General features: G+C 29.9%; 2 protein-coding genes across 7 annotated transcripts in view; one reads left to right on the top strand and one right to left on the bottom strand.

Annotated features, from left to right (window-relative positions):
* LOC147803206 (uncharacterized) overlaps positions 1–4,182 on the top strand; it is an 8,167-nt gene extending 3,985 nt beyond the window's left edge. For all 3 annotated transcript variants that reach the window (XM_087150570.1, XM_087150569.1, XM_087150571.1), the window contains 2 exons: positions 2,256–2,424; positions 4,015–4,182. In XM_087150570.1, the coding sequence (XP_087006696.1) occupies positions 2,256–2,424; positions 4,015–4,159 (314 nt within the window). In that variant the 3' untranslated portion in view covers positions 4,160–4,182. The remainder of the gene's footprint in view (positions 1–2,255; positions 2,425–4,014) is intronic.
* A 9,376-nt stretch (positions 4,183–13,558) lies between these two features.
* LOC147803205 (recombining binding protein suppressor of hairless-like) lies at positions 13,559–36,759 on the bottom strand. 4 transcript variants are annotated; one of them, XR_015428886.1, is made up of 7 exons: positions 36,550–36,759; positions 32,286–32,423; positions 29,127–29,239; positions 27,332–27,472; positions 24,976–25,131; positions 15,698–15,804; positions 13,559–13,798 (listed from the first exon to the last, which is right to left on the bottom strand). XR_015428886.1 is itself a non-coding variant. In XM_087150535.1 (7 exons), exons 1-6 carry the CDS (start codon positions 36,554–36,556, stop codon positions 18,190–18,192), a joined length of 609 nt encoding a protein of 202 aa, XP_087006661.1. In that variant the 5' UTR covers positions 36,557–36,759; the 3' UTR covers positions 15,772–15,804; positions 18,151–18,189. The 4 variants fall into 4 exon arrangements, 3 of the variants coding, with proteins under 3 accessions (XP_087006660.1, XP_087006662.1, XP_087006661.1); XM_087150535.1 differs by lacking the exon at positions 13,559–13,798 and adding an exon at positions 18,151–18,243 and having other exon boundaries at positions 15,772–15,804; XM_087150534.1 differs by lacking the exon at positions 15,698–15,804.
* Positions 36,760–68,650: the final 31,891 nt, after the last annotated feature.

Here is a 68,650-nt window from a genome sequence, read left to right as displayed (position 1 = left end):
GTAATTGTACAGTGAAAGTTTGTAAATGTTGCTTGCATTCCAAAGTTGATAACTGTTTCCACTTTTACCCTAAAAGAGCTGGCAAAAACTAAGGAATGTATGAGAAACATGTTAAATTATGTATAAACATAGAATATAGAAACTTTTGTTCATATGAGTTTATTAGGAAAGCAAAAAGTTTAGTTTTATGTTCTGCATTGTACACGTACAAATTTCTAGTTTGGCAATTGCACCGTAAGGTCTATCGGTAACCAAAATTTTAAACTTGATAATTTTAAACAAACAAGGTATCATGTTCAAAGTAAAAAATTGAAGATTTGGAAATAATGACTATTAACTTTTAAATATCAGTTTCAATAAGTTAAAAGCTGTTAAATGAAAGGCTGTATCATTTAAAATTTTTAACCTCTATTAATGAATCTCTCACAAGTGCAGTTTTTTTTTTAAAAAATCAAACTAATAACAGAAAATACAATAAATAATTTTTATAGTAAACTGTAACAAGACAGGTTATTTTGCACAAATGTGTTGAAACATATTGCATTTTGATTTACAAAAAAAAATACATATTACATTTTGAAACATATTGCATGAAACATATGAAACATATTGCATTTTGATTAAAAAAAAAAAAAAAAAAAAAAGAAATTTCGATACACTTTAGATTTTTGACATCTGACACCAAAATGCATAATTAATTGTATTATGCCACTAAGATTTAACATAATTAAATTATTTTTTTCTGCTTAAAGCAAGATTCTAAGTCTCATTTGTATAATCTGCTTTACTTTGGAAGATAATAATTGTTTTTATTGTAAATTAATAATTAATTATTTTTTATGTTACATTTGTTTGTTTTTTTATTAATTTTCTTCTTTTATTTTGCTTTTTCTTCTCTGAAACTCTGCTGCATTTTGCAAGATATTCTCAATTTCGGGCATCATTTTCCTCCCTCTGATATCAAACGGAAAAACCTCTTCATCGTTTTATAATGGCTAATATAATCAAGAAAATAGTTCTTTGTCAGAAACTGGTTATTTTATCATGATCATGTAAAGTATTTGAAAACTATTTTGCATTTTGTTTATGTATAGTGCTTAAAAATATTTTTAAGTGCTTAAAAAGTACTTAAAAGGTGCTTTTTTGTTGAAAAATTTGGTTATGCACCCTGGATGTGTATAAAGGTTATTTTTAAAAGTACCTTTATACACATTCATTTATTTTAAATTTTTTAATGTATTTTTAAATTTTTTACAGAATGACCAAAAGACATATTATATAAGAATGCTGTGTATTTTCTATGGGTTTTAGTTTCAATTACAAAATTATACAATATATATAAGAACTGTAAAAAACACCAAATTTTCATGTTTTTAAAAAGTGCATTTAGCAACTGTTTCATATTTTTATTATTTTCTTCATTAATTGTTTTATTTGTTTTGTAATGAAACTTAAAACATTATTTTAAATTTTTTATGATTGGTTGATCTTCTTACAGTTAAAGTATATTGAAGTGTATTCTATTGTTTGAAGAAAAAAACTGGTGTTTATGGTATTGTACCATTTTAAGTTTTGTATTAACTATTACTGCTGAAGTTATTGCACAAATCTATCCCCATATCTTAGAAAAAGCATCTTGAATAAAAATAATCCCTACATTATGATGAAGGTGACTACGTTATCATGAATTATTTTATAGAAATTAAGATTTTAGATAAGCATTTTATTTTAAAATTGTCATTGAACAGCCGATCCGATTTTATGGTTCACGACTACTAATGCCGTAGCCTTGTAATTTTGAACCTAATCTGGAAGACAAGGGAACTCCTGTATCAAGTAGAGTGAGAAATTTGCCTTCGTGGAGGAGTTTTTGATGGAACTAACCCACATTTGGGTTACATGGCGAGCAAAACCTCCCAAGGTTAGCCTGATGGCAAGAGGACTCTAACCTCTGATCCGTCTACCATTGAGAATATTTTACGTCAGTAATGTGGTCGGTGCAAGGCGAATGCGGAATTCGTATCGACCAGCTGGGATTCAAACCCGGTTCAGCTCATGAGACTGCGAACGCTCTATCACCTGAGCCATCACGGCTCTTAGATTAATATTGTAGTGGATTTATGTCTTTTGCTTACTTTAATATTACAGAAAAATCTTTCATTCCATAAGTTAGCAAAAGGTTTACTTTTTTTTTAGAAAACTTGCATTCATAATTGAATTTGAATCTATTTAATACAATTACCATTGACTTACAGAAAATAAACTGTCAGAAAGTCTCAAATGCCGATTAAGAGGTAGATATCTGAATCTTCATTTCCAATACAATATGATGAAGATGAGGAAGAACTGGACAGAAAAACTCCTGTCAAACGAGAAATTTCTGATTCGGGATCTGAAGGTCCAAATGAAGGAAATATTGCACAGGTTCGGAAATCTACCATTTTATATTGTATTTATCCACTGACAATATGTATAAAACTTCATTTGCTTAAAAAAAATATGCTGATGATAATAAAAGTCTAAGTGTTTTGAGTGCTTAAAAACAGGTGCTCATTCTCAAGACTCCATGATGTGAGTGAGGAATATATTTATGCCTCATTCACATCTGGCGAGTCTTGAGGATGGGCGCATATTTTCAAGCTTCGAATCATGTTGATTTGCCTAGATTTTGCCACGATTTTGCCTAGTATCAGTTCCTGGTCAAATTATTTGACGCACTAAAGATTCTATATAAATTATCAACTGACTTACACGACTGAAACCAGTTTGCACTTGTTTGCGTTCGTGTATTAATTGGTTAACATTTTAATGCAATACTTTAAAAATAATTACAAATAGGAAGTATATGAAAAATCTCTAGAATAGCACTCATTACATGTATGTTTAAATATAAAAGTATCGCAAATACACTCGTGCAAAGCATGCAGTTATTAAAACACTAGTTATTAAAAAACTACAGTGCGTCTAATGATTTGGTCGAATTAATAATAATGTACTAATATAATACCTGATATAATAAATATTTATATAATCTATCGTCGAATTTACATTATATATCGTTTAATTTAAACGTAAACAAGTGCAAACCGCGTAAAAGCAATAAAGCTGTATAGTATCTCCTAATAATTAAGATTTTGCATAGAATCTTATAGTGCGTCTAATAATTTGGCTAGGGGCCGTAGATAATGCTCAGCCACAGAGGCATTGCGTACGTTTACACGAAATATAGTAAAGGATAGTTTAGATGAATGCAGTAAACCATTCCGTGAACATTTAACGAAAACATTTTACAACATTCATAGCTTTCTTTTATTTACGGTCGCACTAGAGCTGCACAATGGGGCGACGGTCCGGGAAACATCCCCGAGGATGATTCAAAGACATCACAATTTTGATCCTGGCTCTTCCGTTTTGGTAGCCCGATGACCTGTGCGCGAGCACTTTATGGTAAAACAGTTTAACGAGGACCGATGATCAAAGTGGTCACCTACCCGCTTACTGACCCCAGCCAGTGATGCTTGACTTCGGTGTTCTACTGGGAACTGTGTCTTAATGATCGGGATCATTAATTAAATAAAAATGACCTTTCAGTATTGATTATTAACTCATTTGGTTGGAGGAAAAATTAGCTGCTAAGTTATTAGTCTACCAGCCACTGGCTACTAACTAAAAATTTAAATTTTTAAGTCTATTTTGAAGTCAACAATCATTGTCAGATTAACTTTGGATAACTCAGTCTTTGCCTTCAACTAATTTTACTCATAACGGTTTTGATACATCAGATAAATAAATGGTCTAATAAATATCTAAAATCAAATTTCTACGCAGTTATTGGGTAACATTCTTGTCACCTATAGCCTTTGGAAGTGGTAATAGTTTTCTCTCCTAAACTAAATGTTGCAATTTTTTTGAGAAAAATTTTATTTATAGGATTTTTAACTACCAAAAACTTTACCTAAGTGTATTTTTATTATTATATGTAAATCGTGAAATACAGTTTCTTTTTCATTTCAGGCTTGTAATCAAGTTTCATCTTCAATGGATCTTAAGAAAACGAAAAATAAGAAGAGTTTTAAATTTTGAAATAAAACTTTTTACTCCAACATTTGTAATTAAAATATTTGTTTATCACTTTTACTTTAATGATTGTTCCTATTAAATATTTATTTCGTTTATTGTGAATTTCTGGTTTTCATTGTATATTCTTTAAAAGTTACCATTCCCTTGTCGACGTTGCCGTTCTTTCCAAGTAATAGCTAGGAGACGGAACCACTGTGAAATCCTAGAAACAAAGAGTGATTGATGTCTTGTTTGTATAAAAAGAACAATTCCTTTTTATTATTCAATAATATTAGATACCTTTTTATAGATTTTTTGTTTCTTGTGCTTATGACTGTGCCCTTGCTTGGTTTTACAGTTAACAGTTACTTGTTGTCAAGGCAAAAAAGAAATTCTATTTTTTTTTTAATAATTTATTATCCACGTTTTTAATATTTTAAATCCACATTAGTGTTCAATAGATTGGTGATAATAACTGAGGAACTGTTGTTTATATTTTAATTCGATACGTATGAACATTTATTTCATGATTTTGTAGATTGAATATAAAGATTTCTGAAAAACACTTTATATTTTAACTGTCTAAAAAACAGACGTCGAAGTATATTTTGGTGGTATCCTTTTAATATCTATATTTTATTTATTATTATAAGCAGTAATTTTTAAATGTTTTTTAATAACTATTATATTCTGAAGTGGTTGATTTTTTTATGTAATTTAAATAACAAGCAATATGAAGTATTATAAAAAAATACAGCAAATGAAATAAAATAGTTTTTAATAATATTTGTAAACAGTAGAGTTTATTAAAAAAAAATATGTCTATTTCGTTAAAAAAAATAATATAAAAAAAGGGAAAATATTTAAAGAAAAAAAAAGGAAATAATAGGTGTCAAACGTGAATCTATATCAGATCGTCTAGTCTAGGGGTGCACAACCTTTTTGAGTGAAGGGCCACTTGCACAGCAGGTTGGCTAACGAAGGGCCACACATGTATTTAGACATGTTAATGACAAATGTAATAATGTTTATTTAAACATTAGCGTTCCATTTTTTTATCAATAAACTTAGTAATACCAATAACTTAGTAGTGTTCCATTATTAGAATTCATTCAAAAATAAAAATACTTATACTTTTTTTTTTTTTTACAAAAAAAAATTGCTATTTTTATCATATGAACAATAGATTTATCAAAATAAATAAACATTGAAGAAAAGAAATATTTTTTTTATCATATCATGCAATATGAAAACTCATTTTAGAATTAAATTCTAATAAATTAAAAATAAACTGCAAAGCCCACAGAATGAAAGTAGGAAAAAGTTTAGTTGTAATTAAGTAATATAAATTCAAATTAAATATTTTAATTGAAGAAAATTTATAGGTTTTAAACAAAAGCCTAAAATAAAAACAAATCTGTGATAGTTCAAAATAAAATTCAATGCTTATTTTGTGATGTACTTTATTATTTTATTTTATTAATTATTGGATTTTTTATATCGTAAACATTTTCCTTTTTTTTATCGAAAAAGATCACTTAAGCAACAAAAAATTGAAATCTAAACTACAAACAGTGAGCAGTTTAAAAATTCACGTTTTCTGCCATTTTATGAATTTCTCAAGTTGCAATAACATTGCATTTAAATTAGGGAGGGATGTAACGAGTATTTGGCCCTTCTGTGAAAGATTCAGTGGGTTGAATGATCAGTCAAATATTTGGTAGAATATTTTTTAGAAATGTATTTTTCTAAGTTTTTTTTATTTTTGAATTTTTATAGATATTACTTTTTTTTTTTAAATTATAATCAGACAAGTTAATTTTGTCACTTTTTCGATACTTTGAGAATTGAGAAGGATCCATTTTTTGCAGTTTTTTATTATGACCCAGCATTTTAACAGAACGTCTCATACTATTAATTTATTATCACTCTTTCCCTGTTCTGTAATATAAATAACCAGTAACATGGAAAAGTGTGATTTTCAGTATTAAATTTTGTTTCAGGAACTAAGAAAAATTTGTTTTTTCTGTTTTTCTTTTTTTAGGCATTTTTATTATGACTCAGCATTTTTTTTAAAAATAAAGTTACAAATAAAATTTATTTTATAGCAATATTTTTTCTTCTAAAACTATGGCAATGAGAAAAATTTCAATTGAGATTTTCGGCATAAGATTTTCACTTAAAAAATTAAGAACATTTTTTCTATCTTTTTATTTTCTTTAAATAAAAAGAAAAACTTTTTTTAGACGTTTTCATTATAACGCAGTAATTTTTAATAGCATTTCTGTTGACTTAATTCTTTTTTCTTGGCTTTTTCTGGTAATTGAAAAACTAAGATGCTCAGCTTTAAAAAAATTTTTCAAAAATTAAGATTTATTTTTATGTTTTCTGTTTCGCTTTTCGACATTTTCAAAAACGCTCTTGATTGGCCTTATTTTTTAGAGTTAATTAACGTTTTTCCAGGAAATATTATTCTGAGCATTGAAATTTTAGTTTCAGTGTTGCAATACTGTTAAAAGATTTTGCTATTTGGCCCCAAGTGTACGGCGTTCAATAGATTTTTTCTTCTTCTTTTTGCCGAATATTTGGTTTTTGATCAAATCACAATTCATTACCACATTCGACCAAATCATATTCGTTGCGGAAATAAAAACGAAGGAAAAATAACTAGGATTTGCAATAAAACCGTAATACAAAAAGTGATTATTTAATTGCGTGATTAACAATCACGTGTCGTAATAACATCATAGTTAAATAACGGGATCGTCAAAATCACGAGGAAAAGTATAGAAATAATTAGGAAAAAATATATTTATGCTGAACTCAGCACGAAAAAAGCGAGTCAAATGCATGATTTAGAATTTGCATGTAGTAACAGATTAATTGGAATTTTTTTTAATACGTGGAAACACATAGCAATAACTGCCGAGAAAAATTTTTGAAAAAAAAGAAAGAATTGCAAAAAAAAGATAAAAAATCACTTAGATTTAAGATGAAATCGTCACAAATAAAGTGCACAAAAAGTGATTATTTAAATTTGCGATCTGAAACTCGCGTCGTAATAAAAATTCGGAATTTTTAAAATCACGTAGAATAGCGGAAATAACTGTTTAAAAAATATCATTTATATTTACGATAAATTCCGCTTCAAGAAAGTGCGTTAAACGTACATTTACTAAAGAATTTGTTAAAATTGATTGTGTCCAAACGTGATGACTTAAAAGTGCGATTAAAAATTGCCATTTTTTAAAAAAATTTTTTATTGTGTTTAGAAGCTCTCGCGGGCCGCACTTCAGTAGTCGAAGACCCGCATTTGGCTCTCGGGCCGCAGGTTGTGCACCCCTAGTCTAGTCATTAAGTATGTTTATGTCTGCATTAAAAAGATATTTCGCTTAAATTAAAGAGCATGGTTGAAAACCTTACTTTTATTTTTTAATTAAAATATATGAAGTGATTATAAAAAAAATTAGTAATGTAAATTTTTTTTTTATTTTGTAAGAAATATTTTGAGTTATTTTCTTAAAATTTAATTATGAAAATTTTAGCAAAATTTCATTATAATTCTCGTGAAAACAAATAATGCGTATTACCATCAAAGTTCATATTTTAAATGGCGTAATCTTCTTTTTCAGTGGTAAATATCTCTTTTCAATTTATCCCTATTAATCTTTTTTTTTCAACAAGAATTATAATGTAATATCATTAAGATTAAATTTAATAAAAACTTAAAATATTGGTTACAAAATAGAAGAAATTCAGTAAACATTAAAAAAATGTTCATTCAACATTAATAAAATTAGATTTCTAAGTTACACGTAAGTTTTTCTCAAGTAATTCAAAAATAAAAAAACAGCCAATTGTTTTTTGTTTTTAATATTTGAATTTTATAAAAAAAAAAGTACATTAAAAAATAATAAATATATATTGAATAAAACAAACAAAATAGTTATCCACCTTTTTAGATCAGAAATCTAGAAATGAAAGTAAAATTTAGCAGGCGATCATTGTATCGTGACTTTAAAAGAGTAAAAAAGATTTATTATTTTATAAGTAAATGAATTAAACTTTATATGGCAGCTAATTTTTACCCTATTCGAGGTTTTCAACCATTATCTTTACTTTAAGCATAATTTCGTTTAAATGCACATTTTACAATGAACAAAAACACTCCGTAATCTAATGACCGGTTTTTCGTGTCGTACGATTTATGGTTCAAGGGGGTCACTTCCAAGGATGGACTGAACTACTGGGACCTGCCCCGTATTTGGAAACCTTTACGCGCTGGTATCCTTTTGGCTGATTTCATGTCTTCGGATCATCCTCCGGGATGTTTCCCAAACCGTCGCCAATAGCCCATTGTGCAGCTCTAGTGCGACGTAAATTAACAACAACACCCTAGATTATTAGCACAGGTGTTTCTAAAATCGATACTGACGCGAATATGAAATGTTGTTGTAGTTGAGGATGATCCAAAGACATGCCATCACAATTTTGATCCTCTGTAGAGGGGATGGCACCCCCGCTTCGGTAGCCCGACGACCTGCACGCGAAATCGAGCACTTTACGGTAGAACAGTTTAACGAGGACCAATACAGCACACCCTCGGTCCCTACGCAGGCTGTTCCAAGTGGTCCCCCACCCGCACCCTGACCGTAGCCAGTGATGCTTGACTTCGGCGAATATGATATGAGAAGGGTTAGGAATATTCTTTTCGGCCTACTTTTTTAGTACACTATTGTCTATTTACTTTATAGACATTGTTCTTGTTTGCTTTCAAATTATAATTAAATACTGCATTTGAGGGGGTCATTTGGTGGACACTTTAATGATTTTTTATATTTTTGTGGTTCACAAGAGAACTTTGGTTTTAATTTTACGTCATTGCATATGTGTCAAAGTTTCTAAAAATATATACATATGCTGAAGAATATTTATTAAACAGTTCTAAAAAATTTTTATTTTGTCCGCTCCACCCTAGAGTATTAGCACAGGTGTCGCTAAAATCGATACTGAAGCGAATATGATATGAGAAGGGTTAGGAGTATTCCTTTTGGCCTACTTTTTAAGTTCCCTATTGTCTATTTAAGTTATAGACATTGCTCTCGAATTAATATTAAATACTACTATTGAGGGGATCATTTGGTGGACACTTTAAGAATTTTTTTATATTTTTTTGGCTCGTAAGAGGTCTTTGGTATGTATTAAATTTAGGTTATTGCACATATGTCAAAATTTAAAAAAATATATTCATATGATGAAAAATATTTAATCGTTAAAAAAATTTTTTTTTGCTCTTGTTACCCTAGATTATTAGCACAGGTGTCACTAAAATCGATTGTGAGGCAAATATGATATGAGAAGGGTTAGGAATATTCTTTTTGGTATTCTTTTTAAGTACACTATTGTCAATTTCAATTATAGACAATATTCTGCTTTGCTTTCTAATTAATATTAAATACTGCATGTGAGGGGGTCATCTAACGGACACTTTAATAATTTTTTATATTTTTTGGGATCACAGGGGATTTTTCGGACTCAGTTATATCGCAATATATTGTTATTATATTACTTGAATATATCTTTAAAAAAGATCTCTTTTGCATTAGCATTTTACTTTTATTGATTTCATAAATACAACCAAAATATAAAATAGATTAGATTTAAATATAATTAAAAATTTCAAAACAATTACTGATTAAGAAAAGTAACTGTTAACCGCAGTACTCTAGAGCTCAGTGGAACCATTGTTCTTAATTATTTCCATCTGTAATTTCCTCATCAATTAAGTCTCCTGATTTCTCAGGTTCTAACTGAGCTTCAAATGAGTTTCTATTGCTTCTTTTATGCGTCTCCTAGAGATGGTAATAAGCAAATGAAACAAATAAAACACTATTTTCTTTTATACTCATTCAGTAACAACTCAGAAATAACATAAGAATAATTGGAAAATCCTTTTTTAATGTTCATTTCATCATTGCCAAGCAAATATTGTCCAGTTTATCAGAGAGTATTTATTTTTCAATAAATAAATACTGAGTATAAATGAGTTCTTATGAGCCGCCTGCTAATTCATTCCTAACATTCATAGTCAGAAGAAAATGAACCTCAGCACAACTCTATTTCTATTCGAACATCATTATTTATCTTGAGTCACAATCATATATGGCAACGTTACTTTTAAACAGTAACGCGTAAAAGTACAAGCATTTTTAAAAAAAGTAACGAGTAAAAAGTTCTTATTTTAAAAAGTAACGAGTAAAAAGTATAAGTAAAAGTACAAGTACTAAGCAAAAAAAGTAACGATTTAAAAGTACATTTCTAGGAAATCCAAAGTAACCTAAAATTTTATTGAATAATATTCTTATGTTCTTTAATGTTTTTGCGAAATTGTTGTTATTTATTTAATTATTTTTAATGGACATTATTAGTTATGGGCATTAATTTATTTTTAAATTCGGAAGAATATTATAATATAATCGTACAATGTAATTTTAAAATCAAATATAATTTTAATATCAAACTTCTTATGGATTTGCACGAAAAAGAAATTTTATCAATTGATTTTAATTTTTAGTTCATTATTTTTATTTATTAAAATTACCATTGATTTAAAATTGTTTCACTCTATAGAAACGCGTTTTAAAAGCACAAACATAAACAAAACAAATACGGGATTTCAGATAGCTTTGTGATCTTTGAGCTAGTAAAAAATAATTGAAAGTGTTGTATAAGTTGAAACAGAACAGTCTACAGTTTTATTTGTAACAATGGCTGATGCTGAAGTCATGCAAGAATCATTTTCCAAACATTCCTGCCTAACGGAATAATTAAAATTTGTAAACGAATTTTAGTATCAGCGGCTAAATTAATATCTTCGAATTTTCAAGAGTTAAAATAGTAATTATAATAGTTTTCAATAACACAAATAGTTCTGAAGTTCTTAGAGATTTGACTGGGCGTTGTATTTAGTAAACAATGTATTGAGACAAAAATGTATTATTAGTGAGTTCAAAAAGAAAATTGAAAAACGTAATAACAAAATCCAACATTTTTTATTTAAAATGTATTAAATAAAAGCTTAAAACTCGAAAATGAATGAAAATAACTTGCTAATTAATATTTTTATTCATTTTGCAAAATAATTACATTTCGAAAGTGGTGTCACTGAGTCTGCTGCGAGAATTTCTCAGAACGTGCTTATAGCCACGCTGAATAAGCACTCCACGGGAGCACTAGAAGGTACTGCAGTATTATATTTCACATATAATTTTTTTACGATTGGATATCGATTCAAAATTGATATGCTTTTCGTTTCGACATTTGAGCTCATGTATGCCATAAATTCTTCTGTCGCTGGTGATTGGCATGATGTTTTCAGCTTTAGAAAATTTAAAATCCCTGGTTTTTTTTTCTGTTACGTAATTAGTTATAGCAGGGTGTTCAGCTTGGACAATTCTTTCCAATTTAACACCCCAAAAAATGTAAAACTTCTTTCTTTTTAGAAAGCTTACCGAGGAGTTTTAGAAAAAAGTAACGATTTCATTCGACATTTCCGTTATAAATACTTGTATTTTCCCTAAAAAAGTAACGAAAGTACAAGTAAAAGTACCAAAATTAAAAAGTAACGAAGTACAAGTAAAAGTATGTACTTTTTACTTGTACCGGCGGTACAAGTAACGAAAGTAAAAGTACTGCCATATATGGTCACAATACCAATTGAATGAAATGTAGAGGACATAATTCTTAAAATGCCAATGTTCTAAAAATAGAACGTTTGGTTTTGAATAAATATTTCGTTTTTAAAATAAATTTTTTTTATTTGATGTCTGTTAGAGGGTTATAATATCCCTTTAAAAGCTATTGCAGTCAAATTAAAAAATTGGATTTTTGGTAAATTATGTTGCAAGCAAGAGAAAAATTTACAAATTTCTGAATGTTATAAAAAATCAAATAATTATTTGTATAGAACGAAACTAAATGCAAAAAAAAAAAATTAAAAAACTTTATAATGTAATTTAAATGCAGGAGAATTAATATTTTTACTAAAGAAATAATCCCCAGAAACTAAAGTTCTACGTTATTACTAGATTAAAAAACTTCACACACCACCCAACCATCCAGTTCCATTTTTAAGGTTTTATCCCTTAACGTCCATGGTAGGAATGCCAAGTAATTTTGACCCTAGGCAGACAACGTGGACAGTAGACATGAACCCCTCTCTTCAAACTTCCACACCACAACCACCGAGAGGACTTTTAGCCATAATAAACATAATGTGCACCTTACTGCGTAAACATGCCGGTTGGCAGGATCAAACTCACTACTTCCAGCTCATCAACCAGTGGTGTGAGTCCTGGGGTGTTATTGGGTGTGAGTGACGCCATAACCAACTGCCCTCTTTATAAAAGTTCATTTCCTTCAAAAAAGAATTTTTTTATTTATTTTTAAAATCAAATTATATCAGTGTGAATTTAACTACTCATTTAATTTAAAGTCAAGTACATGTTAAATTTTCGGAATCAAATTTTGTGATTTCTACAATTATTATTAATTAAAATAAAAAGGTGTTGGATAGAAAATGCAAATGTTTTGATTCTTCAAATCAAATTTTTCATCCATATTCTTAGAAAATCAGATGTTCAGAACGCAGCTAAAATCAGGGAACAAAAACTAAAAATCATGACAAATAAGAACAAAATATTTTTCACCCAGAAAGTTAGGAATATCAGAACAATTACGAAATCTGATCATAGATTGGAACTGAACAGTTTTTAAAATCACATTTAAGAAATGAATCAAGAATTGTGAAACTACAAAACTCCACTCTGCAAGATTTGTCACTGCACTTGCTAAAAATAATAAATAAATGCATTCCAGATAATGTAAAACTGTTAACTAAGTATCTTTCTTATAAAATGACTGTATTCACAAAAAAGGTTGAAACAAGTTTAGTTCTATACTGTACTGTAAGTAATATGTACTTTAAGTTCCTATGCGCCTGAACCATTTATATAGTAGATGGTTTTTAAACTAGAACTATCAAATTTTGCGTTCTCTACCAGAACTATTAATAAAAAATTTAAAAAAAATTTGGATCAAAAATCAAAATCTTGTGAATGTTTTTAAAACCTATTTTTTAAAAAACCGTATTTGTATTTCTAGAAAATGAACATACACAGAAACTAGGAATAATCAGGGCAAAAAGCTAAAAATCAAGATGAATAAGAAAAAAAAAACTTTTTTTTCCATCAGGAACATCAGAACAACTATAAAGTCTGCATAGAGCAAAAAAAAAAAAAAAAAAAAAAAAAATTTCAAAACTCAGTTTTCTTTATTAATTTTTCAAAATTCTTTTTTAGTATTATTAGCATTGCTAAGAAAAAGGAAATAGTCCTCAAGTTTTTTTTTATTTAATGTGAAACACTTGCATTGTACTTTCAATTGCACAACAATATAGGTGTTAAGTTATAATGTAGCAATATTAATACTCTAATAAAAATTCACAGATAAAAGCAAATTTTATTGACTTTTATTTATACATAACACCTTCTTTAAAAAAATATATTTTTATTAATTACAATACAATAGGAGAGAAAAGCCTGGTTTCCCTTCTCTTATCTGCTAAATGCTGAGATCTCCTCAAACCATCCACTTCACTGCTTTGGCCAGGCATTATATCTTCAGAGTCTGAATCAATTTCTGTCTTATTAAAAGTCCATTTCACAACTGTTCCATCCCACTGCAAAAGACCATTTTATTTTATTCTTTCACTGAAATAAATTTTCTTGGTTCCTCAATATTAACAAATTTTAATAGTTAACATTAAAAAAATTTTAGGATTGCAAAAACCCAAGGTTTTCACTCTAATCTGGAAAAAAATTCCCTGTAAATATTATACACAATCAGGGTGCGTAGCCAAATCTTTGAATCAAAAATAAGCACTTTTTAAAAACTTTTCAAGCACTTCACAAAGATTTTCAAGCACTCAAAAAATTCATATTCAATCAATGATATTATTGAAACAGTTTTAGCATTAAAAAAAACCCCAAAAAGAAACTGGCGTAAATCGAAACAATCAGTACTTTCCCACATCACCGAGTGAATTCAACTTGACCCTGAACTCAGAACAAAAGTACCCTTACCCCCTACGTCAAAAAAAGTGTTAGAAGTAAAATGAAATAAACAAGAACAAAATTAAAATAAATTAAAAAGAAAAACATTTCATAAGGATCTGATATTCTCTATCCGAATTGAAGCACTCGGGTTTCGGTTTCAAGTGTGCGCGCATGCGCAAGTCATAACGTGGGTACGACATGAAGTCCGCGTGAATGATTACGTAGCAAACTCCCCATTTTTTGTGAAATGCATGGGATCCACCAGATATCACTGAATGGAAAAAAAGTTATTCGGAAAACAAGCACTTTTTAAAAACGCCAGCTGAAAAAAGCACCTTTAAAAGCTTTTAATAACGAAATCCCCAAAAAAGCACCTTTAAGTACTTTTTACAAACGCTACGCACCCTGACAATATATTGAGAGGAAACACATAATCAGTGAGCTATATTGGGCTAACTAGAGTAATTTTAATTGCTGGAAAAAACTTAGAGAAAAAAGGTAGAGCTGAACATAATTAAAACAAATAATAAATGAAATAGTTTAGTATAGCTGAAATATGATCCTTAAATATCCCATAGATTGTGTTTTGAGTGGTCACCATTTTTTAAGAGACGAAAATAAGAAACAAAATTCATTGTATTTTTCCAGTTTGTAATGAAAATCTTAAAATCGCCCGCATTTTCCCGATTATTTTAGGTGATTTTTAAATTCCCCGTATTTTCCAGTTTTTCCCTATTCTCCCTGTAGAGAGGCAACCCTGCAACTATATTTCTTAAGAAAAAAGAAAAAAAAGAAAGAAACTTAATTTTTTAATGCATTATTTTAACTTTAGTAGATTGATAAATGAATTAACAATTCCAGAAAAAATGGGCAACTCTGAGATTTTATTTCACATTTTTAATCTTATAAAAACATAAACAAATGTGTCTATAATAATACTTCAATTACTTTTGTATTTTGAAAATTATTTTTTTCTTAAAAATACATTTGTTAACTTTGAAAATAAAATCTACAAAGCTATCAAGCTAGTTTAAAGTAATCAGACATTTAATTACATAAACAAACTATCTTTGCAAACATTCAATCGCAAGTAATATTAATCTTGGAATAAATTTCTGATGAACATAGAAAAGAAACCACTGAATCATTCTTCAGCTTTTCAATAACAAAGTCCAATGAAAGAGTTACAGCACAACCTACTATAATTTGTCTAAAATAAGAACTCCCCTAACCATTCGCCCGGACCTGTGGTGGTGACTATGGTAACGAGGTATAATTATTTCAAGTGGGGGTGTGGGATCATTGTTTAGGACAGGGTTTGGCCCAGGTCGGCGAGAGAAAGGGAATCTTTTTTTCCCCCCCGGTCAACTGTGTTAGCCCTAGAGTAAAGAGAAGCTACACTCCCTGAAATGCGCTGTTCTTGTTTCCAGATCAGCAGACAGCCTCAAGACTTTGCGGCAGGGGGAGTTCTTACCATAGACAAACTATACATACGATGTGAGAAACAAACAGAGAATACTCACTGAACTACTCATTATTTCATTTCTGTAAGGATGCCATGCCACATCTCGTACACAACCTTTGTGACCCCTAAGTATTGCCTTGATTTTACCCGTCAAAATATCATAAACTGTAAATCAAAAATTTATGAAGCAGTATACAAAGCACATAAAACAAAACATAAAAAAACTTCTAATAATTAAGACACTGTGCATGCACGTTTATATGCTAGTCAAAACCAAATAAATTAGCTTTTTCAGAATTCATAACAATCAAATTTATTTTAAACTTAATAATAATTTAAGATTATTTTAAGAATATAATACTATTCATTTATTTATATTATTTAATTTAATATTTACTTTTAATTTTGTTTTTTTTTAAATATTTATGCTACAAATTAAATAAACTATTAAATTTAGAAATCTATATCATCAAAATATAAAAGACAAAGACATTGCTATGTAGAAAAAGACTTTATAAAACAAAAATTTTAAAAATTATACTAAATTGCAGATTCAATACATATTGCAGACAGCGATGCCTTACAGATTTAATTATACATTCATTTATAACAGCAAAACATTGCAACACTATCTTAAAAATTATTTTTAAATGTTCCTATCACTATGATAACTGTAACTAGAAATTACTCTTGATATAGAAATAGTTTAAAATAAGTGCTATGATAAAAAAATAGTAAAAAGATTTAGTAGTTAAACACAATCAGTGCTAACCTTTTCATGTGGGCGCAAAAATAAGAGATCCTCTGGTGGGTTCTTTCTGAGACTGGGGGGATAAATTCAAGAAAGGGAACCACTAATCCCTAGAACAAATCAAGTGATGATTGTTCCCAAGAGTTTTATTCTCCCTCTGTTATTCTAAATACCATTTGATATATTTTTACACCACCGCAGTTCGGGATAATAGAAATACCACTGGGGATGGATTCCAGTTTTTTGTTGACAACTAAAAAAGCGTGGGAAAACTTCGTTGGTGGTTTTATACGATTTAGGGTAAAAAGCTAAATTCCGAATGTCACATGTTGACTATTTATAGTGTTTTACAAACATTCAGAATTAGTGCAGTGTGTCACAATTTCCTCATTTTATTGTTTTAAATTCTATAAACAACAAATAATCCTAACCATAGTTCCAAAAAACTATTCACTAAGCTAGCTATAAAAAAATTATGCACGAACACACACACAATCATATATATATATATATATATATATATATATATATATATATATATATATATATATATATATATATATATATATATATATATATATATATATATATATATATATATACATACCTTCCAACTTTGCCTACCTAGCCATCAGTAGCACTCGCGCAATACACATTTACGGCATTCCGCAATATTTGCTATGCTCATATTGATACTTAATTATATTCACTTATAATTTCAAAAAGCAGTTGATAAATATAAGAAAATAGATTTTGAAACAAGCGTAAAACGTTATTTCACATTGAGAAATTTTTTAAAAAATTAAAATGCCATTGACTTTTAAAAAATCATGTTATTTAGATAGTACAATTTTAATTCACATACAGGAAGGTACACTTTTCTAAGGATATAAAATTATTAAATTGCAAATGAAAGTTTATTGTACATTTATACAAATTTCAAAGAAAAATAATATAACATCTCAGTAAAATGCAAAAAGTGAACTCCACAACTTTTTCTCTACATTCATTCAATTGTTACCAAAAAAATTTTTACTTATTTTATTTAGGAAGGTCAGATTCTAAGATGTTTCTTATTAAATATTTTTTACACCAAATTTTAAAGCAATTAAATCAAGAAAACAATTTAATACCAATTTTTTGAAAGAAAAATGGATTATATAAATGAGTTTCTTCCTAATAAAAAAAAAAAAAAATTAGCAATGGGTCCCACTGCTCAACTAGTCTCTTTAGAGAATTTTCTAAACTTAACCACCAAGTTGAAACATGTTTTAAAATCTTGTGAAGTTTCACATCACATTCTATCTGACAGTTCTTAAATTCATACTTTCTTTTACTACTCTTTTCAAGGTAGTAAAAAACTTTTATCACCAAATTCTCCACATCAACGGGTAATGATGCTGTAGCTTTTTGAGCTGCTAGATGAACCAAATAACAAGGGCATCCAATGAATTTTATATTTGGTTGCTTCTGTTTTATATAGCTCAAAACACCTTTATTACATCCAGCCATTGTGTTAGCATTATCAGAACTGAATGCTATGCAACTCTCCCACTTCAGTAGATATTTTTTAAACTCTCCATCAAGTTGAAAAATTCCCTCACCAGTGTTGTTAGTTGATTCAGATAAAGAAACCAGTGATGATACTATTTGTCTTTTTTCTTCATCATAATAATTAAAAATTAAAGGATATAGCTTTTTATCTAATATGTCATTGCTTCCGTCAGTGGAAAGAGAAAATAATGATGTTTTGAGCTTACTTAGAGTACTCTCTCTTATCCCCTCAGCAGTGGAAACAGTTATTGCCTGGGTCTTGGTATGTCCACACCCATACTTTTTTGCAATGTCGGAATCTGGGAAAAAAAATTTTAAATAAGGCGCCAGAATGATCAGAAGCAGATGGAGAAATATTGTGCTCAATTAAAAACCGTACGAATAATACTTCAGCTTTAATCACACCATTTTCTTCTAATTTTGAAGAATAAAAATTGTTAATAGGTTGCTGATGCACCTGTGCTTTTGCAGTAGCACAAAGTTTAGGACCGATCACGTGTCGGCAACAATCACCCAGTCCCCCGTGGACAATAGAGAATTCCGAACTACAAATAGTGCATTTCGCAAAGCCTTCTTTTCCCGATACTAAACAAGGAAACTTTTTAGTATATTCCTCTCTAAACTTTTGATTATTCTTCCTCTTCTTCTCCATCGTCATTAGAAACTTCCCGGTCCTGAATAGATCTTTTCAAATAACGATCCATCACAATAAAATTTAATAATAAATACACAACTTAAAAATTAACGCGATAAAAGCTGGATGAAAAATAATCTAAAATTTCAAACAAAAACTTATCATTCTTTTAATATCGGAGCAGCAAAATTCAAAGTTGTTTTCAAAAATTTTATTGAAGTCACTTCACTTCACACGGTGTAAAGCAAAAACTAACGCACTTGGCCAAAGAATACCTAAGGAGGCCTTTCCATTTCAATTCTAACCTTCAGTAAGGATAGGTTCGAATAGGGACGAAATATATAGCACCTCCAAAACCAGTTCCACTGTCTCCCCTACATTTTTTGTGGGGGTACTAATGTAGGGGAGGGTACTAATGTACTAATGTAGGGAGCAGTAACCCGAAACTAATCACTGTCACAGAAGGGGGATTGCGGGGGTCAACTAGCTTTCAAAAGATATCAGAAGAAACTCATTCTTCATCTTATATTATGCTTTTTCTCTTTCTAAGAAAAACTTAAAAAATATTTTTTTTAACTCTAAAACGACTTTATTTATTTTCAAAATAGTTTTATCATTTTATTTAACATGCACTTTTTCTAATTATATCTTGAATTGTTTATTATTTTGATTTGATTATTTAGAGAACTAATAATAACCAGAGTATTTAAATTTATAAAATTTTACTATGTAGTCATATGAAAGTAATTCATATAAAGTAACTACATTAAAAATAAATTTATATTTTCTCTATAGATCAAATAAAGTTTGTTAATTTTTTTAAAATATCTAATTAATAATTTCTAATTTATTTTTCTAATAGATCATTTCGATGGATCATTAAAAACAACAAAATAAAACAATTCTATATTATTTTACATTTTAGTATATAGATTTGTGAGACTGCTCACTGTGATATATATAAAGATTTATCAAAATAATCGAAATTAATTTATAAAAAAGTATGATAACGAAATTTTTGAAAGAAAAGGCATTTATTGGTTTTCATTAAAACTTACAACATAACAACAGATTGAGACACGTGTACTTTACAAAATTTTATCAAATACAAAAATACATGGTTATCTGGGAGATTCATTCATATAGATGGCATGCTGGCTAACCCTGGGAGGTTTTCGTGTTTTTCCTCTTTATGTAATGCTAATGACGGTTAGTTTTCTTATATTTTAATTAACTATAATTACACTAATTAAAGTTTGCAGTATAGAAATTTCTACTAAAACTCTTCTCCATGAATGGCAAAAGAGGGTCAGGGAAGAGAAATTAAAATAACACATTGATTACATACTTTGTTCTAGCAAAAAATTATGAATAAAAATTACATTATACACTTTTAATATGAATTCGAAAAATTTCTCATTATTAAATACATAAGATATTGCATAATTACTACTCTTAATATATATTTTTAGAATATTGCGAAAAAAAGTTTTAAAAAGTGTATTAATTAGGAATTACCGATTAGGGAATCAACTAAGGAATCAGGTCTAAAAACATCAAAACCAGTTTGACTGTCTGAAGTAACAAAAAGTAACTTAACTCTAAGTATTACAGCTTATTTTTATTTTTTAATTTATCGTGATGAAATGTCGTGGTGTTTATAATAATCACATTTCTCATTCTTTCTATTTCATCTGGCAATCAAACTGGTTTCAATATTTTCAGTGTTGCGTTCGCTCCTTAAGCATTGATTCATTATATTTTGATACCGTTTGTATTTTTCTCTCGTGAATATTAATTATGACCACTAATGTTCTTTTTCTTCCTTTTTTTTTTAAAGAATTTTACAATACATTCGTGTATTTTCATATTTTTCTTCATTTGCTGATTAAAATGAAAATTTCTTTCATAATACTTTAGTGTTCTTGTGTATTTACATTAAAGCCCTAAAAACAGGGTTAAGTGCTTGTTCATGTTTGGATGATGCGTGGTCTTGTGTACTAGCTATTTTTTGTCCTTACCGTGAAAAAACATACTATCCCAGCTATTGGAGTAATTAAAACTATTTACGGAATGAAAAAATTGGAACCTTTTAAATTTTTTTAATGTAAATGTTTTTTAAACCTACAAATGAGTGTACGATATATTTTTTTTTTAAAAAAAAAAGGAAAACTGCAGTTTTGTGATGCTTTCTTTATAGTATATTGAAAGATCTTTACGTCATTTATTCGATTTTAATTCATCTCACTTTATTCAGCAGCTAATTTTTTTTAATTCTGAAACATCTTTAAGAAACAAGAAACAAAGTTTAAAAAAAAGGGGAATAATGTATTTAAAAAATAAATTCCATTCTCAAAATGAATAAAAACAAGAAAATTATCACTAATAAATAAATAAAATGTATATAGAATGAACGAATTATCAGCAAATATAATTTTCATAATAAATTACAAGCTTATAACTAAAAAGAAAGCTATCGGTTTTTAAAGCGTTCCCCATATCAGTTCTTCAGAAGGACAGAGAGAGAAAAAGATTTTCAAAAGGGAGCAAGACCTCCCACCGAGAAGATTAGTGAACTGGGGGGTGGAAGTTGCCTTCCTCCCTTACTCAAAGGTAGAAAGTGACTTGTGTTTCAAAGGCAATATTACAAAAAGTAATAAAGATAAAAAAAAATTAACCTACATTTTCGTGGATAGGAAAGATTGAAAAAATTATTAGTATTTTTTTTTAATTGATCACTCCGATTCTTGAACAAGATCGATGACAAGCCCGCCATAGACTTTACATGTTAAAAGCAGAATTGAGGAGTCTGCTTGGTGCAACACTTTTCTCCCGGCAACCACGATTGGGGACCCGACTTTCTGATCATTTGAGCGCGCCCCGTGTTCTTTGTTCGCCAAGCTAACGCAGCTTCTCAAAGAACAGCTGCATTCAGGCAGATTACAATGGAGCCGCCGATGAGTAACCCTTCATAATCATGTGGTTTCTCCCGACCAAGGCTAACAACTCATGACGTCATTTTCGGCGATACGCAATCAGTGACCTCACCACGCTTGAAAGACGACAACAGCGGATAGATCGGACAGGCGCTTTCGTTTAATCTGTAATATTTTACTATTCACCCGTAGCTCCGTAGTTTACCTCCAATTTCCGTAGCAACTACGGAAATTTCCTAGCTGTTGGAGGGTATGTATATATATATACATACACACACACATCTATATATATATATATATATATATATATATATATATATATATATAGGACAAATAAAAAGAGAAAACTATAAATTTACAATGTCAATACCTATTTTAAACTATATTAACAATTAAAATCTCCATCCTAAAAGTAATTTTATTGAATCTTTTATCTTTCTCACATTTGATTTCTATTAAAGGTTATCTAAAAAGTTGTTTTTTCGTTCCATTAAATATTTTTCATCATATATTTATTTTAAAATTATTGTAATTGTAGTATGTCATTGTTTTACATTAATACTTTCAAAGTATTATGAAACATTTAAACATTTTACGAAACATTTAAACATTTAAATGTAAAAATATTATTGCACATTTGAAGAATAGTTATAAAAACTTTGTTCTTTCGAATATTGTTTCAACAGGTAACTCGGTTTTTGAAAATTTCAGTTTGGTATCGGTGGCGTTATTTAAATCAGTTATTAAAGTGATATCTATTTTTTTATAAGCTCTTTGATGCCATATTAAAACGATTGGTTTATTTACATGTTTCCGCAAAAAATAAACAAGCTAATGAGGTGCACGCTGATCATAAACACTCTTTTATTGAGTTAAAAAAAAGTCGGAAATTTCGAGGACTAAAGGGAAAACTCGGTGTATATCCATTTTTCATGTAAATAATGGATAGATCTTCCTCTCTTGCATTTTGGGAATTACTATGTTTTAAGTGTGAAATCAGTTCTTCCTGAGAGTTATCATGCAGTGAAATCAGGTCATAATGAGGAAAAACCCTTTTGTTCGAGAGTAAAATTGATTTTTCCATGAATCAATTTTAATATGCATAAAGAGTTCCTTTACAGTGGTCTTAATTTATTTAATTATAAATATCTATATTATACATAATAAATATCAATATTTTAATTTATAAATATTTGTAGCATTGTTGAAAATTTAATATCTTATCGAAAGATAATAAATCTTAGGAAAGAACTTAAATAGTTGTAATGCCATATTTTTATAGACAGGTCTCTTCAGTCTGAGTTATTAGTGAATGGATTTAAGTCATAGCCGATGGAAAAGAAAATATAGGAAATTTAATTTGATATTAGCTCTTCGACTGAATTATTTTATTTTCATCTTCTTTATCTGTCTATCGACTTATGAAAAATACCGGTCACTTCAATAAATGATAAATATTTTTTCTCTTTATTCATCAGAGTCATTTATTCATTATTGTTATTATTATTGATAATAATAATGAAACAAGAAAGCAAGGTAAATGAGGATAATTTCGCCATAACTCCCGGCTAATTTGAAAGATCCTCTCTTCTTGTTAAGAAAGTAAGATAATTTCGATTGAAAATTTTGTTATCAAATAAATTCTTTTTATTTTATAAATTTTTAATATTTCTTAAAAAATTATAAACTTTAATAACTATGTTAATCATTCAAAAATAAACATACAAAATTTTTTGAATTAATTTTCTAAATAGTATATAATAGTTTAAATAATTTAAAACACAATTTTTAGCACATTTATCCCATGAACTCTTAGTTAGAATCTAATAAGCGTTCGAAATTTCTAACAAAATTTTTCTTCAACTTCCTTTATTAGTTTTTTAAATAGTTCCAAAAACATGAAAACTCATAAATATTTCAGTTAATGTGCTTCAGTTGCAAATGATTAGCATGTAACAACTAGGCTCATTTCTTTTATTTTGCTGCAAATTTCATGAAAAGTAAGCACTTTATCGAAACTGCGTAGCATATATAATTTTTTTCCCTTCCATTTTTACATTTTTTAAAAAAATATAGTCATTTACAATTGACTTCAACTTACTCATGTAATAAAAAGATACAAAACTGAGATATTAAAAGAATTTCTAGGAACTATAACTAAAAGTTAAACTGTGTGTAGAAAGAGGGAAAGAAACATGAAAATTGCCACAAAAGGAAAATGGTTTTCTAAAAAAAGTTAAAAATAGCGTTTATGATTTCAATTTCTTAAACATAAAAAATACATTAGTAATTATAAATTATATATTTATAAATGTGACATTTAAAATATTTTTGCATCCTAAAGTATGAATAAATACTCTTGAGTAGTATTAAATACACATATTTTTCTTCGGAAATGCAGATATTTATTTAAAATCATGTAAGAACATTGTTTTAAACTGCAGGAAATGTAATCAAAAGTTTAAAATTCCAATAACTATATTTATAACATGAATTTAAAACATAACCTAAAAAGAAGTACTTATTTGAGTTTATGTAAAATATATTTCTTTGATATTTTATTTCAATTTGATTTAATTTACTTAAAACAGTGATTCTGATTATTCTATATTTTTTATATACAATTGAAAATATTTGTCAAATTATATTTGTAATAAAGAAATTAATTTGTTCAAAATATAATTCACAACTAGAACGAAAAAATTTGTACAAAAAAATAGCAACAATTAAACTGACTAGAGCAGACGTAAGAAAACGGTGGACAAACAAAAAAGTACCCGAACTTGAAATAGATGTTTGAAGGTAGGTGAGAAATGTAAAGAAACCCCTTAACTTAAAAAGGTGAGACCTCTCTTAGTGACTAAAAAAATAAAACACATCCCGCTGTAACTTGCTCCCCTCTCTTAACTGAGGAGGAGATTTTTTCCCCAATTCTTACGCTGAAAGTGTCCCACCACAGGACCCCAAGATCAGATGTGACAACTGCTGTCACAGCCCCCCAGAAAAGGTTACACTACTCAGTAAACTACCTCAGTAAGTCACTGGTAACTGACAGTATAAAGAATTATATAATAATACTAAAAAATTTACTATGTTTTAAGCAATTACTGAAAAGTTATTTAAAATTTACTTAATTTTTATTTATTACGAATCTAATTTTAATTTATTTTAATCTGTTAGTAGTACGTTTTACATTACTATTCCATAATATGAGCACTTGCATACCTAAGCAGCATTTGTGACCTAATGGGGATTTCCTTCAAAATATGTGTGGTGTTCACTGTATTAACAATGAAGAAAGGACTCCCTGTTATTTTTTTTAAGATTTTTCTAAGACAAAAATTGGAGGAAAAAAAAGCTATTAAATGAAATTATTTTTATGTAATCTTATCAAGTGTAAATATTACAATAGTCTGAATCAGAAAAATAAAAATTAACTATTAGTGATTAGAAATGCTTACTTGAAGACTATGTACTACAGGAACAGGAGTAACAGTAGAGCGAACAGGGCCCATTCCTTCACAAAAAGTATATTCTGCTTTATCAGTGCTAATGACTGTCCAAGAAGACCCATCATTTATCATCTCCTTGTTAGGCTCTTTAGGACATGGAGTAGCCTAATGAAAATGTAAAAATATATTGATTTCAATTTAAACTGAAATATCCTATTTCAATAGTACATTAATCATGAAAGAATAATGTTTTTTATCATCTCATTATTATTATCAGCACCACCTCCTTAACTATCATTAATTTAGGAGAGGAAAGGAGAAATTTTTAAAAAATAAAACAAAATCATCAATACCTAAAGAAAGAAATAGTGCAAAAGTGAATATTAAAGGTATGAATGCCTGCTAACAAATCTTTGCTAAATTACCTCCAAACAGCATAATGTATTACAGTAAAAATTTGTGAATAACAGTACTGAAAGTAATGAAAAAAAGTAATGAATCATTTGTGATCTTAGTTCTAATTCATTACTTTAAGCTAGAGCAAAGCATCGTTCATATGTTTCACACTTGTAATTTTTTTTCATTTATTTTATATCATTTTCTTTTATTCCTAATGTATGTCATATTAAATTATTTTGTTTTTATAATGGAGATAACTTGAAATACTGGTTATATGTCATTTCTCTCAACGGATTTTCTATTTTTTCCTTTAGGTACATATATATTTGGCTTGAATTTGACAAACTCTAAGAGGCCACAAAAAAAAAATAAAAAAATTTCCCTTCAATTTTAGTTGAGTTATGGTCACAAAAAAAGAGTAGGAGTTAAGAATAGAGGGTGGTCAATTAAGGGTCACTAGATAATTTGCTGGAAAAAATAACAAATGGTTGACACTTCACTTTTTGTTGCGGAAAGAGCTTCATTCTTAAGTCCTCACGTCTCACAACGTTTAGTAATATTCTTACAAATCCAAAAATGACACTTAAAGCTATTTTATGTAAAGGATACTTTGTTTTTAATTTTAATAACTACCTCTATTATTTTCTACATCAATAAAAGTACGAACAAAATTTAACTATTTTAATTATTACTAATTACTATTATAAGTAATATAATATATAACTTAATTCTCTTGCACTTTATTTAAATGTAATTAATTTTTTTTTATTTAATAAAATTAAATTTACAAATTTTTTTATTCAAATTTTATTTAAAGTAAAAAATAAAACAGAGATGAAGAAATAAAATAAAACAAGGACACATAGAGACTGTACATAAACTGCCAACTAGCAAGCAAACAAAAAATAATTATCAATTCAAAGATAAGTGATAATAATTTAGAAATTATATATCAAGGTTTTATTACATATCATCTTACATTTTAATTGTATTTATTCTCAGAAGACAAATTGTGTGATTCAGTAATAATTTTATTCCCTTATTTATAACATTTTTACTGATTATAAAGGTAAATGGTACATTTTAAAGCTCCACAGTTACTGAAAATAACAAATTTTATTAATTCTCTCAAATAATTTTTACTGTTTTACTTCTGATTAATATAATCAACTATGTGTAATATAACAGGGTTGCCACCTGCTATATTATACAAAAATTTCCTTAACTTTTCCAGGTATTTCAGGAAAATTTCAATGTAAATCCAGACCATATTTTATGTAAGTCACAAAATTTTTCATCAGAAAACTTCGAATTTCATTAGTAATGTCAAATATAAAATTATGTGTAGATATTACATCTTGTGAGCAAAAAAAGTATCATTGAACAAGCATAAGAACATGGAAAAGTTTTAATAAAATGTCGAATTTTTATAACAAATAATTGTAACAGATGTTAGAATTATTTAAATTGAATCTCAATAACTGATTACTGCTGCTGAAAATTTTGGGTTCTTCCAGGTATGAGAGTTTTCCAAGTTTCTGTAAAAATATGCAATTTTTCCCGACTATTCCCTGCTTTCGAGAGTCAGAATAAAATTCCTTGAGAATTCCAGGTTATCCCTGTTCTTCCAGCCCGTGAGAGTCCTGACATACCTAACTTTTATATAAATCACTTAATCCTAAAAAAGAGCTTGAAAACACGAATTAATTTGGCCTTGTTTTAAACATGTGACCAAACTAAAAAAATTAATGTGAGAAATTAAAGAAAAAGTACATAAAAATACTGAAAACACCCCTCAAAAATTACAGAATTCAATAAAAATATTGAAATTATCACATATCTACTGTTTGCAACAAAGGGGTCAATTATTAATTACCATTCATGAGAGTTTACAATTTATTTTGAATAAATTAAATTTATTGTCATCATGGATTTTTTTTACAGTTCGTTAAAAAAAATGTGTTACCTCAAACTGTATGATTCTTTCCTTAGATAAACAAAGGTACATTCTTTCAGTATCCCTCATGTAAAAAGCACATTTATGAAGTTGTGAAACTGGATCATCAGCATCTAGAAGAGCTGTCTGTTTGTCAACTTTCCCCATTAACTGTAATAAGAATGCATATGTATAAGACATATTACAAGAGGGAGATGCATGGACATGCATGCACATTTATATCATTATTTAAAAATACATTATTTATTACTTATTCTAAATATTTAATGCTTTTTTTAAGTCCAACAAAAATATTAAAGCAATAATGTATTATGTGATTGAATACAAATTTTTGGAGAATGTTCATTATAATTTAATGAAAAAAAGCCTGTGTTGGAACAACTGCGGCGAAAGTTTCTGGCTTTAAGTTTATTTTGGAACAGGTATGAAATAATTTTGCGGAAAATATAAGTTATGGGGCAGATTGAAGCAGCAATCACATCGCAGTAACAAATTTTATTTTTGCAAGTTACAGGGTGGCCACTCAAATCAGGTTTCAAATTTCCCTGAATTTTCCAGGTAAAAACCCTAAAATTTCCAGGTCGATTTGCTTTTTTTCCCTCATAAAGTTTTGGATGGGACCAAGAAAAGCATCAATATTATAAAGTATTTTATTTAAAATATTATTTTTTTAGTGTTATCAATGTAATGTTTAATGTAATGTTTATCATCTTTGACTCATGGGATAGAGTGCTAACCAGGTCACCTTATGGGAATGAGGTGACCTTGATTTGAACTCTAGCTGCATACACTGCTACCCCACTCAGATGAATGAGTTAGGGCCCCTTCGGGGCCGATACTTAGATACCCACCTCGCATAGGCATAGGAAAAGGTTCTCTATTCCTTAAGAAACCATGGGAGTTTAACATGGTTATAATGAACCTAATTTTGATGCAAGCGAAGTATTGCTAAGTTGATGGTATTTTAACTGTTTGGCAATAAATTTTCGTCCAAAAGTGGGTATAACAGTTGGTAAAATAATTTTAATTAACAAAATTAGTAAATAATTTAAATTAGTAAAAATAAGAAAAATCAAAGAAAAAATTCCAGCTTTTCTTTAAAAAATCCCTGATTTTTCCAGGTTTCTGTCCTAATTTCCCTGATTTTTCCAGGTTTTTTCCAGTATAAAATATTCCCTGATAATTCCAGGTTTTCAAGGTTCTCCAGGTGGGTGGCCACCTTGAAGTAAGATTGTTACATTCACGAAAATTCAAATTACTTTCAATAAAACTTAAGAAATAAAGAATTCATAAAAATTCAGTTTTGCAACAAACATAAAAAATATTAAAAAGCTCTTTAATTAGACCTAAAAGATAAACCTAATATTTTTTAATTAACAGCATGAAAATATTTTTCATTAAAAAGAACAAAATTAAAACAACAATTAATCATATAACGCATTAACATGACACATAATCAGCATTTTTCGTAGCTTGAAAACAGAATTTATTGCTTTGTATTTTTTCTTTTCTTCTTTTCATAAAATATTAATATATAGTCTATGTATAGAACTAACAAAAAAGTCAAAGAAGCCTAATAAAAAAACAATAAAGACAACATTCTGAAAAATACACAAAAACAATATTGCCACTAAAACTGCCAAAAGTATTTTTTTCTATTCTGCTTTTCAAAAAGAATAATAATATATAGTTTAAATTTAAAAATAAAACAAAGACACCATTCAGAAAGATATACAAAAACACTATTGCATATTAAACCTAAGTTGTTAAATTAAAAGAAAACACAATAAAGTTGAAAAATTACCAGTCTAGGTAATGCCATTCCTGTAACTGAACAGACTAACTTAACAGTATAACGATAATGAATGTGACCATCACAAACAGTAAATTCCTCAGACTCTGATTCAGTATCATCCACTACAAAACCAATTCGGCAGTGAGAAAAGAAATAATTATAGCATGTTTTAGAAGTAAACAGCTTTACATCTGCTGTAATATAAAATAAAATATTGTACAGCTAACATTCATAATTTTGTGTTGGGAGAATCTTCTCAAACTATCTTTCTTTTTCTTTAATTTTAGGGTTATAGCTTACCACATTTTCGACAAAAGATCACATAAGTTTTAACTCTTAAAAAAGTAGTTATGTGCATTGTAACTGACTGGCAAAACAGGACACGTGGCTGTGGCATTTAACTATTTATTTACCTTCTATTTGACCTTTAGTATCTTAGAACAATATATGGGGCTGCCAACTACTAAGCTTTTTGTGAAATATTTTTATAGAGTGGTAGACAATCAAAAGACATTAACAAAAAATTAAAACTTTATCATTTAACAATTGAACATACAATTAAAAATTAAAGATTTCAAAATGTTTGGTTACTTATGGTTAAGTTTTAAGAACAAAAGAACTGGAACTAAATGTTTTTTCATATGAACTATTGAATCATTCAGACTCAGTGGCATGGAAAATAAGTCAAATTTACTATGCAAAAAGTCACTGATCAAAACAAGAAAAAACTATAAGCAATTTTCCCAAAAAGTGTAGAAAGTTGGCAGCCCTGCAATATAAGTCTATCTTTAAGTGAAAATTAAGTAATAATAATAATAACAACAACAACTGAATTGATAAGAGCAGTTCAGTGCTTTTCTTTCCAAATAACTTAACTAGAGAGGGAAAACCTACAAAAAACATATTAGTAAAGAACAGATAATAAAAATATAATAGATAAAAAAAAACTTATCACAAAGTTGATGTTTAGAATTGAAATTCCACAATACGGTTTTAACACAAATGCACTTGAACTATACTAAATCAGATATTAATGTTAAATACACATGACGTAACATGACGTAAATGCTTAATGTTTGGATACCAAAGGATGATAACTATAACAAATGATTGTTTGTTCTGTTTTAATGTGCCTAGATTGCTACAAAAAAAAATGATATAGGATGTTATTTAAAAACCTAAAATACTTTTGTTAAGTTTTTGTTTTTATCAAAAATAATGATGTAAATAAGCATAGAGATAATTTAGAGCCACCATATATCCAAATTCTAGGCTGATATAATAACATGATGATTGAATATTTTCTATTACAAATTTTAATCTTTGGATGAATAGTTGGATTTGCATTAATCCTGGAGCAAAAACTTTACTAATGTCTAGCATTTTGGTAAGATTGAGTTAATTGGCAGGTTTATGTAGTTTTTGCATAAAGCAAATAAAAATGATTATACTTAATTTCTACATACAGGGTGCGTAGCCAAATTATTCAACAAAAAGAAGCACCTCTTAAGCACTTAAAAATTATTTTTAAACACTTTAAAAAAAAATCATAATTAGGCAGGGTTGGAAAGTTTTCGACAATCGACAGTTTTATCTTGTTTTAACCGCCATGTCAAAAAAAAAAAAAAAAAAAAAAAAAATTGGATTTGTTTCAGACAATTATCAAAAATCATGAAATTTTGAATCATGTAAAACGAATGGCGTTTTCATACACTACGGACTGACTTATACGCCGAAATAGATTGGGTTGAATTAATTATGAAAACCTTGAATAGAACAATGTGAACTGTGTCTTTTTGCATTATTCATAGCGAAAATCAACAAGTAAAGGAAAAATCTCATTTTGAAAATGGGAAAAATTAAGCACTTCTTAAAAACACCCAAAGAAAAAAGCACCTTTAAGCACTTTTCAAAAATGCTACACACCCTGTATGTATACAAACTCAGAGTTGACCTAATAACAAAAAGTTTTTTAAAAATTTAGTAAAATTTGATAAAATATTACATTTTAAATATGATGAAATGTAATATTTTATTATAAAAAATTTTAAATTAGAGAATGAATATTTATACTTGTCTATGAAGCTTAACTTTTAGAGACATGAATCAGCTTGTATAAGAACTCATTGCAGCCCTCAACAGTAAATGAGAAAAATGAGTAAATATTACGTTTCAATTATTAAATTAGTAAAAAAATATTAATATTTTAAAGAAAAAGATATTTGAGTTTTGATTAAGATTTGTTATTGGTTTGATGATGCAAAACTGTGGGACAAATTCTTCATAGAAAATTCTCTTTCTCCTACATAAGTAGTTTGAAGCATAAAAAAATTTGTTGTTAAGGTAAACCAGGGGTGATTGTGAGCCCAACTAAAATCATTAAGTAAAATCATTAATTACACATTTCAAAATATACATACAAAGTATCGTTATAAATTTAAATCATTGTTGAAATATTCAAACATGAAATTCTAAATAAATTATATGTAGTGTAATTTCAATGAATAATTACTTATAAGTTCACTTTTATCTCAAATCACATTTATTACACTACCAGAAAAGAAAAATTTACGAATGAAAGAAATGTTAAGAACAAATTCTAGTTCTATTATTTTTAAACAAAATATATTGGAATTTTTATATATAAATGTGATTGATGATATCTTGAAACTTCTAGACTTTGGATTTCCAGAAACTTCTGGATTGTAGTTAGCAAAAAATCTGGAAATCCGGATTTTTTTCGAAGCACAATCACCTCTGGGTAAACCTAACGTAAACCATAAAGTTTCAAAATATCAAAATGAAAACAAATTATGGCAGGATTACTTAAGAGTAGACAATGAAAAAGTGATCCTACCATAATTTGCATGTATTTTGATATTTGAAGAACATTTTTTTCAGCTTTTGAAACTACACTACATTTACCTAGACACTAAATGCACCGAATTCACTTTTCCATAAACTTTAAATTACTTATGTAGGTGAAAGTGAGATTGCTATGAAGAATTTCTAGCACTGTACAGCATCCTCTTTATAATTGGATTCAAAAATGGTGTAAATAAGAATAACTACTTCTAAATATTTTACTATTTAGTATAACCATTTTTAAAGGTAAAATGTCTTGTTCCTCCTATATGAAATTAAGAGTAAAATGAAAATAAGACTTACAGATATGAATGGTGAAAGCACCCCATTGAGTAGAGCTGGCATGGAAGTTACCGTTCGCAACATGAAGATATCGAGTACTGACAGTCTGGGAGAGAAGCCTGTTAAACAAAGCTACTCTAGATCCTGAAGCAATGCACACTGCAATGAACAAAAAATACATTACTCTTTAAATAACATACATAATCAATACATATTCATAATAAAAATAAGAATAAATAACAGGATGCATAACCAAATTTTTGACTAAAAATAAGCACCTCTAAAGTACTTTTTAAACACTATATACATTAACAAAATGCAAAATAATTTTCAAAGACATTATAAGATCATGATAAAAACAACTAGTTTCTGGCAAAGAACTCTTTTCTGATTATATTAGCTACCATAAAAAGATCAAATTTTTTTTGGTTCGATTTTAGAGGGTGGAAAATGAAGCCTGAAATTGAGAATATCTTGAAAAATGCAGCAGAGTTGCACATGAGAGTGCAAGAATATCACCGAACCCAACTCAGTAGTCACTCCCATGTATTTCATCAAACATGTAACATGATTGGTGCTTTCATACTCTACCGACCAACGCTTTGCCAAAATTAATTTTCTTGAATGAATTGTGAAAATAATTAATAGAACAATGTGAAAACCATGCTTTTGCACACAGTCAACAACACACAAAATCAACACAGTCAAGAAAAAAAATCTCATTTTCGAAAATTAAAAATTAAGCACTTATAAAACACGACGCATATAAAAAGCACCTTTAAGAGCTTTTAAAAAACAATTGAAAATAAGCACCTTTAAGCACTCTTAAAAACGCTACGCACCTTGAATAAGAAAGTTACATAAGCAAAATAAGATACAGGCATAAGATAGCGAAAAAAGAAAGGCAGACACTCCAACTGCTAAGAAATTTCCAAGTGGTCGCAAGGGAGGGTAATGTATTAATATTTTATAAAAAAGAATTACAAAACAAAATATAATAATTTAAACAAATACTATATGGTCAGATAGATGATTGCTAACGCTTTAACAAAAAAAAAATTAAAACTTTTAGTTCTAAAAAACTTATACTTTGCTTTAAAAATTCTAATTTAGTTCACAACCACTAAAAATAATAATTCCTAACAGCCTCTAATGTACAAATTTCTGAAAATGAAAAGAACATAAAATAAAAAGAATGTGCTTCAATGTAATTAAGAAGACTAATTTGTGTTTAGCAAAATTAATTTATGATATTTTTGTTAAAATGCTGCTGAGAAGAAAATCAGTGAAGTTGGTAGATGCATGGTATACTTGACTAATTGAAGATAGTGATGAAAACAGGATGATGAAAATAACAGTAGAAGATGAAAACTGGAACATAAATTATAATAAAACTTTTATTTGGTAGCTCGAGATAAAGAAATTTATGTCCATAGGAGTTCTAGTTAAATAAATTTTGCATAATAATATTAATAAGGACAGGCCATGGAAAACAAGTTCCCCATGACCTGCCTAATCAAAAGCCAAATTAAAAAGTAATTGAATTGTTCTCAACAGACCTTTAGAATCATGAGAAGAGATCCATTGTTGGTGATTTATCGAGAAATAACATAGCCAAAAATAAAGCCAACCACCGGTAATCAATATTAAATGATTTAAACTCAAAGTAAAGCTTCAGTTTCATAAGATACATAATCTTTCGGGTAAGAATTAACTAGATTGTATTTTAACATATGTAACATATTTTAAAAATATACTAATGAGTGATATTTTTCTCCACTGTGGCAACATTGTCACAGAACATTACCGAGTTCTTGCAAAAAGATTTTTCCGTTAGGAAGTAAATAATTTTGGTTTTCCTCTCAGCAGAAATTTTTGTTCTATTAATTTTCTTTATTTAGTTATTACTTTTGATTTCACATAGTATTTAAAATCCTATATTATTAATTTGATATTATTTTTAACAGCAACTGAATCTTGAAATGAAAACACACATTTAGTAACCCTTTTTTGAAGAAACCGATTCATGTGATTTCGCCTTCAATCTTTTTTTTTCCCCGGTAGTTACTGCTACGGATTTCACAACTTTTTTTATTATTTTCTTTCAATGTGATGAAGATTAACAAAATTGCTTAAAAGGAAATTATTAATGTATTTTCAACCTACAAAATGCAAGAATATCTGCCTTAATATTAGATTTTTAAAAAAAAACAAAATTTTAAGTTGACGTTTCAGTTAGCAAGTATATATTTTTTATATTTAAAAGAATCTTACAGAAAGATATAAGTACTAGAGAGGCATGTCGCAGAAAGCCCGAAAAAATTCTGATACAGGTTTTTCTTCCCACCTAAATTAAAACCATTATAAAAGAATAATTTAAATTTTAAAATTATTAAATAATTGAATTAATAAGAAATAAAAAAAATTAGTACTCTCACATTATTTATTTTAATTTTTACCTGAAAAAATAATCTTTATGGATAATGATAAGTCTAAAAGCTACTTAAAAATCAAAGTACAGAAAATGATTACGATTTTCAACACACCAAAAACAAATCCATTTGTTTAAGAGACCATTTATAACCAAGAGTTAAATCAATCCAGTGATGAAGTCGTTCAGATACACGAGAGCTTTCTGAGGATCATCGTAAAAAAAAATCTGGTATATATTCATCTGATGTCCATTCCTGTGAAAGAATAAAAAGTTTGAATAAGAAACTTTATTGCCGTGGACAGTGACTATAAACCTGTAATGACTATAATCATAAAATTTTTCTATAATTCCATAATAGAGAATATTAATTCTTAATGATACAATTCTTAATGAGTGTCTACCAAGAGGTCAGTAAGTCAATATTTAAAATTTCCTAAACTGTAATAAGTACATAAAGGATTTATTTACCCATAAAATAATCTAAATATATAACTGAACACACATTTATTACATCAAAACTAGCAATATACGTGTTTTTAACTCATTCTTATGGCATAATTATTTTAAATAATTTTTTCTTCATTTACCTAAATCTAAAAAAAAGGTGTGTCCTCAAAAAAAAAGAAAAGAAAATGTTCTTCAAAAAGTTATTTTTAGACAGAAATAAAAATTCACTTTTTTCTACTGTCCTTTCTTTATGAATGAATACTACATTCTAAGGGTTTTTGACTATCCACCTATCATTATTTTGTCAAATCTTCCAACCTGGTTTATGTAATTAAATAAAAAAACAGAATTCACAGTATTGTTGCTTCATAATTATTAAAAAATGTGAAAAACACAGGAGGGTGCTATTTTATAAATTACTAAAAAAAAAAAGAGGTAGATTCTATAAAACACAGTAATTCGATGTGGTAAATCTGATGATCAAAAAATTATTTTATAAAACATATTTTAAAGAAATTTCTTTCAAAATAAAAAAACTATGTTTAATTTCAGTAGCATCATCAAAAAAGTAAGTATTATTGGCGTATATCAATAAATCAGTCATATTTCACAAAAATAATAAACTTCTATTATTAAACTTAGCAAATAAATCTTGGTTTTAAAAATTCAAAAATTTGTCTCTTTCAACAAAAATAAAGTTAGCTGAATAAACTTTTGTTGCAGAAATATTTTACTGGAAACAAGTTGATCAATTACATAGCTGCTAGTAGTATACAAGGTGAGACAAAACTAATGGTTTCAGCTACAAAGGGTAAAAGAAATTTACCAAAACAAAAAACTTTCACCACACAGCATGGGCTCAAGAATCAAACGGCAAGCTGAAAGAGGGTCCTTCTTGAGAAAAAGGGAAAATATAGTACACAATTTTTTATTCCATATTGTCAAGAAATTTTGGATTGGTAATAGTAAGGAATATTTACTGGAAAAAGTTTATTTTTTCCATGACATTGGGAAAAAAAAAAAGAATAAAACTGAAACAAATTGAATGAAATGGCCAAATAGAATTGTTTTGCAATCCATTCCTACATAAACATATTTGAATTGAAATAAATTACAATTTAATATAATAACAGAATGTTTAATTTTTTTACATTTCTTTTTTTAAATAACTATACTTGTATTATTAAAGTTTTATACAAAATTATAAAACCTTTATAACATCGAATTTAAGAGTTGGTTTATAATTCATATACTTCACAGCATTTAATTTAAAAAATTACTATGCTATTTACGATATCAAAATACGATTTGTAGTAGAAAATACAATAAGCATGATATACCACTAAAAGATTAAATTAGTTCCATGACTAATTCAAACATTTAGTGGGTGGAAATAAAACTAACCAAGCATATAGCTTCATCAAAAGCATACTGCTTAATGCTCTTTAAAGGAATTCCCAAGAGACGATAGATTTCTTAAATTAGGTCCATTCTTCATAGTCTTATAAAAATAGAAAAATTTAATCTCGTTCCTCGAAGCTTATTGAAAAAACAAAAAATTAAATTTTCTGCCAAATTTATAATCCAACTATTTTGATTACGACGTTTCTGACCTTCTATTTCTGTTACATGAGTTCTTTAATCTTAAATTTTAAATGAAATGCCTAAAGCATCTAGCTCACCCGTTGTTTATTTTCAAGGGACATTCTCACTGTTTAAGAAAAATTCGCGAAAAGGAGACAGAGATTTGAAGCATAACCTGGTAAAAACAAAACACTCGGGTATAGAGAAGTACTAAAAAAGGCAGAGAAAATATGTATTGAAAGTTTTTCAGACTTGCCATCACAGTTTGGACATTTTGGAGAGGGGGTAGATAGTTTCTATGACACTGGATGGGATCATAGGTTCGCGTGCTTTTTGACAGCCTTGTCAAAATACGGTGGTTTGGAGTATAGTAGCGAGGCTTCACTGACCTAAAGATTAATGAAGCTAGAAGATTAAAAAATATGACATAAATTATTACTTTTTATTTTTTAATAATAAAAATTAATTTTTTAATAATGTAATTAAATTGTAATTTATTCAAACCCCAGCTGTGGTCAATTTTAAATTTTTTTTATTTTTTTCTTATTTTGTTTATTTTACATTATATTTTTTATTTAATGTGTTTTTCGATACATTAAAAAATCCTAAAAGGAAAAAAAAGTTTTTATTCGAGAAATTTCAAATAATGCTTAAAAACTGGTAAAATCCCAGAAAATTAATTTATTTTTATTATATTATTTTTTTAAACTCCTCTTACAATTTTCAAACTCGGACCGAATACAGGCCTCTATGTGCCGGACCCCTCTACCAAAGAAAAATTTTATAACCCAATTAGGGGGGCCGCAATGGCCCCTTAAGTCTTCTGTCTAGCAAACCGGGAGCGGGTACTTGAAGCTATGTTGTAGCACGATACTCGTATAAGCGTAGTTCAACGGCTAAGACCATGTGCTAGTGATTTACGCATGGAGCGAGGGGGCGTTGGTTCAAGCCCCAGCTGTCGTCAATTTTTAATTTTTTTATTTTTTTCTTATTTTGTTTATTTTACATTATATTATTTATTTAATGTGTTTTTCGATACATTAAAGGATCCTATAAGGAAAAAAAAAATTTTATTCTAGAAATTTCAAATAATGCTTAAAAACTGGTAAAATCCCAGAAAATTAGTTTATTTTTATTATATTATTTTTTTAAACTCCTCTTACAATACTTTCATGATAGTTTAACAGATGAAATATGTTGTTCTAAGCATAAAATCAAGGGTGACTCTTTGTACCATATATACCGAAGGATTTTTTATACCCCAATTAGTGGGCCCACAATAGGCCAAAATAAGTTATGTTTACTTCCCGGGAGGAGGTGTTTTAAGCTAAATATTCGCGAAGCAGGCATGTGAAGCATAGCGCAATTGGTAAAGCTGCGTGGCAAGTCAGATTTGTTGTCCCGGGGTTCATGGGTTCGAAACACTGCGAGGGTCGACGATCAAATTTTTTCTTTTTTTTTATTATTTTTTTTAAATATATTTTTTGATATTTTAACGTGAATCAAGTGTTCTGCATATAACAATAAACTATTTCTTCTTTGGGAAATAGCGAATAATGGCTAACAAACGGATAAATTTCGGATAATTTTTATTTATTTATTTATTTTTATTTTTATTATTTTATAGATTTCTTTTCAATATTTTAAAGAGAATAAAGTATTCTATATGTAAAAAGAACTTTTTTTCTTGGTTAAAGAGCAAATAATGGCTGAAAAAGGGACAAAAGTCGTGTTAGAAGGCACGCCCACATCAGACCCCGTAACTCCCTAGAATATTAACCTATAAATTTCAAACTCCGCCCGAAATTAGAATTTAATGTATCAAACATATATACCGAAGGATTTTTTTATACCCCAATTAGTGGGCCCACAATAGGCCAAAATAAGTTTTGTTTACTTTCCGGGAGGAGGTGTTTTAAGCTAAATATTCGCGAAGCAGGCATGTGAAGCATGGCGCAATTGCTAAAGTTGCGTGGCAAGTCAGATTTGTTGTCCCGGCGTTCATGGGTTCGAAACACTGCGAGGGTCGAAGTTTAAATTTTTTTTTATTTTAATTATTTCTTTTAAATATATTTTTTGATATTTTAACGTGAATCAAGTGTTCTGCATATAACAATAAACTATTTTTTCTTTGGGAAATAGCGAATAATAGCTAATAAACGGATAAATTTCGGAAAATTTTTATTTATTTATTTATTTTTATTTCTATTATTTTTTAGACTTCTTTTCAATATTTTAAGGAGAATAAAGTATTCTAAATGTAAAAAGAACTATTTTTCAAAAGTAGTGTTAGAAGGCACACGCACATCAGACCCCGTAACTCCCTAGAATAATAACCTATAAATTTCAAACTCCGCCCTAAATTAGAGTTTAATGTATCGAACATATATACCGAAGGATTTTTTTATACCCCAATTAGTGGGCCCACAATAGGCTAAAATATGTTTTGTTTACTTTCCGGGAGGAGGTGTTTTAAGCTAAATATTCGCGAAGCAGGCATGTGAGGCATGGCGCAATTGTTAAAGCTGCGTGGCAAGTCAGATTTGTTGTCATGGCGTTCATGGGTTCGAAACACTGCGAGGATCGACATTCAAATTTTTTTTTAAAAAAAATTTTTTTAATATGTTTTTTGATATTTTATCGTGAATCAAGTGTTCTGCATATAACAATAAACTATTTTTTCTTTTCGAAATAGCGAATAATAGCTAATAAACGGATAAATTTCGGATAATTTTTATTTATTTATTTATTTTTATTTCTATTATTTTTTAGACTTCTTTTCAATATTTTAAAGAGAATAAAGTATTCTATATGTAAAAAGAACTTTTTTTCTTGGTTAAAGAGCGAATAATGGCTGAAAAAGGGACAAAAGTCGTTTTAGAAGGCACGCGCACATCAGACCCCGTAACTCCCTAGAATATTAACCTGTTAATTTCAAACTCCGCCCTAAATTAGAGTTTAATGTATCGAACATATATACCGAAGGATTTTTTTATACCCCTATTAGTGGGCCCACAATTGGCTAAAATATGTTTTATTTACTTTCCGGGAGGAGGTGTTTTAAGCTAAATATTCACGAGGCAGGCATGTGAAGCATGGTACAGTTGGTAAAGCTGTGTGGCAAGTTAGATTTGTTGTCCCGGCGTTCATGGGTTCGAAACACTGCGAGGATCGACATTCAAATTTTTTTTAAAAATTTTTTTTAATATGTTTTTTGATATTTTAACGTGAATCAAGTGTTCTGCATATAACAATAAACTATTTTTTCTTTGGGAAATAGCGAATAATAGCTAATAAACGGATAAATTTCGGATAATTTTTATTTATTTATTTATTTTTATTTCTATTATTATTTAGACTTCTTTTCAATATTTTAAAGAGAATAAAGTATTCTATATGTAAAAAGAACTATTTTTCTTAGTTAAAGAGCGAATAATGGCTGAAAAAGGGACAAAAGTCGTGTTAGAAGGCACACGCACATCAGACCCCGTAACTCCCTATAATATTAACCTATAAATTTCAAACTCCGCCCTAAATTACAGTTTAATGTATCGAACATATATACCGAAGGATTTTTTTATACCCCAATTAGTGGGCCCACAATAGGCTAAAATATGTTTTGTTTACTTTCCGGGAGGAGGTGTTTTAAGCTAAATATTCGCGAAGCAGGCATGTGAAGCATGGCGCAATTGGTAAAGCTGCGTGGCAAGTCAGATTTGTTGTCCCGGCGTTCATGGGTTCGAAACACTGCGAGGGTCAACGTTCAAATTTTTTCTTTTTTTCTCATTATTTTTTTTTAAATATATTTTTTGATATTTTAACGTGAATCAAGTGTTCTGCATATAACAATAAACTATTTTTTCTTAGGGAAATAGCGAATAAAGGCTAATAAACGGATAAATTTCGGATAATTTTTATTTATTTATTTATTTTTCTTTCTATTATTTTTTAGACTTCTTTTCAATATTTTAAAGAGAATAAAGTATTCTATATGTAAAAAGAACTTTTTCTCTTTGTTAAAGAGCGAATAATGGCTGAAAAAGGAACAAAAGTCGTATAAGAAAGCGCGCGCACATCAGACCCCGTAACTCCCTATAATATTAACCTATAAATTTCAAACTCCGCCCTAAATTAGAGTTTAATGTATCGAACATATATACCGAAGGATTTTTTTATACCCCAATTAGTGGGCCCGCAATAGGCCCAAAATATGTTTTGTTTACTTTCCGGGAGGAGGTGTTTTAAGCTAAATATTCACGAGGCAGGCATGTGAAGCGTGGTACAGTTGGTAAAGCTGTGTGGCAAGTTAGATTTGTTGTCCCGGCGTTCATGTGTTCGAAACACTGCGAGGATCGACATTCAAATTTTTTTTTTTTAATTTTTTTTTAATATGTTTTTTGATATTTTAACGTGAATCAAGTGTTCTGTATATAACAATAAACTATTTTTTCTTTGGGAAATAGCGAATAATAATAGCTAATAAACGGATAAATTTCGGATAATTTTTATTTATTTATTTATTTTTATTTCTATTATTTTTTAGACTTCTTTTTAATATTTTAAAGAGAATAAAGTATTCTATATGTAAAAAGAACTTTTTTTCTTGGTTAAAGAGCGAATAATGGCTGTAAAAGGGACAAAAGTCGTTTTAGAAGGCACGCGCACATCAGACCCCGTAACTCCCTAGAATATTAACCTATAAATTTCAAACTCCGCCCTAAATTAGAGTTTAATGTATCGAACATATATACCGAAGGATTTTTTTATACCCCTATTAGTGGGCCCACAATAGGCTAAAATATGTTTTATTTACTTTCCGGGAGGAGGTGTTTTAAGCTAAATATTCACGAGGCAGGCATGTGAAACATGGTACAGTTGGTAAAGCTATGTGGCAAGTTAGATTTGTTGTCCCGGCGTTCATGGGTTCGAAACACTGCGAGGATCGACATTCAAATTTTTTTTTTAAATTTTTTTTAATATGTTTTTTGATATTTTAACGTGAATCAAGTGTTCTGCATATAACAATAAACTATTTTTTCTTTGGGAAATAGCGAATAATAGCTAATAAACGGATAAATTTCGGATAATTTTTATTTATTTATTTATTTTTATTTCTATTATTTTTTAGACTTCTTTTCAATATTTTAAAGAGAATAAAGTATTCTATATGTAAAAAGAACTTTTTTTCTTGGTTAAAGAGCGAATAATGGCTGAAAAAGGGACAAAAGTCGTTTTAGAAGGCACGCGCACATCAGACCCCGTAACTCCCTAGAATATTAACCTATAAATTTCAAACTCCGCCATAAATTAGAGTTTAATGTATCGAACATATATACCGAAGGAGTTTTTTATACCCCTATTAGTGGGCCCACAATAGGCTAAAATATGTTTTATTTACTTTCCGGGAGGAGGTGTTTTAAGCTAAATATTCACGAGGCAGGCATGTGAAGCATGGCGCAATTAGTAAATCTGCGTGACAAGTCAGATTTGTTGTCCCGGCGGTCATGGGTTCGAAACACTGCGAGGGTCGACGTTCAAATTTTTTCTTTTTTTCTATTATTTTTTTTAAATATATTTTTTGATATTTTAACGTGAAGCAAAGGTTCTGCATATAACAATAAACTATTTTTTCTTTGGGAAATGGCGAATAATAGCTAATAAACGGATAAATTTCGGATAATTTTTATTTATTTATTTATTTTTATTTCTATTATCTTTTAGACTTCTTTTCAATATTTTAAAGAGAATAAAGTATTCTATATGTAAAAAGAACTTTTTTTCTTGGTTAAAGAGCAAATAATGGCTGAAAAAGGGACAAAAGTCGTGTTAGAAGGCACGCCCACATCAGACCCCGTAACTCCCTAGAATATTAACCTATAAATTTCAAACTCCGCCCGAAATTAGAATTTAATGTATCAAACATATATACCGAAGGATTTTTTTATACCCCAATTAGTGGGCCCACAATAGGCCAAAATAAGTTTTGTTTACTTTCCGGGAGGAGGTGTTTTAAGCTAAATATTCGCGAAGCTGGCATGTGAAGCATGGCGCAATTGCTAAAGTTGCGTGGCAAGTCAGATTTGTTGTCCCAGCGTTCATGGGTTCGAAACACTGCGAGGGCCGAAGTTTAAATTTTTTTTTATTTTAATTATTTCTTTTAAATATATTTTTTGATATTTTAACGTGAATCAAGTGTTCTGCATATAACAATAAACTATTTTTTCTTTGGGAAATAGCGAATAATAGCTAATAAACGGATAAATTTCGGAAAATTTTTATTTATTTATTTATTTTTATTTCTATTATTTTTTAGACTTCTTTTCAATATTTTAAGGAGAATAAAGTATTCTATATGTAAAAAGAACTATTTTTCAAAAGTAGTGTTAGAAGGCACACGCACATCAGACCCCGTAACTCCCTAGAATAATAACCTATAAATTTCAAACTCCGCCCTAAATTAGAGTTTAATGTATCGAACATATATACCGAAGGATTTTTTTATACCCCAATTAGTGGGCCCACAATAGGCTAAAATATGTTTTGTTTACTTTCCGGGAGGAGGTGTTTTAAGCTAAATATTCGCGAAGCAGGCATGTGAGGCATGGCGCAATTGTTAAAGCTGCGTGGCAAGTCAGATTTGTTGTCATGGCGTTCATGGGTTCGAAACACTGCAAGGATCGACATTCAAATTTTTTTTTTAAAAAAATTTTTTTAATATGTTTTTTGATATTTTAACGTGAATCAAGTGTTCTGCATATAACAATAAACTATTTTTTCTTTTCGAAATAGCGAATAATAGCTAATAAACGGATAAATTTCGGATAATTTTTATTTATTTATTTATTTTTATTTCTATTATTTTTTAGACTTCTTTTCAATATTTTAAAGAGAATAAAGTATTCTATATGTAAAAAGAACTTTTTTTCTTGGTTAAAGAGCGAATCATGGCTGAAAAAGGGACAAAAGTCGTTTTAGAAAGAACGCGCACATCAGACCCCGTAACTCCCTAGAATATTAACCTATAAATTTCAAACTCCGCCCTAAATTAGAGTTTAATGTATCGAACATATATACCGAAGGATTTTTTTATACCCCTATTAGTGGGCCCACAATAGGCTAAAATATGTTTTATTTACTTTCCGGGAGGAGGTGTTTTAAGCTAAATATTCACGAGGCAGGCATGTGAAGCATGGTACAGTTGGTAAAGCTGTGTGGCAAGTTAGATTTGTTGTCCCGGCGTTCATGGGTTCGAAACACTGCGAGGATCGACATTCAAATTTTTTTTAAAAATTTTTTTTAATATGTTTTTTGATATTTTAACGTGAATCAAGTGTTCTGCATATAACAATAAACTATTTTTTCTTTGGGAAATAGCGAATAATAGCTAATAAACGGATAAATTTCGGATAATTTTTATTTATTTATTTATTTTTATTTCTATTATTTTTTAGACTTCTTTTCAATATTTTAAAGAGAATAAAGTATTCTATATGTAAAAAGAACTATTTTTCTTAGTTAAAGAGCGAATAATGGCTGAAAAAGGGACAAAAGTCGTGTTAGAAGGCACACGCACATCAGACCCCGTAACTCCCTATAATATTAACCTATAAATTTCAAACTCCGCCCTAAATTAGAGTTTAATGTATCGAACATATATACAGAAGGATTTTTTTATACCCCAATTAGTGGGCCCTCAATAGGCTAAAATATGTTTTGTTTACTTTCCGGGAGGAGGTGTTTTAAGCTAAATATTCGCGAAGCAGGCATGTGAAGCATGGCGCAATTGGTAAAGCTGCGTGGCAAGTCAGATTTGTTGTCCCGGCGTTCATGGGTTCGAAACACTGCGAGGGTCAACGTTCAAATTTTTTCTTTTTTTCTCATTATTTTTTTTTAAATATATTTTTTGATATTTTAACGTGAATCAAGTGTTCTGCATATAACAATAAACTATTTTTTCTTAGGGAAATAGCGAATAAAGGCTAATAAACGGATAAATTTCGGATAATTTTTATTTATTTATTTATTTTTCTTTCTATTATTTTTTAGACTTCTTTTCAATATTTTAAAGAGAATAAAGTATTCTATATGTAAAAAGAACTTTTTCTCTTTGTTAAAGAGCGAATAATGGCTGAAAAAGGAACAAAAGTCGTATAAGAAGGCGCGCGCACATCAGACCCCGTAACTCCCTATAATATTAACCTATAAATTTCAAACTCCGCCCTAAATTAGAGTTTAATGTATCGAACATATATACCGAAGGATTTTTTTATACCCCAATTAGTGGGCCCGCAATAGGCCCAAAATATGTTTTGTTTACTTTCCGGGAGGAGGTGTTTTAAGCTAAATATTCACGAGGCAGGCATGTGAAGCGTAGTACAGTTGGTAAAGCTGTGTGGCAAGTTAGATTTGTTGTCCCGGCGTTCATGTGTTCGAAACACTGCGAGGATCGACATTCAAATTTTTTTTTTTTTTTAATTTTTTTTTAATATGTTTTTTGATATTTTAACGTGAATCAAGTGTTCTGCATATAACAATAAACTATTTTTTCTTTGGGAAATAGCGAATAATAATAGCTAATAAACGGATAAATTTCGGATAATTTTTATTTATTTATTTATTTTTATTTCTATTATTTTTTAGACTTCTTTTTAATATTTTAAAGAGAATAAAGTATTCTATATGTAAAAAGAACTTTTTTTCTTGGTTAAAGAGCGAATAATGGCTGTAAAGGGGACAAAAGTCGTTTTAGAAGGCACGCGCACATCAGACCCCGTAACTCCCTAGAATATTAACCTATAAATTTCAAACTCCGCCCTAAATTAGAGTTTAATGTATCGAACATATATACCGAAGGATTTTTTTATACCCCTATTAGTGGGCCCACAATAGGCCAAAATAAGTTTTGTGTACTTTCCGGGAGGAGGTGTTTTAAGCTAAATATTCGCGAAGCAGGCATGTGAAGCATGGCGCAATTGCTAAAGTTGCGTGGCTAGTCAGATTTGTTGTCCCGGCGTTCATGGGTTCGAAACACTGCGAGGGTCGAAGTTTAAATTTTTTTTTATTTTAATTATTTCTTTTAAATATATTTTTTGATATTTTAACGTGAATCAAGTGTTCTGCATATAACAATAAACTATTTTTTCTTTGGGAAATAGCGAATAATAGCTAATAAACGGATAAATTTCGGAAAATTTTTATTTATTTATTTATTTTTATTTCTATTATTTTTTAGACTTCTTTTCAATATTTTAAGGAGAATAAAGTATTCTATATGTAAAAAGAACTATTTTTCAAAAGTAGTGTTAGAAGGCACACGCACATCAGACCCCGTAACTCCCTAGAATAATAACCTATAAATTTCAAACTCCGCCCTAAATTAGAGTTTAATGTATCGAACATATATACCGAAGGATTTTTTTATACCCCAATTAGTGGGCCCACAATAGGCTAAAATATGTTTTGTTTACTTTCCGGGAAGAGGTGTTTTAAGCTAAATATTCGCGAAGCAGGCATGTGAGGCATGGCGCAATTGTTAAAGCTGCGTGGCAAGTCAGATTTGTTGTCCCGGCGTTCATGGGTTCGAAACACTGCGAGGATCGACATTCAAATTTTTTTTTTAAAAAAATTTTTTTAATATGTTTTTTGATATTTTAACGTGAATCAAGTGTTCTGCATATAACAATAAACTATTTTTTCTTTTCGAAATAGCGAATAATAGCTAATAAACGGATAAATTTCGGATAATTTTTATTTATTTATTTATTTTTATTTCTATTATTTTTTAGACTTCTTTTCAATATTTTAAAGAGAATAAAGTATTCTATATGTAAAAAGAACTTTTTTTCTTGGTTAAAGAGCGAATAATGGCTGAAAAAGGGACAAAAGTCGTTTTAGAAGGCACGCGCACATCAGACCCCGTAACTCCCTAGAATATTAACCTATAAATTTCAAACTCCGCCCTAAATTAGAGTTTAATGTATCGAACATATATACCGAAGGATTTTTTTATACCCCTATTAGTGGGCCCACAATAGGCTAAAATATGTTTTATTTACTTTCCGGGAGGAGGTGTTTTAAGCTAAATATTCACGAGGCAGGCATGTGAAGCATGGTACAGTTGGTAAAGCTGTGTGGCAAGTTAGATTTGTTGTCCCGGCGTTCATGGGTTCGAAACACTGCGAGGATCGACATTCAAATTTTTTTTAAAAATTTTTTTTAATATGTTTTTTGATATTTTAACGTGAATCAAGTGTTCTGCATATAACAATAAACTATTTTTTCTTTGGGAAATAGCGAATAATAGCTAATAAACGGATAAATTTCGGATAATTTTTATTTATTTATTTATTTTTATTTCTATTATTTTTTAGACTTCTTTTCAATATTTTAAAGAGAATAAAGTATTCTATATGTAAAAAGAACTATTTTTCTTAGTTAAAGAGCGAATAATGGCTGAAAAAGGGACAAAAGTCGTGTTAGAAGGCACACGCACATCAGACCCCGTAACTCCCTATAATATTAACCTATAAATTTCAAACTCCGCCCTAAATTAGAGTTTAATGTATCGAACATATATACCGAAGGATTTTTTTATACCCCAATTAGTGGGCCCACAATAGGCTAAAATATGTTTTGTTTACTTTCCGGGAGGAGGTGTTTTAAGCTAAATATTCGCGAAGCAGGCATGTGAAGCATGGCGCAATTGGTAAAGCTGCGTGGCAAGTCAGATTTGTTTTCCCGGCGTTCATGGGTTCGAAACACTGCGATGGTCGACGTTCAAATTTTTTCTTTTTTTTTTTAATATGTTTTTTGATATTTTAACGTGAATCAAGTGTTCTGCATATAAAAATAAACTATTTTTTCTTTGGGAAATAGCGAATAATAGCTAATAAACGGATAAATTTCGGATAATTTTTATTTATTTATTTATTTTTATGTCTATTATTTTTTAGACTTCTTTTCAATATTTTAAAGAGAATAAAGTATTCTATATGTAAAAAGAACTTTTCTTCTTGGTTAAAGAGCGAATAATGGCTGAAAAAGGGACAAAAGTCGTGTTAGAAGGCACGCGCACATCAGACCCCGTAACTCCCTAGAATATTAAGCTATAAATTTCAAACTCCGCCCTAAATTAGAGTTTAATGTATCGAACATATATACCGAAGGATTTTTTTATACCCCAATTAGTGGGCCCACAATAGGCCAAAATAAGTTTTGTTTACTTTCCGGGAGGAGGTGTTTTAAGCTAAATATTCGCGAAGCAGGCATGTGAAGCATGGCGCAATTGGTAAAGCTGCGTGGCAAGTCAGATTTCTTGTCCCGGCTGTCATGGGTTCGAAACACTGCGAGGGTCGACGTTCAAATTTTTTCTTTTTTTCTATTATTTTTTTTAAATATATTTTTTGATATTTTAACGTGAATCAAAGGTTCTGCAAATAACAATAAACTATTTTTTCTTTGGGAGATGGCGAATAATAGCTAATGAACGGATAAATTTCGGATAATTTTCATTTATTTATTTATTTTTATTTCTATTATCTTTTAGACTTCTTTTCAATATTTTATAGAGAATAAAGTATTCTATATGTAAAAAGAACTATTTTTCTTAGTTAAAGAGCGAATAATGGCTGAAAAAGGGACAAAAGTCGTGTTAGAAGGCACACGCACATCAGACCCCGTAGCTCCCTAGAATATTAACCTATAAATTTCAAACTCCGCCCTAAATTAGAGTTTAATGATTCGAACATATATACCGAAGGATTTTTTTATACCCTATTTAGTGGGCCCACAATAGGCTAAAATATGTTTTGTTTACTTTCCGGGAGGTGTTTTAAGCTAAATATTCGCGAAGCAGGCATGTGAAGCATGGCGCAATTGGTAAAGCTGCGTGGCAAGTCAGATTTGTTTTCCCGGCGTTCATGGGTGCGAAACACTGCGAGGGTCGACGTTCAAATTTTTTCTTTTTTTTTTAATATGTTTTTTGATATTTTAACGTGAATCAAGTGTTCTGCATATAAAAATAAACAATTTTTTCTTTGGGAAATAGCGAATAATAGCTAATAAACGGATAAATTTCGGATAATTTTTATTTATTTATTTATTTTTATGTCTATTATTTTTTAGACTTCTTTTCAATATTTTAAAGAGAATAAAGTATTCTATATGTAAAAAGAACTTTTCTTCTTGGTTAAAGAGCGAATAATGGCTGAAAAAGGGACAAAAGTCGTGTTAGAAGGCACGCGCACATCAGACCCCGTAACTCCCTAGAATATTAACCTATAAATTTCAAACTCCGTCCTTAATTACAGCTTAATGTATCGAACATATATACCGAAGGATTTTTTTATACCCCAATTAGTGGGCCCACAATATTCCAAAATAAGTTTTGTTTACTTTCCGGGAGGAGGTGTTTTAAGCTAAATATTCGCGAAGCAGGCATGTGAAGCATGGCGCAATTGGTGAAGCTGCGTGGCAAGACAGATTTGTTTTCCCGGCGTTCATGGGTTCGAAACACTGCGAGGGGCGACGTTCAAATTTTTTCTTTTTTTTTTTAATATGTTTTTTGATATTTTAACGTGAATCAAGTGTTCTGCATATAAAAATAAACTATTTTTTCTTTGGGAAATAGCGAATAATAGCTAATAAACGGATAAATTTCGGATAATTTTTATTTATTTATTTATTTTTATGTCTATTATTTTTTAGACTTCTTTTCAATATTGTAAAGAGAATAAAGTATTCTATATGTAAAAAGAACTTTTCTTCTTGGTTAAAGAGCGAATAATGGCTGAAAAAGGGACAAAAGTCGTGTTAGAAGGCACGCGCACATCAGACCAAGTAACTCCCTAGAATATTAACCTATAAATTTCAAACTCCGCCCTAAATTAGAGTTTAATGTATCGAACATATACACCGAAGGATTTTTTTATACCCCAATTAGTGGGCCCACAATAGGCTAAAATATGTTTTGTTTACTTTCCGGGAGGAGGTGTTTTAAGCTAAATATTCGCAAAGCAGGCATGTGAAGCATGGCGCAATAGGTAAAGCTGCGTGGCAAGTTAGATTTGTTGTCCCGGCGTTCATGTGTTCGAAACACTGCAAGGGTCGACGTTCAAATTTTTTCTTTTTTTCTCATTATTTTTTTTTTAAATATATTTTTTGATATTTTAACGTGAATCAAGTGTTCTGCATATAACAATAAACTATTTTTTCTTAGGGAAATAGCGAATAAAGGCTAATAAACGGATAAATTTCGGATAATTTTTAATTATTTATTTATTTTTATTTCTATTATTTTTTAGACTTCTTTTCAATATTTTAAAGAGAATAAAGTATTCTATATGTAAAAAGAACTTTTTCTCTTTGTTAAAGAGCGAATAATGGCTGAAAAAGGAACAAAAGTCGTATAAGAAGGCGCGCGCACATCAGACCCCGTAACTCCCTATAATATTAACCTATAAATTTCAAACTCCGCCCTAAATTAGAGTTTAATGTATCGAAGATATATACCGAAGGATTTTTTTATACCCCAATTAGTGGGCCCGCAATAGGCCCAAAATATGTTTTGTTTACTTTCCGGGAGGAGGTGTTTTAAGCTAAATATTCACGAGGCAGGCATGTGAAGCATGGTTCAGTTGGTAAAGCTGTGTGGCAAGTTAGATTTGTTGTCCCGGCGTTCATGTGTTCGAAACACTGCGAGGATCGACATTGAAATTTTTTTTTAAAATTTTTTTTTTAATATGTTTTTTGATATTTTAACGTGAATCAAGTGTTCTGCATATAACAATAAACTATTTTTTCTTTGGGAAATAGCGAATAATAGCTAATAAACGGATAAATTTCGGATAATTTTTATTTATTTATTTATTTTTATTTCTATTATTTTTTAGACTTCTTTTCAATATTTTAAAGAGAATAAAGTATTCTATATGTAAAAAGAACTATTTTTTTAGTTAAAGAGCGAATAATGGCTGAAAAAGGGACAAAAGTCGTGTTAGAAGGCACACGCATATCAGACCCCGTAACTCCCTAGAATGTTAACCTATAAATTTCAAACTCCGCCCTAAATTAGAGTTTAATGTATCGAACATATATACTGAAGGATTTTTTTATACCCCAATTAGTGGGCCCACAACAGGCTAAAATATGTTTTGTTTACTTTCCGGGAGGAGGTGTTTTAAGCTAAATATTCACGAGGCAGGCATGTGAAGTATGATACAGTTGGTAAAGCTGTGTGGCAAGTTAGTTTTGTTGTCCCGGCGTTCATGGATTCGAAACACTGCGAGGATCGACATTCAAATTTTTATTTATTTTATTTTTTTTTAATATGTTTTTTGATATTTTAACGTGAATCAAGTGTTCTGCATATAACAATAAACTATTTTTTCTTAGGGAAATAGCGAATAAAGGCTAATAAACGGATAAATTTCGGATAATTTTTAATTATTTATTTATTTTTATTTCTATTATTTTTTAGACTTCTTTTCAATATTTTAAAGAGAATAAAGTATTCTATATGTAAAAAGAACTTTTTCTCTTTGTTAAAGAGCGAATAATGGCTGAAAAAGGAACAAAAGTCGTATAAGAAGGCGCGCGCACATCAGACCCCGTAACTCCCTATAATATTAACCTATAAATTTCAAACTCCGCCCTAAATTAGAGTTTAATGTATCGAAGATATATACCGAAGGATTTTTTTATACCCCAATTAGTGGGCCCACAATAGGCCAAAATAAGTTTTGTTTTCTTTCCGGGAGGAGGTGTTTTAAGCTAAATATTCGCGAAGCAGGCATGTGAAGCATGGCGCTATTGGTAAAGCTGCGTGGCAAGTCAGATTTGTTGTCCCGGCGTTCATGGGTTCGAAACACTGCGAGGATCGACGTTCTAATTTTTTCTTTTTTTTTATTATTTTTTTAAATATATTTTATGATATTTTAACAAGAATCAAAGGTTCTGCATATACCAATAAACTATTTTTTCTTTGGGAAATAGCGAATAATAGCTAATGAACGGATAAATTTCGGATAATTTTTATTAATTTATTTATTTTTATCTCTATTATTTTTTGACATCTTTTCAATATTTTAAAGAGAATAAAGTATTCTATATGTAAAAAGAACTATTTTTTTTAGTTAAAGAGCGAATAATGGCTGAAAAAGGGACAAAAGTCGTGTTAGAAGGCACACGCATATCAGACCCCATAACTCCCTAGAATGTTAACCTATAAATTTCAAACTCCGCCCTAAATTAGAGTTTAATGTATCGAACATATATTCCGAAGGATTTTTTTATACCCCTATTAGTGGGCCCAAAATAGGCTAAAATATGTTTTGTTTACTTTCCGGGAGGTGTTTTAAGCTAAATATTCGCGAAGCAGGCATGTGAAGCATGGCGCAATTGGTAAAGCTGCGTGGCAAGTCAGATTTGATTTCCCGGCGTTCATGGGTGCGAAACACTGCGAGGGTCGACGTTCAAATTTTTTCTTTTTTTTTTAATATGTTTTTTGATATTTTAACGTGAATCAAGTGTTCTGCATATAAAAATAAACAATTTTTTCTTTGGGAAATAGCGAATAATAGCTAATAAACGGATAAATTTCGGATAATTTTTATTTATTTATTTATTTTTATGTCTATTATTTTTTAGACTTCTTTTCAATATTTTAAAGAGAATAAAGTATTCTATATGTAAAAAGAACTTTTCTTCTTGGTTAAAGAGCGAATAATGGCTGAAAAAGGGACAAAAGTCGTGTTAGAAGGCACGCGCACATCAGACCCCGTAACTCCCTAGAATATTAACCTATAAATTTCAAACTCCGTCCTTAATTAGAGCTTAATGTATCGAACATATATACCGAAGGATTTTTTTATACCCCAATTAGTGGGCCCACAATATTCCAAAATAAGTTTTGTTTACTTTCCGGGAGGAGGTGTTTTAAGCTACATATTCGCGATGCAGGCATGTGAAGCATGGCGCAATTGGTAAAGCTGCGTGGCAAGTCAGATTTGTTGTCCCGGCGGTCATGGGTTCGAAACACTGCGAGGGTCGACGTTCAAATTTTTTCTTTTTTTCTATTATTTTTTTTAAATATATTTTTTGATATTTTAACGTGAAGCAAAGGTTCTGCATATAACAATAAACTATTTTTTCTTTGGGAAATGGCGAATAATAGCTAATAAACGGATAAATTTCGGATAATTTTTATTTATTTATTTATTTTTATTTCTATTATCTTTTAGACTTCTTTTCAATATTTTAAAGAGAATAAAGTATTCTATATGTAAAAAGAACTATTTTTCTTAGTTAAAGAGCGAATAATGGCTGAAAAAGGGACGAAAGTCGTGTTAGAAGGCACACGCACATCAGACCCCGTAACTCCCTAGAATATTAACCTATAAATTTCAAACTCCGCCCTAAATTAGAGTTTAATGTATCGAACATATATACCGAAGGATTTTTTTATACCCTAATTAGTGGGCCCGCAATAGGCTAAAATATGTCTTGTTTACTTTCCGGGAGGAGGTGTTTTATGCAAAATATTCAGAAGGCAGGCATGTGAAGCATGGCGCAATTGGTAAAGCGGCGTGGCAAGTCAGATTTGTTTTCCCGGCGTTCATGGGTTCGAAACACTGCGAGGGGCGACGTTCAAATTTTTTCTTTTTTTTTTTAATATGTTTTTTGATATTTTAACGTGAATCAAGTGTTCTGCATATAAAAATAAACTATTTTTTCTTTGGGAAATAGCGAATAATAGCTAATAAACGGATAAATTTCGGATAATTTTTATTTATTTATTTATTTTTATGTCTATTATTTTTTAGACTTCTTTTCAATATTTTAAAGAGAATAAAGTATTCTATATGTAAAAAGAACTTTTTCTCTTTGTTAAAGAGCGAATAATGGCTGAAAAAGGAACAAAAGTCGTATAAGAAGGCGCGCGCACATCAGACCCCGTAACTCCCTATAATATTAACCTATAAATTTCAAACTCCGCCCTAAATTAGAGTTTAATGTATCGAAGATATATACCGAAGGATTTTTTTATACCCCAATTAGTGGGCCCGCAATAGGCCCAAAATATGTTTTGTTTACTTTCCGGGAGGAGGTGTTTTAAGCTAAATATTCACGAGGCAGGCATGTGAAGCATGGTTCAGTTGGTAAAGCTGTGTGGCAAGTTAGATTTGTTCTCCCGGCGTTCATGTGTTCGAAACACTGCGAGGTTCGACATTGAAATTTTTTTTTAAAATTTTTTTTTTTAATATGTTTTTTGATATTTTAACGTGAATCAAGTGTTCTGCATATAACAATAAACTATTTTTTCTTCGGGAAATAGCGAATAATAGCTAATAAACGGATAAATTTCGGATAATTTTTATTTATTTATTAATTTTTATTTCTATTATTTTTTAGACTTCTTTTCAATATTTTAAAGAGAATAAAGTATTCTATATGTAAAAAGAACTATTTTTTCTTAGTTAAAGAGCGAATAATGGCTGAAAAAGGGACAAAAGTCGTGTTAGAAGGCACACGCACATCAGACCCCGTAACTCACTAGAATATTAACCTATAAATTTCAAACTTCGCCCTAAATTAAAGTTTAATGTATCGAACATATATACCGAAGGATTTTTTTATACCCCTATTAGTGGGCCCACAATAGGCTAAAATATGTTTTGTTTACTTTCCGGGAGGAGGTGTTTTAAGCTACATATTCACGAGGCAGGCATGTGAAGCATGGTATAGTTGGTAAAGCTATGTGGCAAGTTAGATTTGTTGTCCCGGCGTTCTTGGTTCGAAACACTGCGAGGATCGACATTCAAATTTTTTTTAAAAATTTTTTTTTAATATGTTTTTTGATATTTTAACGTGAATCAAGTGTTCTGCATATAACAATAAACTATTTTTTCTTTGGGAAATAGCGAATAATAGCTAATAAACGGATAAATTTCGGATAATTTTTATTTATTTATTTATTTATATTTCTATCATCTTCTAGACTTCTTTTCAATATTTTAAAGAGAATAATGTACTCTATATGTAAAAAGAACTATTTTTCTTAGTTAAAGAGCGAATAATGGCTGAAAAGGGGACAAAAGTCGTGTTAGAAGACACAAGCACATCAGACCCCGTAACTCCCTAGAATTTAAACCTATAAATTTCAAACTCCGCCCTAAATTAGAGTTAAATGAATCGAACATATATACCGAAGGATTTTTTTATACCCTAATTAGTGGGCCCACAATAGGCTAAAATATGTTTTGTTTACTTTCCGGGAGCATGTGTTTTAAGCTAAATATTCACGAGGCAGGCATGTGAAGCATGGTACAGTTGGTAAAGCTGTGTGGCAAGTTAGATTTGTTGTCCCGGCGTTCATGGGTTCGAAACACTGCGAGGATCGACATTCAAATTTTTTTTTTTTAATATGTTTTTTGATATTTTAACGTGAAACAAGTGTTCTGCATATAACAATAAACTATTTTTTCTTTAGGAAATAGCGAATAATAGCTAATAAACGGATAAATTTCGGATAATTTTTATTTATTTATTTATTTTTATTTCTATTATTTTTTAGACATCTTTTCAATATTTTAAAGAGAATAAAGTATTCTATATGTAAAAAGAACTATTTTTTTAGTTAAAGAGCGAATAATGGCTGAAAAAGGGACAAAAGTCGTGTTAGAAGGCACACGCATATCAGACCCCGTAACTCCCTAGAATGTTAACCTATAAATTTCAAACTCCGCCCTAAATTAGAGTTTAATGTATCGAACATATATACCGAAGGATTTTTTTATACCCCAATTAGTGGGCCCACAACAGGCTAAAATATGTTTTGTTTACTTTCCGGGAGGAGGTGTTTTAAGCTAAATATTCACGAGGCAGGCATGTGAAGCATGGTACAGTTGGTAAAGCTGTGTGGCAAGTTAGTTTTGTTGTCCCGGCGTTCATGGGTTCGAAACACTGCGAGGATCGACATTCAAATTTTTATTTATTTTATTTTTTTTTAATATGTTTTTTGATATTTTAACGTGAATCAAGTCTTCTGTATATAAAAATAAACTATTTTTTTTTTTTGGAAATAGCGAATAATAGCTAATAAACGGATAAATTTCGGATAATTTTTATTTATTTATTTATTTTTATGTCTATTATTTTTTAGACTTCTTTTCAATATTTTAAAGAGAATAAAGTATTCTATATGTAAAAAGAACTTTTCTTCTTGGTTAAAGAGCGAATATTGCTGAAAAAGGGACAAAAGTCGTGTTAGAAGGCACGCGCACATCAGACCCCGTAACTCCCTAGAATATTAACCTTTAAATTTCAAACTCCGCCCTAAATTAGAGTTTAATGTATCGAACATATATTCCGAAGGATTTTTTTATACCCCAATTAGTGGGCCCAAAATAGGCTAAAATATGTTTTGTTTACTTTCCGGGAGGAGGTGTTTTAAGCTAAATATTCGCGAAGCAGGCATGTGAAGCATGGCGCAATTGGTAAAGCTGCGTGGCAAGTCAGATTTGTTTTCCCGGCGTTCATGGGTTCGAAACACTGCGATGGTCGACGTTCAAATTTTTTCTTTATTTTTTTTAATATGTTTTTTGATATTTTAACGTGAATCAAGTGTTCTGCATATAAAAATAAACTATTTTTTCTTTGGGAAATAGCGAATAATAGCTAATAAACGGATAAATTTCGGATAATTTTTATTTATTTATTTATTTTTATGTCTATTATTTTTTAGACTTCTTTTCAATATTTTAAAGAGAATAAAGTATTCTATATGTAAAAAGAACTTTTCTTCTTGGTTAAAGAGCGAATAATGGCTGAAAAAGGGACAAAAGTCGTGTTAGAAGGCACGCGCACATCAGACCCCGTAACTCCCTAGAATATTAACCTATAAATTTCAAACTCCCCCCTAAATTAGAGTTTAATGTATCGAACATATTTACCGAAGGATTTTTTTATACCCCAATTAGTGGGCCCACAATAGGCTAAAATATGTTTTGTTTACTTTCCGGGAGAAGGTGTTTTAAGCTAAATATTCGCGACGCAGGCATGTGAAGCATGGCGCAATTGGTAAAGCTGCGTGGCAAGTCAGATTTGTTGTACCCGCGTTCATGGGTTCGAAACACTGCGAGGGTCAACGTCCAAATTTTTTCTTTTTTTTTTATTATTTCTTTTAAATATATTTTTTGATATTTTAACGTGAATCAAAGGTTCTGCATATAACAATAAACTATTTTTTCTTTGGGAAATAGCGAATAATAGCTAATAAACGGAAAAATTTCGGATAATTTTTATTTATTTATTTATTTTTATTTCTATTATCTCTTAGACTTCTTTTCAATATTTTAAAGAGAATAAAGTATTCTATATGTAAAAAGAACTATTTTTCTTAGTTAAAGAGCGAATAATGGCTGAAAAAGGGACAAAATTCGTGTTAGGAGGCAAACGCACATCAGACCCCGTAACTCCTTAGAATATTAACCTATAAATTTCAAACTCCGCCCTAAATTAGAGTTTAATGTATCGAACATATATACCGAAGGATTTTTTTATACCCCTATTATAGGGCCCGCAATAGGCCAAAATAAGTTTTGTTTACTTTCCGGGAGGAGGTGTTTTAAGCTAAATATTCGCGAAGCAGGCACGTGAAGCATGGCACAATTGGTAAAGCTGCGTGGCAAGTCAGATTTGTTGTCCCGGCGTTCATGGGTTCGAAACACTGCGAGGGTAAACGTTCAAATTTTTTCTTTTTTTTAATTATTTTTTTTTTAAATATATTTTATGATATTTTAACGTGAATCAAGTGTTCTGCATATAACAATAAACTATTTTTTCTTTGGGAAATAGCGAATAATGGCTAATAAACGGATAAATTTCGGATAAATTTTATTTATTTATTTATTTTTATTTAAATTATTTTTTAGACTTCTTTTCAATATTTTAAAGAGAATAAAGTATTCTATATGTAAAAAGAACTTTTCTTCTTGGTTAAAGAGCGAATAATGGCTGAAAAAGGGAGAAAAGTCGTGTTAGAAGGCACGCGCACATCAGACCCCGTAACTCCCTAGAATATAAACCTATAAATTTCAAACTCCGCCCTAAATTAGAGTTTAATATATCGAACATATATACCGAAGGATTTTTTTATTCCCCAATTAGTGGGCCCACAATAGGCAAAAATAAGTTTTGTTTACTTTCCGGGAGGAGGTGTTTTAAGCTAAATATTCGCGAAGCAGGCATGTGAAGCATGGCGCAATTGGTAAAGCTGCGTTGCAAGTCAGATTTGTTGTCCCGGCGTTCATGGGTTCGAAACACTGCGAGGGTCGACGTTCAAAATTTTTCTTTTTTTTTTTATTATTTTTTTTTTAAATATATTTTTTGATATTTTAACGTGAATCAAGTGTTGTGCATATAACAAAAAACTATTTTTTCTTTGGGAAATAGAGAATAATGGCTAATAAACGGATAAATTTCGGAAAATTTTTATTTATTTATTTATTTTTATGTCTATTATTTTTTAGACTACTTTTCAATATTTTAAAGAGAATAAAGTATTCTATATGTAAAAAGAACTTTTCTTCTTGGCTAAAGAGCGAATAATGGCAGAAAAAGGGACAAAAGTCGTGTTAGATGGCACGCGCACATCAGACCCCGTAACTCCCTAGAATATTAACCTATAAATTTCAAACTCCGCCCTAAATTAGAGTTTAATGTATCGAACATATATAACGAAGGATTTTTTTATACCCCAATTAGTGGAACCACAATAGGCCAAAATATGTTTTGTTTACTTTCCGGGAGGAGGTGTTTTAAGCTAAATATTCGCGAAGCAGGCATGTGAAGCATGGTACAGTTGGTAAAGCTGTGTTGCAAGTTAGATATGTTGTCCCGGCGTTCATGGGTTCGAAACACTGCGAGGATCGACATTCAAATTTTTTCTTTTTTCTTTATCTTTTCTTTTAATATGTTTTTTGATATTTTAACGTGAATCAAGTCTTCTGTATATAAAAATAAACTATTTTTTCTTTGGGAAATAGCGAATAATAGCTAATAAACGGATAAATTTCGGAAAATTTTTATTTATTTATTTATTTTTATGTCTATTATTTTTTAGACTACTTTTCAATATTTTAAAGAGAATAATAGTATTCTATATGTGAAAAGAACTTTTCTTCTTGTCTAAAGAGCGAATAATGGCAGAAAAAGGGACAAAAGACGTGTTAGATGGCACGCGCACATCAGACCCCGTAACTCCCTAGAATATTAACCTATAAATTTCAAACTCCGCCCTAGATTAGAGTTTAATGTATCGAACATATATACCGAAGGATTTTTTTATACCCCAATTAGTGGGCCCACAATAGGCCAAAATATGTTTTGTTCACTTTCCGGGAGGAGGTGTTTTAAGCTAAATGTTCGCGAAGCAGGCACGTGAAGCGTGGCGCAATTGGTAAAGCTGCGTGGCAAGTCAGATTTATTGTCGCGGCGCTCATGGGTTCGAAACACTGCGAGGGTCAACGTTCAAATTTTTTCTTTTTTTTAATTATTTTTTTTTAAATATATTTTATGATATTTTAACGTGAATCAAGTGTTCTGGATATAACAATAAACTATTTTTTCTTTGGGAAATAGCGAATAATGGCTAAAAAACGGATAAATTTCGGAAAATTTTTATTTATTTATTTATTTTTATGTCTATTATTTTTTAGACTACTTTTCAATATTTTAAAGAGAATAAAGTATTCTATATGTAAAAAGAACTTTTCTTCTTGGCTAAAGAGCGAATAATGGCAGAAAAAGGGACAAAAGTCGTGTTAGATGGCACGCGCACATCAGACCCCGTAACTCCCTAGAATATTAACCTATAAATTTCAAACTCCGCCCTAGATTAGAGTTTAATGTATCGAACATATATACCGAAGGATTTTTTTATACCCCAATTAGTGGAACCACAATAGGCCAAAATATGTTTTGTTCACTTTCCGGGAGGAGGTGTTTTAAGCTAAATGTTCGCGAAGCAGGCACGTGAAGCGTGGCGCAATTGGTAAAGCTGCGTGGCAAGTCAGATTTGTTGTCGCGGCGCTCATGGGTTCGAAACACTGCGAGGGTCAACGTTCAAATTTTTTCTTTTTTTTATTATTTTTTTTTAAATATATTTTATGATATTTTAACGTGAATCAAGTGTTCTGCATATAACAATAAACTATTTTTTCTTTGGGAAATAGCGAATAATGGCTAATAAACGGATAAATTTCGGATAAATTTTATTTATTTATTTATTTTTATTTCAATTATTTTTTAGACTTCTTTTCAATATTTTAAAGAGAATAAAGTATTCTAAATGTAAAAAGATCTTTTCTTCTTGGTTAAAGAGCGAATAATGGCTGAAAAAGGGACAAAAGTCGTGTTAGAAGTCACGCGCACATCAGACCCCGTAACTCCCTAGAATATTAACCCATAAATTTCAAACTCCGCCCTAAATTAGAGTTTAATGTATCGAACATATTTACCGAAGGATTTTTTTATACCCCAATTAGTAGGCCCACAATAGGTCAAAATAAGTTTTGTTTACTTTCCGGGAGGAGGTGTTTTAAGCTAAATATTCGCGAAGCAGGCATGTGAAGCATGGCGCAATTGGTAAAGCTGCGTTTCAAGTCAGATTTGTTATCGCGGCGTTCATGGGTTCGAAACACTGCGAGGGTCGAGGTTCAAATTTTTTCTTTTTTTTTATTATTTTTTTTAAATATATTTTATGATATTTTAACGTGAATCAAGTGTTTTGTCTATAAAAAAAATTATTTTTTCTTCGGGAAATAGCGAATAATAGCTAATAAACGGATAAATATCGGATAATTTTTATTTATTTATTTATTTTTATTTCTATTATTTTTTAGACTTCTTTTCAATATTTTAAAGAGAATAAAGTATTCTATATGTAAAAAGAACTTTTCTTCTTGGCTAAAGAGCGAATAATGGCAGAAAAAGGGACAAAAGTCGTGTTAGAAGGCACGCGCACATCAGACCCCGTAACTCCCTAGAATATTAACCTATAAATTTCAAACTCCGCCCTAAATTAGAGTTTAATGTATCGAACATATTTACCGAAGGATTTTTTTATACCCCAATTAGTAGGCCCACAATAGGTCAAAATAAGTTTTGTTTACTTTCCGGGAGGAGGTGTTTTAAGCTAAATATTCGCGAAGCAGGCATGTGAAGCATGGCGCAATTGGTAAAGCTGCGTTTCAAGTCAGATTTGTTATCGCGGCGTTCATGGGTTCGAAACACTGCGAGGATCGACATTCAAATTTTTTCTTTTTTTTTTAATATGTTTTTTGATATTTTAACGTGAATCAAGTCTTCTGTATATAAAAATAAACTATTTTTTCTTTGGGAAATAGCGAATAATAGCTAATAAACGGATAAATTTCGGATAATTTTTATTTATTTATTTATTTTTATTTCTATTATTTTTTAGACTTCTTATCAATATTTTAAAGAGAATAAAGTATTCTATATGTAAAAAGAACTTTTCTTCTTGGTTAAAGAGCGAATAATGGCTGAAAAAGGGACAAAAGTCGTGTTAGAAGGCATGCGCACATCAGACCCCGTAACTCCCTAGAATATTAAACTATAAATTTCAAACTCCGCCCTAAATTAGAGTTTAATGTATCGAACATATATACCGAAGGATTTTTTTATACCCCAATTATAGGGCCCGCAATAGCCCAAAATAAGTTTTGTTTACTTTCCGGGAGGAGGTGTTTTAAGCTAAATATTCGCGAAGCAGGCACGTGAAGCATGGCGCAATTGGTAAAGCTGCGTGGCAAGTCAGATTTGTTGTCGCGGCGTTCATGGGTTCGAAACACTGCGAGGGTCAACGTTCGAATTTTTTCTTTTTTTTTATTATTTTTTTTAAATATATTTTATGATATTTTAACGTGAATCTAGTGTTTTGTATATAAAAAAAAATTATTTTTTCTTCGGGAAATAGCGAATAATAGCTAATAAACGGATAAATTTCGGATAATTTTTATTTATTTATTTATTTTCATTTCTATTATTTTTTAGACTTCTTTTCAATATTTTAAAGAGAATGAAGTATTCTATATGTAAAAAGAACTTTTCTTCTTGGCTAAAGAGCGAATAATGGCAGAAAAAGGGACAAAAGTCGTGTTAGATGGCACGCGCACATTAGACCCCGTAACTACCTAGAATATTAACCTATAAATTTCAAACTCCGCCCTAAATTAGAGTTTAATGTATGGAACATATATATCGAAGGATTTTTTTATACCCCAATTAGTGGGCCCACAATAGGCCAAAATATGTTTTGTTTACTTTCCGGGAGGAGGTGTTTTAAGGTAAATATTCGCGAAGCAGACATGTGAAGCATGGCGCAATTGGTAAAGCTGCGTGGCAAGTCAGATTTGTTGTCGCGGCGTTCATGGGTTCGAAACACTGCGAGGGTCGACGATCGAATTTTTTCTTTTTTTTTATTATTTTTTTTAAATATATTTTATGATATTTTAACGTGAATCAAGTGTTGTGCATATAACAAAAAACTATTTTTTCTTTGGGAAATAGCGAATAATGGCTAATAAACGGATAAATTTCGGAAAATTTTTATTTATTTATTTATTTTTATGTCTATTATTTTTTAGACTACTTTTCAATATTTTAAAGAGAATAAAGTATTCTATATGTAAAAAGAACTTTTCTTCTTGGCTAAAGAGCGAATAATGGCAGAAAAAGGGACAAAAGTCGTGTTAGATGGCACGCGCACATCAGACCCCGTAACTCCCTAGAATATTAACCTATAAATTTCAAACTCCGCCCTAGATTAGAGTTTAATGTATCGAACATATATACCGAAGGATTTTTTTATACCCCAATTAGTGGAACCACAATAGGCCAAAATATGTTTTGTTCACTTTCCGGGAGGAGGTGTTTTAAGCTAAATATTCGCGAAGCAGGCATGTGAAGCATGGTACAGTTGGTAAAGCTGTGTTGCAAGTTAGATATGTTGTACCGGCGTTCATGGGTTCGAAACACTGCGAGGATCGACATTCAAATTTTTTCTTTTTTCTTTTTCTTTTTTTTTAATATGTTTTTTGATATTTTAACGTGAATCAAGTCTTCTGTATATAAAAATAAACTATTTTTTCTTTGGGAAATAGCGAATAATAGCTAATAAACGGATAAATTTCGGATAATTTTTATTTATTTATTTATTTTTATTTCTATTATTTTTTAGACTTCTTTTCAATATTTTAAAGAGAATAAAGTATTCTATATGTAAAAAGAACTTTTCTTCTTGGTTAAAGAGCGAATAATGGCTGAAAAAGGGACAAAAGTCGTGTTAGAAGGCATGCGCACATGAGACCCCGTAACTCCCTAGAATATTAACCTATAAGTTTCAAACTCCGCCCTAAATTAGAGTTTAATGTATCGAGCATATATACCGAAGGATTTTTTTATACCCCAATTATAGGGCCCGCAATAGGCCAAAATAAGTTTTGTTTACTTTCCGGGAGGAGGTGTTTTAAGCTAAATATTCGCGAAGCAGGCACGTGAAGCATGGCGCAATTGGTAAAGCTGCGTGGCAAGTCAGATTTGTTGTCGCGGCGCTCATGGGTTCGAAACACTGCGAGGGTCAACGTTCAAATTTTTTCTTTTTTTTAATTATTTTTTTTAAAATATATTTTATGATATTTTAACGTGAATCAAGTGTTCTGCATATAACAATAAACTATTTTTTCTTTGGAAAATAGCGAATAATGGCTAATAAACGGATAAATTTCGGATAAATTTTATTTATTTATTTATTTTTATTTCAATTATTTTTTAGACTTCTTTTCAATATTTTAAAGAGAATAAAGTATTCTATATGTAAAAAGATCTTTTCTTCTTGGTTAAAGAGCGAATAATGGCTGAAAAAGGGACAAAAGTCGTGTTAGAAGGCACACGCACATCAGACCCCGTAACTCCCCAGAATATTAACCCATAAATTTCAAACTCCGCCCTAAATTAGAGTTTAATGTATCGAACATATTTACCGAAGGATTTTTTTATACCCCAATTAGTAGGCCCACAATAGGTCAAAATAAGTTTTGTTTACTTTCCGGGAGGAGGTGTTTTAAGCTAAATATTCGCGAAGCAGGCATGAGAAGCATGGCGCAATTGGTAAAGCTCCGTTTCAAGTCAGATTTGTTATCGCGGCGTTCATGGGTTCGAAACACTGCGAGGGTCGAGGTTCAAATTTTTTCTTTTTTTTTATTATTTTTTTTAAATATATTAATGATGTTATTTTAACGTGAATCAAGTGTTTTGTCTATAAAAAAAATTATTTTTTCTTCGGGAAATAGCGAATAATAGCTAATAAACGGATAAATATCGGATAATTTTTATTTATTTATTTATTTTTATTTCTATTATTTTTTAGACTTCTTTTCAATATTTTAAAGAGAATAAAGTATTCTATATGTAAAAAGAACTTTTCTTCTTGGCTAAAGAGCGAATAATGGCAGAAAAAGGGACAAAAGTCGTGTTAGAAGGCACGCGCACATCCGACCCCGTAACTCCCTAGAATATTAACCTATAAATTTCAAACTCCGCCCTAAATTACAGTTTAATGTATCGAACATATATATCGAAGGATTTTTTTATACCCCAATTAGTGGGCCCACAATAGGCCAAAATATGTTTTGTTTACTTTCCGGGAGGAGGTGTTTTAAGCTAAATATTCGCGAAGCAGGCACGTGAAGCATGGCGCAATTGGTAAAGCTGCGTGGTAAGTCAGATTTGTTGTCGCGGCGCTCATGGGTTCGAAACACTGCGAGGGTCAACGTTCAAATTTTTTCTTTTTTTTAATTATTTTTTTTAAATATATTTTATGACATTTTAACGTGAATCAAGTGTTCTGGATATAACAATAAACTATTTTTTCTTTGGGAAATAGCGAATAATGGCTAATAAACGGATAAATTTCGGAAAATTTTTATTTATTTATTTATTTTTATGTCTATTATTTTTTAGACTACTTTTCAATATTTTAAAGAGAATAAAGTATTCTATATGTAAAAAGAACTTTTCTTCTTGGCTAAAGAGCGAATAATGGCAGAAAAAGGGACAAAAGTCGTGTTAGATGGCACGCGCACATCAGACCCCGTAACTCCCTAGAATATTAACCTATAAATTTCAAACTCCGCCCTAGATTAGAGTTTAATGTATCGAACATATATACCGAAGGATTTTTTTATACCCCAATTAGTGGAACCACAATAGGCCAAAATATGTTTTGTTCACTTTCCGGGAGGAGGTGTTTTAAGCTAAATATTCGCGAAGCAGGCACGTGAAGCATGGCGCAATTGGTAAAGCTGCGTGGCAAGTCAGATTTGTTGTCGCGGCGCTCATGGGTTCGAAACACTGCGAGGGTCAACGTTCAAATTTTTTCTTTTTTTTATTATTTTTTTTTAAATATATTTTATGATATTTTAACGTGAATCAAGTGTTCTGCATATAACAATAAACTATTTTTTCTTTGGGAAATAGCGAATAATGGCTAATAAACGGATAAATTTCGGATAAATTTTATTTATTTATTTATTTTTATTTCAATTATTTTTTAGACTTCTTTTCAATATTTTAAAGAGAATAAAGTATTCTAAATGTAAAAAGATCTTTTCTTCTTGGTTAAAGAGCGAATAATGGCTGAAAAAGGGACAAAAGTCGTGTTAGAAGTCTCGCGCACATCAGACCCCGTAACTCCCTAGAATATTAACCCATAAATTTCAAACTCCGCCCTAAATTAGAGTTTAATGTATCGAACATATTTACCGAAGGATTTTTTTATACCCCAATTAGTAGGCCCACAATAGGTCAAAATAAGTTTTGTTTACTTTCCGGGAGGAGGTGTTTTAAGCTAAATATTCGCGAAGCAGGCATGTGAAGCATGGCGCAATTGGTAAAGCTGCGTTTCAAGTCAGATTTGTTATCGCGGCGTTCATGGGTTCGAAACACTGCGAGGGTCGAGGTTCAAATTTTTTCTTTTTTTTTATTATTTTTTTTAAATATATTTTATGATATTTTAACGTGAATCAAGTGTTTTGTCTATAAAAAAAATTATTTTTTCTTCGGGAAATAGCGAATAATAGCTAATAAACGGATAAATATCGGATAATTTTTATTTATTTATTTATTTTTATTTCTATTATTTTTTAGACTTCTTTTCAATATTTTAAAGAGAATAAAGTATTCTATATGTAAAAAGAACTTTTCTTCTTGGCTAAAGAGCGAATAATGGCAGAAAAAGGGACAAAAGTCGTGTTAGAAGGCACGCGCACATCAGACCCCGTAACTCCCTAGAATATTAACCTATAAATTTCAAACTCCGCCCTAAATTAGAGTTTAATGTATCGAACATATTTACCGAAGGATTTTTTTATACCCCAATTAGTAGGCCCACAATAGGTCAAAATAAGTTTTGTTTACTTTCCGGGAGGAGGTGTTTTAAGCTAAATATTCGCGAAGCAGGCATGTGAAGCATGGCGCAATTGGTAAAGCTGCGTTTCAAGTCAGATTTGTTATCGCGGCGTTCATGGGTTCGAAACACTGCGAGGATCGACATTCAAATTTTTTCTTTTTTTTTTAATATGTTTTTTGATATTTTAACGTGAATCAAGTCTTCTGTATATAAAAATAAACTATTTTTTCTTTGGGAAATAGCGAATAATAGCTAATAAACGGATAAATTTCGGATAATTTTTATTTATTTATTTATTTTTATTTCTATTATTTTTTAGACTTCTTATCAATATTTTAAAGAGAATAAAGTATTCTATATGTAAAAAGAACTTTTCTTCTTGGTTAAAGAGCGAATAATGGCTGAAAAAGGGACAAAAGTCGTGTTAGAAGGCATGCGCACATCAGACCCCGTAACTCCCTAGAATATTAAACTATAAATTTCAAACTCCGCCCTAAATTAGAGTTTAATGTATCGAACATATATACCGAAGGATTTTTTTATACCCCAATTATAGGGCCCGCAATAGCCCAAAATAAGTTTTGTTTACTTTCCGGGAGGAGGTGTTTTAAGCTAAATATTCGCGAAGCAGGCACGTGAAGCATGGCGCAATTGGTAAAGCTGCGTGGCAAGTCAGATTTGTTGTCGCGGCGTTCATGGGTTCGAAACACTGCGAGGGTCAACGTTCAAATTTTTTCTTTTTTTTAATTATTTTTTTAAAATATATTTTATGATATTTTAACGTGAATCAAGTGTTCTGCATATAACAATAAACTATTTTTTCTTTGGGAAATAGCGAATAATGGCTAATAAACGGAAAAATTTCGGATAAATTTTATTTATTTATTTATTTATATTTCAATTATTTTTTAGACTTCTTTTCAATATTTTAAAGAGAATAAAGTATTCTATATGTAAAAAGAACTTTTCTTCTTGGTTAAAGAGCGAATAATGGCTGAAAAAGGGACAAAAGTCGTGTTAGAAGGCACGCGCACATCAGACCCCGTAACTCCCTAGAATATTAACCCATAAATTTCAAACTCCGCCCTAAATTAGAGTTTAATGTATCGAACATATTTACCGAAGGATTTTTTTATACCCCAATTAGTAGGCCCACAATAGGTCAAAATAAGTTTTGTTTACTTTCCGGGAGGAGGTGTTTTAAGCTAAATATTCGCGAAGCAGGCATGTGAAGCATGGCGCAATTGGTAAAGCTGCGTTTCAAGTCAGATTTGTTATCGCGGCGTTCATGGGTTCGAAACACTGCGAGGATCGACATTCAAATTTTTTCTTTTTTCTTTTTCTTTTTTTTTAATATGTTTTTTGATATTTTAACGTGAATCAAGTCTTCTGTATATAAAAATAAACTATTTTTTCTTTGGGAAATAGCGAATAATAGCTAATAAACGGATAAATTTCGGATAATTTTTATTTATTTATTTATTTTTATTTCTATTATTTTTTAGACTTCTTATCAATATTTTAAAGAGAATAAAGTATTCTATATGTAAAAAGAACTTTTCTTCTTGGCTAAAGAGCGAATAATGGCAGAAAAAGGGACAAAAGTCGTGTTAGAAGGCACGCGCACATCAGACCCCGTAACTCCCTAGAATATTAACCTATAAATTTCAAACTCCGCCCTAAATTAGAGTTTAATGTATCGAACATATATACCGAAGGATTTTTTTATACCCCAATTAGTGGGCCCACAATAGGCCAAAATATGTTTTGTTTACTTTCCGGGAGGAGGTGTTTTAAGCTAAATATTCGCGAAGCAGGCATGTGAAGCATGGCGCAATTGGTAAAGCTGCGTGGCAAGTCAGATTTGTTGTCGCGGCGTTCATGGGTTCAAAACACTGCGAGGGTCGACGTTCGAATTTTTTCTTTTTTTTTATTATTTTTTTTAAATATATTTTATGATATTTTAACGTGAATCTAGTGTTTTGTATATAAAAAAAAATTATTTTTTCTTCGGGAAATAGCGAATAATAGCTAATAAACGGATAAATTTCGGATAATTTTTATTTATTTATTTATTTTCATTTCTATTATTTTTTAGACTTCTTTTCAATATTTTAAAGAGAATGAAGTATTCTATATGTAAAAAGAACTTTTCTTCTTGGCTAAAGAGCGAATAATGGCAGAAAAAGGGACAAAAGTCGTGTTAGATGGCACGCGCACATTAGACCCCGTAACTACCTAGAATATTAACCTATAAATTTCAAACTCCACCCTAAATTAGAGTTTAATGTATCGAACATATATACCGAAGGATTTTTTTATACCCCAATTAGTGGGCCCACTATAGGCTAAAATATGTTTTGTTTACTTTCCGGGAGGAGGTGTTTTAAGCTAAATATTCACGAGGCAGGCATGTGAAGCATGGTACAGTTG

Source organism: Parasteatoda tepidariorum, chromosome 9 (genome assembly GCF_982258835.1).
Source record: "Parasteatoda tepidariorum strain Cologne lab strain chromosome 9, Ptep-v5.0, whole genome shotgun sequence".
Classification (NCBI taxonomy): domain Eukaryota; kingdom Metazoa; phylum Arthropoda; class Arachnida; order Araneae; family Theridiidae; genus Parasteatoda; species Parasteatoda tepidariorum.
Note: the sequence above shows the minus strand (reverse complement) of the source record. Positions and strands in the feature narration are given on the sequence as shown.

Bases quoted from the DNA above. Each gene is read 5' to 3' on its own strand.
- LOC147803205 (XM_087150534.1), bottom strand. The intron at 27,473-29,126 runs GTAATTTTTCAA...TTCTTATTACAG, and splicing joins GAATGGCATTACCTAGACTG to TTAATGGGGAAAGTTGACAA. The intron at 13,799-24,975 runs GTAAGCATTTCT...GGTCTTTTGCAG, and splicing joins CTGTAGTACATAGTCTTCAA to TGGGATGGAACAGTTGTGAA.